This window comes from Amblyomma mixtum, chromosome 2, assembly GCF_055824585.1.
Source record: "Amblyomma mixtum isolate Tamu chromosome 2, ASM5582458v1, whole genome shotgun sequence".
Lineage (NCBI taxonomy): Eukaryota > Metazoa > Arthropoda > Arachnida > Ixodida > Ixodidae > Amblyomma > Amblyomma mixtum.
In genome coordinates this window covers 203,070,577-203,142,429 of record NC_143013.1, presented here as the reverse complement: position 1 = coordinate 203,142,429, position 71,853 = coordinate 203,070,577, and the positions used below count along the sequence as shown (strand labels likewise).

The following is a 71,853-nucleotide window of genomic DNA, read 5'->3' as shown; positions in this document are numbered from 1 at the left end:
TTTCTTTAGCAGCGCGTTTCGTTTCTTAGGTTGTCGTCATTGGCCAGTACTGGCGACTGCAAATGCAAACAAACCCTTACACAAGACAAGTACAGCTGCTGCGGCGTTTTTTGCGCACGTCAGTTTGTTCCATGTCGAGTGTATTGAAACGGGCACGGTTCCACAGACTGAGTGTCATTAAAAACAACTACTGCATTTAAAAGAGTAAACCAACTGATTTTAGAAATCACCTTGTTTGAGAGTACCTGCGCCTGAAAGAAAAAAATATTGAAGAAGAATCTGAATATCTAATTTTCAATTCGTGCTTTGTCTTCTTTACTGCCGATTCATTGCGTTTTCACTCTTCACTTCACCACGAGGGAGGAATGTCACTTTGCTATCTGCGCCCTACGCAACAATGCTTTCTGTGAAATGCGATAGCGCGCTGCCGATTCAGCGTTGTTCTGGGCGGTTCCTGACGATGTCAACCGGTGTTTCTAGAGACTTCCGAGTGATCTTTTAATAAATCTCAAAATAGATCCAACGTCGTTCTCAGAACGAGGAGAGCCGGGTTCTCTTGTCATGCTTCTTTGATTCTTTTAGGGCCACTTGTCCAATCAGTATCGAATTAGTTTTCGACTTTTACGCCAGTCTGATGCTGTCTTCTACTTCGGTCTCCCTGCCTGTCGGGATTGCCGCGTGGAAGTATGTCGAGAGCATCTAATTCGACACAAGCGGTTAGAAATCCACTCGCTGTTTGGTCTGCGCAGAAATACGGAAATATGAGTGTAAACATTGCGCAAAACGCATTGTGCTTAAATGTCTACCGTCGGATACTGCGCGGCCTCCCTGCCTATACAGGACGCGATCGTGACATTCTATGGTGCTGTTTGATAAAACGCTCCATAAGTGCGCATTTTGTTCACCAGCTAAAACTTTATTGAGCCACATCGTACAAAATGGGTGGCGGTTTGTCATTGTACAGTTTGTATTTGTACAGGTTGTGTTTTAAATTGCGGAAGTACAGTTTATTTGTAGGTGGACACATCCGCCACGTACCTGAAAGTGCGATTGAGGTGTCCACTTACAAAAGGAGCCAGTTACACGCGTCTCCAACTTTTTTCATCGTCAATGCCAGTTTACCCAGTGTACATCGGCGGCGGCTATGCTCCCGTGCCGCGTTTCTGCAACACAATTGTCCACGCAAACGCATGCAGCGCACACATGCCACTACCGCCGTGTAGCTCAAAGTCCGAATAATATTAGTTGAAGAAGCTGATGTGCAATGTACAGCGGGATAGTTTGTTGCAGTTTAACACGAGCCGGTTTCAGCTGCGACGGGAGTGGTCAGCGAAGTTGATCTCTTCGCGCTGCCCCGGGTTCGAATACCAGTCGGTGATAAATAGTTTATTTTGAATTCTCGCTTTCACTTCGCACAAACTCAAAAAATTCTCAAACCGACAAACATAAGATCTTGCTCGGGGTTTTTCCGGTGGGAATTTCGTTTTCGCAAAAATATTCACATCTACAGCACATGCATGTAAAAGTCTGCTTTATTCCAGCCACGCTGAAGTACGTGGTGAAGAGATAGTTGGAAAGGCGTCCAGGACGACTTTCTTTAACTTCCGCATCACATCGTTGCCACTTCAGTTTCATTGCATCAAATTTGTAGTTTCATTTATGGTGTAAAGGTTTACGTAAAAAAATGTTAATCCTTTATATGGATTAAACGACTGTCGCTGATCCCATGCCTTCCACTTTTTTTTCAGTGTGGTTACGTCGATAAAGCAAAGTTTCCCAAGCTTGCCGGATACTACGAGCGAGTCAAATCCGAGCTGCCCTACTTCGACGAGATCTACACGCCCACCATCGCCGCAGTGAAAGAGATTCTGGCTAAGCTCAAGTAGTTATATACTTAGGGCATTTTCTCTCGGCATCACTCGCCAATAACGCTAGGGGAGTTAAAGGAGAAATAATAAAGAGAGCAATTTCTTCAATCACTAGCGACCAACAACCTGTATTCTTTTCCATTTTTTTCTAGAAATACTTATTTCTATTATTAAATTTGAATGACTGTGAACCCTGTACTTTGTGTACTAAATGAAATGGTCTATTGATTCGCGCAAAATGTAATAATCAAATCCACTGTCTATTTTGCGATGCAGGACGAAATTTGTGGAAAATATATCCTTTGGGCACAGCTACGGTAAAACAAAAAGCGCTGTTTAAGCGACGTGGAAAACTTAATCTTTGGGGAACTTCGTTTGCGTGCAAGTTATTATTTACCTGCGAGGCAACACCTTCGGCAACGCCAATGGTTTGTTCCTTTACAGATGCACCAACAACCTCTTTTACGTCATAAATGAACCATAGCGTACATTAAATATTGCCACAAAACTGAGAGTCGATCTTGTAACGTGCATGCTGCTGTATAAGCAAATAAAAGCAGTGTATATAAATAGAACACGAGCCTATAAATAGAAGACTGCAGGCAGGTTTGCATGCACCGCCACCTAATTAGCGTCTGTATCACATTCTGTGCCCGGGTGCACATTGCTGTAAAATATACCCTACACCCTATCTCTGTAGCCCCTTTAACCTCGTGAATGAAGGTGGCGAATACCCCCGCGGACTTCTACTACTACTGCGTACCATTGCGTCCGAAACATTGCTGTAAAATATACCCATGCACCCTATCTCTGTAGCCCCCTTAACCTCATGAATGAAGGTGGCGCATTTGCTTGGGGACTTCTACTAACTACTACTACGTAGCATTGCCTCCGGCTGCTGCATGCACCCCCTTCGGAGAAAAATGGGCGCACTGCATTTCGCCGCAAAATTAGGTTCGTAGAAAATCGCGGTAGAAAACCGACCCGAAATTGCGCCAACGCATACAAAGGCGCAGCTGCTTGAAAAGGCAGTACATCTAAGCATTTCCTCTCTCGATGCCTCCTCAGCTGATGCAGTTTCTGAGCTGTGTTTAAAATCGCCGCCATCAGCGCGCATAACACTAGGCGCTGAAATATCCCGTCCCCGCTCAGGAGCCGTAGCTGGACCGCCGGGGCCCTTTTGTCGGCGCAGCTGCTACGCTCGTTCAACTGAGGCAAGCGGACGGGCGTCCAGGTGAGCCAACAAAACGCAGTTTCACCAGCGAGGAGCAACTGTTCATACTTATGGGACAGCGGCGACGCGTCGCCAGTCATTATAAGCCCTGAATAAAACATTTTAAAGCAATTTTACGTGGCACTTCCTGCACGCGGAAGTGTTTCCCTTTTGCTTTTTGCTTTGTTTTTAAGCTGGCCTTTCTGGTTGCCTCCAAGCAAAAAAAATGTCCAGTCAACAAAAGGCATAACAAAAGTGACTGGGTATTTCCGACCGGAGAAAAAAAAATCTGCTTCACGTTCTTCGCCAAACAAACGAACTTTGTTTTTCTTTATATTAACATGTTACTTCTCAGCTATGAAAAGCTGAGAAGAGCATTTATAGAGGGCGTATGTTTGCTTCTCCGTGCATGCCAGTGCTTGTCGGAATTTTCGAGTAGCGCCTGCCACTAAGGAGAAACGAACAATCGGATACGCTTCGCGAGTGAAATCAACCGCGCGATAGGCGCCAGAGGAAGTTGGAGCACTTGATAGCATTCGCTGCAGCCACTTAAAAAATTGTCGACGTGCAGCTTTCCTCGATAACATCCGCATGTCAAGGGATCACGAAAGAGTGCAGGCGAGGGAAGTTGGCGTACTTTCATTATACATCATCGAGATATCGTAGACATTTGCCGTCTTTTTTGAAGGGGCTTTCAAAACTGGCCTCTTCAGATATTCAGCAACATGTCACGTGACACGGGGCAGATTTTTGAAGCTAAATTCAGTTTTGCACTTCTGCCACAATATTCCGAGAGCTCGTATGAAGTAACAATTGAGACTAAAGAATCTTCCTTAAAGTTTTCTAATATAAAAGACTTATTACAGTGTTTAGAGTGTGTATTTACTCCCGCATCATTTACGCGAGTAGTTTGGCCCCACTCACACTTAAATGCTTTTCAGTAATTGTTCGCTTTCGTCGTGCATGTCATAACAAGTCCCTCTTTTCCCTTCCCATGTCTTCCCGTAGCAAGTTTTGCTTCTTTTAAGCCTATATACTCGCAAAGCTTAATTGCAAGCGTGGCGTAAGAACCAAAATAATGAGGCGAGCAGTACGCCTAGCGTTGCACTGCTTGATGTTCAGCTGCCTCCCGAAGAAGTTAGCGGGTGATTATCCAACAGATGAAGCATGCGAGTCTCGTACGTTGCGAGGGTTTCGGATAGATAACATGACACGGCCGTGGAGGATTTCTTTTTCCCCCACGCCAAAAAATTTCGTTCCCAAAAGTACATCATTAGTTCTGCAAAAATGCCATATCACAACATCTAAAGCATACTCCTCCTATTCGAAAACGGAGGACACCGACCGAATGCGCCGCTTCGTTTCGCAGTACTATGTAGAACGATCATCATTTTGAGCACGTACCAAAATGGAAGATTTACTTCGAGATACACGTCGTAAACAATGTGATCGCTGGCTTGTGCAACGAATTTCCCGTACAGTCGGCCTTCATCGTTTTCAATTGGCTCTTCGACAGAGTGCGCATGATTAACGTGCTTTTCACCTTCAATCCAGTTCACTGTCGCATGCAGTTCTCCAGCTGGCAGTTACTTGCGAAGCCGGACTGCGACGCAACGCACCGCAGACACAGGGGCAGAGCTCCGCACGTGCACGGAACAGAGAGGAAATGAGGGGGTGAATGGAGAAAGAGCGTAGTTGGCATTTCAAGTTTCTATTTCTCTGCCAGAGACGACGCTCTCCGTGAGGAGTAGGTATTAGTAGCGCACACAGGCAAGGACAGACAAGGAAGTGAAGAATACAGCGCTGTCTTACATCTGAGTTTTATTGAAAAACAAGGGGGGGAATATATATACTTATTTTTTCTATAATTTGTCTATACGTTTCACATACTTCTGTTGCTAGTAGAAGACGGCACAGGTCATATGACGTTTTGACTTTGACTGCATCACGTGAAACAAGATTGTCTATAAATACCGACCTTGTTTTTTAATGAAGCGCTGTGTTTGTGACATTCCTGTCTGTCATTTTATGTGTGCACTATTAGTACTCGCATCAATGGATCACCAACTAGCCCAACAAAGGAGTATTCTAAGCCGTCAGAAGCACTATCGCCACTCGGCGGTGGTTTCGGAGCCTATACACTACTTCACGGGCAGTCGCAAGCGGAGAGCGAAGAAGTGCAACCCAGCAGGCGATGGACGACGCAGCCAAGAGTCGGACGATAAGCAGTCGTAGACGTCTTATGCCTGGCGGCGCTCAACCAGCCAGCTTCGAAGCAACGCAGGCCGTTGCAAAGTTCCAGAGCATGGAAAGCCAAAAGGTTACCGCCGCGATCGCTTACAGTGTTCGATCTGCCTAATTTCGCATCTCAGATCCAACGCACGTTTTCAACACATGATCCCATTCGATTTAAAGCATCTGCAAGGAGCCCTTGTCTGCTGTCGCGCTGCGCACCAATTCAAGGACCCGGCATCCACAAAAACATATATACATAACAATGTGATGGTACCGTGTGCCATAAGTAGGACTTAAACCTTTGAGCCGAGCATCATGCAAGATCACGTTAGAATAAAGAAACGAAGAAAAAGTATTAACAAAAGCCAATGCACAACGAGCAAGGACAACCGAAGGACAGACAACACACGCGCTGAATATGCGCATGTGCTGTCCTTCTTTCTGTGGTCTTTGTTCGGTAGCGCTGCATTCCATTGCGAAACGCAATCAACCAACATCCGAGATTTCCACCTGCAGGTTTAGGTCGTGAGGCTTGTAAAAGTGCGTTAGACAATAGTACAAAAGGGTACAAAGCTTGTTTCAGAGCATTTTAGTTTCACACAAATGACATTTCGTGTCACGGTCAGTTACTTGCTTTTTTCTTTAGCACATAAAGGTAAATTCGGTACTAAACAAAAGGCTTCGTATAGCGCTCAGGAGAGGTCAAATTCCTGACGAAATCGTGCACCATGATTCTCGACGGGCTGCTTGTCACAGCAACACGCGTCGTTTTCAGTCACCATTGCAATGATTTTAGTGGTTTAAACATATCCATGAAAGGAAGTAGCTCCTTTTGATCCCTCTTAATGTGCTATTAACTTTTTTAAAACAATTTTCAGGCAAACTTGCTTCTACAAATTTACCTGTATGCAAATTGTTATCCCTGACATGAAACGGTCTTGGTGAGTACCCTAGATTGCACAGAGTTGAGCCCACTTCTCTAGAGCGGTGAAGGGGTGTCGACCAAATGAAATGGGGAGAAGTTTGTTAAAGTTGGTACTAAGTTTAGAGCTAATACTTTCCGTTATGCGCAGCCGGATAGGCATAAAAACCGTCAGCGCACGGTCACTTTACTCCAAACAAAGCTCCAGCGTTAGATTAGACTTCATTTCCTCTGCAGCACACCGCAGCAGCGCTCTAGATTAATGTGCTCACCTATGCACATGGCGTTTACGCTATTTGCTCTGTTAACGAAGCAGCGTTTCGGTTGAAATCGGGACATTTCGCGTCCTTGACCACGATGTTTCGTTCTGCATGGTCTTTATATTGCGGTTATTGGGTCTTTTGTAGGGGCTTAAAAATGATCAGCTGAAAGTACTCCTGCGTGCCTTTTGCGACGTCAAAGGCATTTTCGTCGCTCTCCCAAAAACGAAGCGGCCAAATGCCACCATAATGAAAAATGATGAGATCGTGACCTTTAAACAACTGCAGCTGTAAGGCAATGAAATCTACGCCAAAATGCTCACCCTCTTTGGGTCGAATAAACACGTAAAACGAAACCTCGGAAACCACCTTTCATCAACCTGATATGAACTGGTGTGCTAAACGGGAAGTGCGGTGGATTGCATATGATTACGTCGTGTGAAGAAGAGAAGATCACGCAAGAAAGTCCTTCTGCAAAAATAAGTATCTTTAAACAACAAAGCAGTCGCATCAGAGTCTACATCGTTAGACACAAAAGAAGGCCACATATCTATTGCTTTCTTTGTTTTTAACGCTATAGTGTTAAGGAGCTCGTGACGAAGAAAATCTGGCATCGTCGTCGCCGTCGTCGACCGTCCATGAAAAATCCCCAGAGAAGAAATCAAGGAGGCAAGGGGGCCCCTAGATCACATGACCTCGCGGCGTCATCACAACCTGCCAACCCTATTCTGAGCAAACTGCGCACCGTTGCAGGTGGCGGTTAAATTAATGACTGGTCGCGAGATGTTGCCCGCGAAGAGCAACAAGAGCCGTAGCACGCGCCATCGCAGGCCAGTAGCGCATCGCTTAACCTCTGCACCACTGCGCCAGAAGTGTTATAAGGATTCCCCCCGCAGATCAAAGAATATTAATTATAGTGTGACCAGTTCGGCATATATGGGCATTGACACTTTCCGGTACGGTTTAGGATCTCCGCCGGTCAGCTTTCTTTCTGGCTTTCGAACCCCTCCCAAGGGCAGTGCCACCTCATGATTTGGTTATAAACATTTATATAAAGCATTGTGTCGGACCATGCCGTACAACTGACCGGACGCACAATTTTCCGCTATCGGGCCATGCGCGACATATGATCGGAAATGGTTAACCCGTTATGCTGTCGCGTCATTTCTTTAAGGCGAAGCTTAAGTGTCCCTCAAATTTTGTTTTTGCTCCAAAAGCTTTCTCCGCTAGAAACACTTGCAGCACTAGTTGTAAGCTTCTACTCAGAAAAAAAGTGAAAATTCGTGATTTACCGCTATTTCTAAAGCACGTGAAAGCAGGAAATGATTCGCAGAAGTGGCGTTGCATGCTATAGCAATTCACAGCGATGTCGCTAGCAGCAGTCTTTGAACCGGTTTTGGCCAGGTTACATGCGCATTTGGCGCTACATACCTCCACATTATTTGTTCTTAGCAACATGGGTGCCATTTCTTTTTTTTTCTGAGGTCACCTGCCGGTCACATCAATGTGCATAACCGTAGGTATTCAGAGTTTTCAAAACCCGACTGCCGGGGTTAAAAAAAAAAAGTGAGCAAGGAACGTAAGCTGATTTCGTCACTGCATCACGTAATCCGGCGTACACAAATGTGTCATTCTCCAAAAGTGTCTGAACCAAAACGTACTACATATTGTCACGGCTAGACATTCGGGACGGCCAGGACACGTTTTACTGTGCAGCGCCAGGCAGCAGCGGACTCCCGAGGAGACCACACAGAAGAGACGACGAAGAAGAAGCAACTGCCCGCCACCATGGCTAAGGCTAGCCAGAATAGCGGTTAAGGCAGTTCGGCCGGGAGACGGCGTCACGAGAGTGCCTTAACCGCTATTCTGGCTAGCCTTAGCCATGGTCGCGGGCAGTGCTTTGTGCACGGGGGTTGTATCTGCGCCCTCAGAACTGACTTCAAAGGCGTCTTCGGAGTCAGTGTACATGGGACGTAACCCAGCCGGCTCCACCAAATATGTCACGGCTAGACAGTCGGGACGGCCAGGACACGTTTTACTGTGCAGCGCCAGGCAGCAGCGGACTCCCGAGGGGACCACACAGAAGAGACGACGAAGAAAAAGCACTGCCAGCCACTATAAGACTAGCCAGAATAGCGGTTAAGGCAGTTCGGCCGGGAGACGGCGCCACGAGAGTGCCCAGGAATGTGGCAATATAGCTTCTCCGGTCACGTAGCAAAGCTCTGCAAGGATTGCCAATGTGGCAACACAAACGCCTACGAGCCGTTGTATAAGGAATGCATCATGATGGGCAGAAACCGCGACTCCTTTGCAAAGGAAACAATTACGCCTGATTTGATAGCAAGGCCTCAGGACGAATGCATCAGCGCATCCCTTGTAGCGCGGTCGTAAAATAAAAAATGTCAACTTGAGTGCGAAGACTGGCTTGTATGATAGTATTTTTCTTTGCTATGCTGGATATGTGGGCATTGTCTTTCCAATGCTTGTCGCCAGTGGGGTATTCAGCCAAGAAAGATTTCAGCTGCGATTCAGCGTTATGCTGTGTCCTCCCTGCTGTGTTTCGTCAATTCCGCTGTAACCATAGAATACAGGAACCAGCTCTTCGAAGAAGTCTTGCTGAACGAAAAACAACGAATAAAATTTAAAATAGCTGTAGCTAGAGTACTTCTTTACATTGGAAACTAAGAGGTCATTCCAACCTTTTTCCTATGCTTATATGTGTAATAGAGTTCTTGTAGAATGCCCAAGCTTAAAAAAAAAATCGCCTCCACTTTTCCAACTTTACCTGCTTTACCTGTTGCAGACTGTGGCGGTCGGTGCCAAAAATTTGTCAATGCGCTGAACCGACCGTCGCGTACGGTGTTTCTTTTATTTCGGGAGGGCCGAAAGGAGGAAGGTACAGCTATCCGCTTCAGTTATTGGTCCGTGCTTTGAAAAGCCAAGCCAGTGAGGGGCGACGCCGAGTTCTGAAACTAAAGCTACTCACTTGGACCGATCTCAGCCGGCATACCGCGTATGTCAACGCGGTTTCTGCTTTAAATTTAGCTTTGACGCATTACGCCGACGCCGATGCTCGGGAGATATCTGTGTCGGTGGCCCGTAGCCGACAGCGCGTCAATCCGCCGATCCCCTGGTCACATTACAACGGCACCATGACTCACTTTCCAAGCTGACCAACACCCGTCACTCCTCGCCGATGTTGGTGCCGGTTGGTGCGTCAGTGATGAAATACTAGGCAGCCCATCGGCTGCCTAGTCGGCGACGCAGCCCCTGGCCGATGGCTCTCGTCGCCTTTCATAGTGCATCACGTTACTTCGGCATGATGTCGCTAATATTCCGTGATATCGAGACAGAGCATTTAAGGACTCTTTGGAGATGAATTAACATATGTTTTAATAGCCTTTGCATCCCGTACTTTGCTGTGGGTGGCCTAGCATGCAAGAGAAGTCCATAACAATTTTTAGGGACTAAAAATTTGGTGTCTCAACCCCTTCCTTGAACTCAGATTAGAGTCGCTCTTTGAGTGTCATGGCCTCGTTGTTTTTTCATTTCACTTTTGCAAAACCTCTTCGGAGGCCAGTTTATTAAGACGAACAATCGTAGTCAAAAGTCTTAAGGCCACAGCGTTTAGCTGCAGAGTAATGAATTTTCCTAGAATGCTCCGTGTAGCGAATTATTCAAAACACAAGCCAACCAGGCAGCTTCTCTACCGAAAGAAGAAACCTTTTGCTAGCATTTAAATGTGATTGGTTCTTTAATAGTACCGCAATGGCTCTGTGATGCGCCTGAAGCAAAAAGCCTTTGGCCTGAAGCCTTTGGCCCAAGACTGTAAATTCTTCGAACGTGGCGCTGGTGGAGCTGAATAATTTTTAAACCCAATCGACCTGTGCTTCCAATACTGCTCCCATATAAGTATTTCGTTCCGCCACAATTCGTTCGAGGCTAGCACTCAGTTCCCGTAATGGATTGTAGATTTCGTTTCGAGCTGATTGCACGTTAACGCAAAGTGCGCCATATAAAAAAAAGAAAAGAAACTTGCCATTTGTGATCGCAAAAAAAAAAACAAATTATGCTGCCAACTGCATTTCCCACAGTATGAATCAAAGCAAAGTTAAAATGTCAGGGACCAAGACTGTCAGAATATTCCTCAAATCAGACAGGCGTACAAACTGAATGGAGGTACCTGCTGTGACAGGTGGTAAATATACGGGTACCTTATATGATTTGATGTATGCGTAGCCATACAATTCTCAGACGCTCAGAAATCATAAAATATCCGCAGTGTTCTTTAGACAGTAATTACGCTTTTCTTATTCCGTGTAAGATGAGGAGGTCAAGGTTAACGCCCGAACCTAGCGATCGCACTCAGCTGTCCAGGACCAGAAGAAATAATGCTAACAAAGCCTAAAACCTTTTAATGAATATTTGCACTACTAGTAACCGTTATAACCGGTGACTGATTTGCAGCCTGCCCAGCCACTGCTTTTACTGCTCAAGTGAAGTTTAGCACTCCGCTAAAACTCCTCTCTTGCTCTATGTAACTGAAGAATGAAACAGCTTGCTTGACATCGAAACAGCGCAGCAAAAGGCTGATTTTTCCCTCTCTTTTTCTCACAGGACAGTTCTTTTGGGAAGAAAATGAGCCGGAACCCGATTGTAAAAGCGTTTTGTGAAGATGCCACTGAAGGACTGTCATTTGTCGTATAAGATCTGCTCTGATAACGATCGTTTGAGTAAAATTTTTAGGTGGTAAACTGATCAAATTTTCAACAAGACGGCCTCCATTTCTGCGATGACACCTGTCTCGTTGACCTCTTCGATATGGATCATCCATTTACTTTTCCACTGCCGACGCGAATCATTCACAAGTGATGATGTGGCCCACACAGCATCCCAATCTCTTGTAAACTACTTTTGGCGGGACGTGTTTCACGCAGGATGTGAATTGATCTATGGAGCCTACTGTCATTTCTTGCATTGTAGCAGAAACGAAATAAGCAGAAACGAAAAACAGTTATTCATGTGGAGGTTTAGCTTGCCGTCCTTCGCACAATAAGCGTTCGTCACAGTGATGAGCGAAACGTCTTCAGCAAAAGAAAATGAGACACTAGAATTCTGGGTCAAGCGAAGGACGTAAATGCAGAAAGCTGCCGCAGTGTCAGCCTTATTAAGAAAATCTGAAATATGCCTTAGATATATTATTTCTGTTCATATGTCTTGAGCTGTATACACATGCAATGCTGGTACTGGGTTTTTTAGGCACTTCTCTAGAGCACGGACCGATTTTTTCAGTGCAAACCACTCTAAAAAAATTACTTTTCATTTATTCGCATTTCAATACAATGAAATGCAGCGATCCTTGAACGATAATCGTTTTCTATGCATCCAAGGAAAGCTTTAAACATTAATAACTACGCTCATATCCGCTGCTTCGCCGCCGCGGTGGCTCAGTGGTTATGGTGCTCGGCTGCTGACCCGAAAGACGCGGGTTCGATCCCAACCGCGGCGGTTGAATTTCTTTGGATAAGAAATTCCAGAGGCCCGTGTACTGTGCGATGTCAGTGCACGTTAAAGAACCCCAGGTGGCCGAAATTTCCGGAGCCCTCCACTACGGCGTCTCTCATAGACTTAGTCGCTTTGGGACGTTAAACCCCATAAACCGAACGAAGCCATATCCACTGCTTCCGTCAACGAAAGAATAAGTGACTCCGTTTCCGGAGCTATCGACAACTGTGTGCTTCGCCAGCCTTCTTTGCATCTAATTGTGAACGTTTTTAGTCGTAAATTGCCAATATTACCGAGTTTAAAGACATTTGACACCGGCAGATGGTCTTGCAAAGATACGTCCTGTTATATCACAGATGAACAGAACTTCGAGGACAGACATTTAATCATTATTAGGGTCATAGACCTTTCTTTGTTGCCACTGGCGTATAGTCTTCTCATTTTTTAGTGCAAAAACACTACTTCACAAGGTATAAACGGCTTGCCGAGTTTGTGTGAAGTCTGTGTGAAGCTTGACCGTGAGTCTTACTTTGTTCAAACCATGAATAACTAAATAAAAGAAATACTGCCACGACTGGGATTCGAATCCGCGGCGGCGAAAACAGGTCAGCTTCGCCGGCCACTGCACGAGAGCACCATGCTATCGCCACAGCCAATCACGCCTCGTTTTAAACTGCAACACACTGTCGCGCTGAGCATTGCACGTCGTCGTCTTCATCAGCTAATACTGCTATCGAACTAATGCCATCGCCACATGTGTCGACGACCCAGCAAACAAAACCATGACCCAACAAGGCTAATCATATGCTTCCGCACGTCTAGTCGGTTTGACTACTTTAAAACCAAACCACTTTTTTTTTCACCTCACGGCTCATGGAAAGAGTTATCAAGTTAAGCTGCATTCACGCCACTATCCATTCTTCACTATGAAAGGTTATCACCGGTCCTTATTTTATGATGTAGGTGCAATGGCGGAGTCCACAAGTTATTTATATCTTATTTATAAGTTATTTTTTGCTATAGCTAAACGTATTGCTGAAGCTTGCATGTGCTTAACAAATATACAGCTACTGTAGAAAGTACTGTGCAGTTTTTCTGTTTCATACGTTTATCTTAGGTTCCTGTTCTAGCACTTTTGGCTTGCAATGGTTCCGTAGTTTTTGGTTTGGTTTGGTTTATGGGGTTTAACATCCCAAAGCGACTAAGGCTATGACAGACGCCGTAGTGGAGGGCTCCGGAAATTTCGACCACCTGGGGTTCTTTAACGTGCACTGACATCGCACAGTACACGGGTCTCGAATTTCTCCTCCAAAGAAATTCAGCCGCCGCGACCGGTATCGAACCCGCGTCTTTCGGGCCAGCAGCCGAGCACCATTTCCACTGATCCACCACGGCGGCGTAGTTTTTGTATGCGAAATACCACAAACTCATGTATATTTCTTCGTCTTCGGCAGAATATTTTTCTTGAATGTTGTTCGTGGATTACACTTTTTCAATTAGGCAACAACTTTCGACGTGACTGCTATGCTAATTGCTTTGTTTATTTTTTTTTTGCACGCGCCCGAATGCAACTTGTTTAACACAGGGAGAAACGCCTCGTCAGGCATCGTCCCTTTTTAGCATCTTTCCTGAAGTGTATGCAAATCCATTTCAATAAAGTGTCAAAACTAGATTTCCAATGAGGGATTACACATTACTCTGGACCAGAACAATTTTCCTCCATGAAGTCTGTGCGAAAGCTGTAGAGCTTTCTTTCATTCCCGCATGGCTTCGCATATGTCAATGGTAATCTATAATTATTGCCTTATCGACTGTGTTGCATACTGATATTTCGAGAAGTGCTTTGGACTTCCCGACAGTGTTTAGACTTGCCGACGACAACCGTAGGATCAAATTGCCTGATTAAAGCTATGCTTGTGGCTGCCGCTGAATATCTCGAATACTAACAAGATAGCGTTGAGTCCTGTCTTACAGAAAAGGCGGCGTTATTGGCCATAGCAAAAAAAAATCGCGGAAAATCCCCAGAGAAGGAATCTGGGTGGCATATAAGGCACCTTTGTTACGTGACCTCACCGGATAGTGGGCAGGCTGTTCACCTTGACACGTACCAGTTAAATTAATGATTGGTCGCTAGAGGTTCCTGCGAAGAGCAACCTAGTCTCACAAGGCCCACCGGTGCTAGCACTTTCTATCGCAGGGCTATGGCGCATCGCTTAACCGCTGCTTCACTGCGCCAGGAGTATGGTATAAGGACTCCCAAAAATCTAGGAATGTAGATCCCTGGATCCCATATATGTGATCCAGTTCCCCATATATGGTATTTAACTCCTGAACACTATCAAGTCATACCCTTATGGCGGAGCCTAAGTGTCCTCTCAATTTTTTTTTTCTTCCCATTTCTTCAAGATTGTTTATTACAGATGGCTCACTTTATGGACAGTTTCGCTCTTGAGCCAAAGACTCCTTATTAAAGAGCCACGAGAATAGTTACGCTTGATGAGTTAAAAATATTTCTTCACGCGAAATTTCTAAACTGTTTAGGTCATTATTGCCCTGATCACATTCACGATGTTTTTTGTGCTATTGGTACGTCATTAGCGCGAACCGCAACTTTCAGAAGTTTAGTCATGATGCCCGCATAAGGTTATATCTACCATATAAAGGCAATTCGGTTCTAATCACTTCGCCAGTTCAATCGACGAGACGCCTTTTTAAAGAAAAAGAACCGCCGTGTTAACGTGAGTTTGGTAACTGCTGTTGCAGTGCGGTCACTTTCGCGTTTTGAGTCATCGTTAAACAGGCAAATACGTGAAAGACGCTTCTGGGTTTCGTGGCATTCGTTTTCTGCGTCGTAATTCGTATGTACTAGCAACGCTGGAACGCCGTTCCGAAGGGTCAGTAGTAATGGTGCCTGGCTGCTGACCCGCAAGACCCGGGTTCGATCCTGGCCATGACGGTAGTATTTTATTGGAAGCGGAATAAAGAGATCTATTTGTCGTGCGTTGTCGATGCAGATTAAAGACTCTCAGGAAGTCTAATTCATCTGGAGCCCTCCACTAGAGCGTCCGTCATAGCCCATGTTGCTTTGAGACATTAAATACCAGGGTGTCGAACCGATATTTTTTCGGGTTCGGTTCGGGTTCGGGTTCACGCCTTTCGGGTTCAGTTCCGGGTTCGGCTCCAGAGGGCCATTCCGTTCCGGTTCGAACCGGTTCGGACCGTCTCGAACCGGTTCAAACGGGTTCAGGACAAAAAAAATTAGAAAGCAGATGGGTTTCAGTCAACCTTGCTATGCGTTTTTTCTTCTAGCCCATCGCTATACAAAATAAAAATTGCAAAGATTTGTTTACGAGAACATAAAACTGGGCTAGTTGGTAGCGGTTGCTTAAGCAGCGCAGTAAATAGGACAAACGGAAGTCTGGAGACGACACAGACGCTGACTAACAACTGGTTATTACATTCTCGGAAAAGTATATGAAGGCGCAGGACACAGTGAGCAATCCAAAAAACATAAGAGCAAAAATTAAAACTAAAAAAAACATACTACGCATGCACTTCGCAGTCGAGTCATGACATCTTTTTCACTGAAATTCGAAGACTATATTCCATATTAGACGGCACTCCCCTATGTCCTGGACCTTACACAGTTGCCAAGAAAGCCTGGCTCCTTTTCTACGAAATTAATGTATGGTGAAGCAACACGCTCATCTGCATCCTTCCTGATCATAAAGGCCTCCAACATCTCCCTAAAAATTCGATCAGGGTGATTAAATAGGACACTTGTCTTTCTAAGTGGGAAAGCAGATGAGAGTGTTGCTTCACCATCTATCACTTTGGTAGATAAGGAGTCAGGCTTTCTTGGCATTGTGTGAGGTCCAGGAGATAGGGGAGTACCGTCTACTATCGAAGATACTCTCCGAATTTCGTTGAAAAAGACGTCACGACTCGACTGTAATGTGCATGCGCATTCTGTTTTTGTTCTGTTTTTTGGGGTTGCTTCCTGTATCCTACGCCTTTATGTACTTTTCCCAGAATAAAATAACCAGTTTTTAGTCAGCGTTCGTGTCGTCTCCTGTCTTCCTTTTGTCGTGCTTACTACGTTACTTGAGCATAAAAAATTGTTTAATGCGAGATGTTCTCACTTTACCAATTTTATTTATTGTCCGCAGCAAAAAGACGGATTTACGGTAAGAGCCGCAAAATGAAATGAACTCGATATTAATGAAAATCGGCTATGTATATACGCTCTAATCCACCTTATGAGGTGTAGGAAGAAAAGCCGATACATTTTGCATCTACAAGACCCTCCTGCTTGAGCAGTTTGGGAGACCCCGTAGCGCGAGTAGTAGGTCTCCCTTGAAGCTTTAGTCAGTTGGGACTTTCTCGTACGCAGTGTACTTACGGGGCCCCAGAATTGACACCGCACGCACCCTTTACGTTCCCGCGCACTACTGAGAAACGAAACTGTCATGTATCGGCACGTATACATACAGACAGATACCTTTCCGTCACACCGAAACCGACTTGCCAGTCCCCCCTCCTTTACTACATGGTAAGAAAATGTTCGAGAATCCCTCCACCGCCCATCCCCCACCCAACGAGAGCCTCCTGGGAGCACTGGCTCTCCCTAACATCCAGAACATATAAAACATATATTATTTAAATCACCTATTCGACATCGCCTTTGTGACCCACGTTATATATCCAGCCCCTATAGCTCAGTATCTTGAAAAACTCAGCCAATCGTGGCTTCTCACTAAAGTAAAGTAAGAAATTTGTGATAGAAGGGTTGGGGCTTTTTCTGGGGCCCTATCAAAGGCAACCTTTGCGTCAACAGAATTTTTTGCGCCGTTGATAGAGTGATAAAGAGGGGTTAATCTGGCGTGCACCATTGGTCCACCAAGTTGTTTCAGGCATTTATTTCCAAAGCTACAAACATTCCTTTCTGGCAGCTATGCTTAACAGGTGACTAAGTGATCGCCTGTCTTTTCTGGACATCTTCGCGAGTGCTTATTCAGTCGGTTTTCTCACTCTTGGCTTTTACTTACCTGTACGGCCTCCCCACAAGGTGGATGACAAATGTTGCGATCGGTCATTGCTTCCTCTACCCGTACATCTACAGCCTTACCTTAACTTTCTTGACACTAGTGTATTAAAGCGAAGTCAGCGGATGTACAGTGGAGCCCACTTTAATGGCCACAGATATAACGAACGCTCAATTATTTCGAGCGGGTATGGTGCTACCGTGAAAATATGGATAAGGGCAGCGGAAATTCGTCGAAGATACAGCGAACAACTATGGCCACACCACTAGCGAACGAGGTGGCTTGGTGAACTACCCCGAGGTTGTAGAGGTCGTCATTCCGCTAAGCACGCAGATGAAATAGCGCCTCTCAACCTTCACGACACCGCCCCGGAAAGAACATGTCAACCCAGAAATTGAATTAAAAGGCGGCACTGCTGTGCGCAGCGCTAACCGGAAAGTCCGGCGTCCGGTAACACTGCAAATGCTAATGTAAACATGGTAACGATATGCTATAATTCTCTATTGAAATAGTAAGTAACCGCCGGCCAAACACGCGTCGATGGCCAACGAGGGCAATCATGCCTACGCGTTCGCCGGCTCGGCAAAGCATCCTGAGTAGAAGAAGCGCGGTGCGCGTGAGACGGAAGCATCGTCAAACGCGAAGCTACTGACCAATCTCGCGGATCAACTAAAAAACAGCGATTACATAATTTTGAAGTCCTTGCTGGCCATGCCAGTCCCGTGGTATGCATAGCCTGCCCAGTCGTCTCAATCTTTGGCGTCGCTGCCATGTGCAGGCATTGTCATATAGCGGGCAGTGCAACGGATGCATTCTGCGCCACAAGCGCTGCGCTACTTCGTCTCTGCATCAGCCCAGTAACGACAGAAGAAGCTCGAAAACACGCATGACCAGATGATTGCAGATTTCTGGCAACGCTTCGTTGATCCATAGCCGACCGAATGTTTCCTCGGATAACTACGTTCCTGCGGACCACAAAATCGCAGAAGCGCCTGCTCTGACGGAGACGTGGAACACCAAGTGCGATCTCTTCCTACTGCCAGGGATCTCATTTACGTGGCCGACCTGCCACCAGTTGCCATGCACACTTCATCCATGATCCCGTCCCTAAACTTGATTGTTGGCAGCAAGGTCTCGACGAGGATTAAATGATCAAATGATCGCCCTAGATAGCCTGGAAAGAGCCGCGGCAGTCTCTGCTTTGCACAAGATAGGCACGCACAGCGCAGCTTTGTAAGAAATAATTGCCCCTTTGCGGCCATAGTATTTTTGTCTGTTGTGAGAAGAATCCACTTGCTACGAACATCAGATATAACGAATGGAACCTGCGTGACCGTCAGGTTCGCTATAAGTGGGCTCGACTTAGTTTTAATCGGCCACAAAAACCTTTTTCACCCTTGAGACATGGATCTTACATATTAGGACGTGCCTTCGCGCCAAAGGGGCGTTTGTGCCGTGGTCAGTGCATTTTTACCTGTGCAAGCAACGAGAAACAATTTCAGAAATGAAATGATATTTTTGTCATGATGCTGTATTCTTTTCGGACATACAGCTGCAACAGAAAAAGATTAGCACAAGTGACTCATGTCCGGAGCGGAAAAATTGCGAGACGCGGCGCTATTGTAGCCGTATGCACAGATAGTGAGAGTGCCTGGCACAGTCCACTTTCCAAAGTGGGGGTGGCCGACAGAAAGCAGCCCATCCGAAAGCAGGCACTGCCACACATTACTTTTGACAGTGCATCCCCACTTTTGACAGTGCATCCCCAGCCCATATTTAAAGGAAAACGGTGATAAAGATAACGTTGCTCGCCACGGCAGCGCAAACAAAAATAAATAAAACGAGATTGTGTGCTTAGCCACCTTAGCACATGGTTTGGCTGATAAGACATCTACAGGCATTCGTTTAAGATTTTCTGATGGGCGAATGTCTAGGTGGGCTGCTTTCTGCCGGCCACCCCCGCTTTAGTAAATGGAATGTTCCTGGCACTCTCGCTATCGATGTACTCGGCCACAATAGCGCCGCGTGTCGCGATTTTTTCGCTGCGGTCATGATTCACTTCTGACATTCTTTTTCCGTTGCAGCTGTACTTTAGCAGTCTCTTAAAAAACCCATTGAAGTCATACATTTCATTATCACATTTATGTTTGCGATGAAGAACTCTGGAATTCCGTGCGAACTCTTCGTGTTCATAGGACGCAGAACCGCCACGTTCCACGAGGTCAATGTTCAGACAACAGTGCACTTTGACACAGGAGGAATATGCTGCGCAAGTTCAACCTCCTAGCTGGTTCCCCTTTCATGGTGTGTGCACCGTCTGGAATTTTCATGTGCGGGCGAAGGCAGGGAGTTATGGTTGTATGAGGCCTTATGCCGAGATCGCTGAATTCGACGCGGTCAAGTAAGGCATGAGGAGGGTCACAGAGGTTCAAAATATTCCATGCAACAACCATAAAAAGAAGCCTACAAGATAGCCGAGTAGCCTAAAGCATCTGTAAACAGAGTTTTCTGTTGCGCCGCCATTAGTACGAATCCCGCTCGGAGTCAGAGGTTAGACTATGTATACTCTTTTAGGTGTTCTTTTTACTGCGTTAGCAGTATAGCCTGCTTTCCCAAAAATAACCGTGCTGCGTGCGTGCAGCCTCCATCCTTGATGCACACTCCGGTGGGCGCACATCAGGGCGTTCACTGGTAAAAATGCACCTTCAAAAATTTTCACCCATCGCATCACTCCCCCATATGACTACGAGAAGTACATATAAGTCGCTAGACAGAGAATTCAAGATCGAGCAGTGCGAGAACAGCGGATGGAGCCGCGCGCTGGCGACTGGCAGAAATTTTTTCTTAGAAGCAGAGCGATTTCAGCGAATCGGCAATAACGAAATCACTTCATCGTAGTTACATTGCATCGCAGTAGCATCTTTTTGGGCGTAATCACTATCGCATGCCAACGAGCACATTTATTTCCGCATTGCCCTTTTGTGTAATCGGTATTTAATTGAGAGGACATAGTAGTAGCGCTTAAAAAAACAAGGACGACAGGGTAGAGAAAGACAACACAGGCGCTAATATTTTCCTTATTAGTACATCTCCGTTATTAGTACAACCCACCTTTCGTTGCTTATTTCCGTCGCGCGCAAACAAGAATATGCAGATTCTAAAAAAAAAAAGAAGCTGCACCAATTTATACATCCTTCTATTGGTGATACTAGTAGTAATATCTCAGGTTTAACGTGTCGAGTAGACATTGGGGCTATATGACAGACGGTGTAGTGGAGGGCTCCAGATTAACGGAGACCAACTGGGGATTTTCGACGTGCGCCACGCACGCTGGTTTTTGTATTTCTGGAATCAGCAGCCGAGCTACACAGCCATTGAGCCATTTTTTCCTTTATGGCCCTACAGGCCCATCCTGAGGGGTTTTGCGTAGAACTTGCCGTCTAAGACAATAAGCGCCTACAAAAGTAAATGTTGCACTACCCACTGCGGTTGCTCAGTGGTTAGGGCGCTCGGTTACTTATTCGGTGTACCCGGGTTCAAACTCGGCTCCGGCGGCCACGTGTCGATGGAGGCGAAACGCAAAAGTCACCGTGGGCTGCGCGATGTCAGTGCACGTTAAAGGGCAACTGCGCCACTTTTTGAGAATTTCGCGATACTCAAGGATAGAAATCTATATAGGATGTAGATAAAGCATGCTAAGTTTTTTGCACTACCATTTAAAATAGTGCCGTAATCAACGATTAAATTTTGCACTACTCCTGAAAGCAACCAAGGAGTGCGGGGAAGTTCAGTGTGATGCCACGGAAGGTATGATTTCAAATTACTGCTGCCGTCAGCCACGCCCTGCCGTGCCTCGTTGGACGGTTCCAAACAACGTTCGGCGGGCTGTGACTTCGGTGGCATTGGTTTCTTTCTTTCAAAGCAGGCGTTTATGCGCTTGAAATGTACGGATACTTCCGATTATGTCATCATGCGTCCCTCGCTTAGCGTTGGACGCTGCGGAGAAGCTTGAAGGCCGTAGCAATTTTAATTTGTGATTACGTCACCGTTTCAAATGCTAGGCCAAAAGGACTTCGCATACTTTACCTGGAAGTTTCACTCATTCGACCCTTTCAAGCTCTTCGATTTCTAAACCTATGCAGTTGCCCTTTAGGATCCCCAGCTGGTAGAAATTATTCCGGAGCCCACCCCTACTGCGCCTGTTTCTCTTATTTCTTTTTCTCCCACCTTCCTCCCTCCCTTACGGCGCAGTTCAAATGTCCATCAAGAAGTGAGACAGGCTGCGCCATTTCCTTTCCTCAAAAACCACCATCACAAAATTGTTGGGTCCTCGCGCTAATATTTCGTCTATTGGTGGGAAATGACGCAAAGAAAACGAAGGCATTCTCAATCCGTACTAAAATGACTATAGACATGCAGTTTTGTTGCGTTTTTTCTCCTTTCAAATGACGCCATAGATATTAGAATGCATGGATCCCCGTGTGGTATTCGCCTACTGCCACTAAATAATTTATAATTTTTTCTCCCATGCTGTTTCGGTTTCATCAACCGAATGATGGCTTTGACGTGATTTTAACATTCGGTCACGTGAGGCACGGGAAAACTAATACAAATGCTGATACGTTCTTTTGACTCACTGTAGCACTTAAATCAGCCGACTTCAAGACCTATAATTACAACGAACGACGTATAAGCAGTTATATTGCCGTTTTATAGCACCTCACGCGACCTAATTTCCACTACACGTCACAGCCATCGTTATGTTGGTGAAACCGAAACAGGGTCAAGAAGAAATTCAAACATAAATTATTTATTATATGTTGGTGAATACCACGCGGTGCTCCATGTACACCAACGTCTAACGCATCGTTTGAAAGAAGAAAGCGCGCAAGCAAAAGTTTGGTGTCTATAGTACTTTACTGAGTTAATGGTAGAGAGAGGGTGTGGTTGATGGTCCTTTGCGATCACAAAAATGAACAAGGGAGGGGAAAACCTCAGTTTGCTTGAGCCAACGTTTCGACAAGGAGACTTGTCTTCGTCTGGGCAAAGCGTTCATCATTGGCAGGGATTAAATAGGGCCTTCGCTCCGAGGAGGAAGGCCCCGGGGGTGGGGAAGGAAAGTGGTGTGAGAGGGCATGCGTGTCAGGAAGGGGAGGGAGGTGAACCTTGATTCGTTAAGCTGCAATAGTGGAAAAACTTATATCCGGGGGGTGTGTAATGAACAAAGGCTTTGAAGGGGCTGCGACGGGGGGAGGCGCTGTAGGACCTGAAAAACTCAGATAAGAGGACTAGTCAGCGTGGTACAGGGAAATGAGAAGAAGGCAAACAACATAGGCTGGCACTGGAAGGCGGGGCATTTCCAAGGAAGGACAAGGCAGGGGGGGGGGGGGGGGGGGGGGAATGGCTCGAGTTCAGAGAAAGCCAAAAAGGTGGGGCGGAGGGGGTAACAGGAATGTCATGGTTTCCGAGAACTGATAGTAGGGGATTAGGAGAAAGAAAAAAAAAAGGGGGGGGGGGTGAGTCACAGGGAGACGGTAAGAAGGCCGGAAATGTGGTGGAAGATATGACGTGGGAAGGGTGCAAAGAGCGATAGTATACTCGGAAGTACTTGTATTTGGCCGTGCTGGTTCATAACTTTTCAGGAGGACACAGGGGCGCAACAAAAGACCCGGACATAGAAGCAGACAGGGACAAGCCCTTGTCCCTGTCTACCTCCACTCCAGTTAAAGCAGTCGTAACATTTTGATTAAATATTTACGCAAATATGTAAAAGGGAGGAGCAATAACTCAAGATTTCACATAAACCTGACGTACAAGTGTTCACAATTGGCGGCAGTTCATTACAGAAGCGTCAATTAGGCTTCTTCCCAGGCACGAGACCTCCTGTAAGTTTGCTGTTGCATATACTGGGCATCATTTTCGCACTTCCCAGCGCAGACTGCTATGGGTGGGTAAGTTTATGCGATAGATCATCTCATTTTGTCGGAAAACAAGACGTATGCCGGGATGCAAAAAAAGGGGACTGAACCGGGTCCCGAACCGGTTCGGAACGGTTCCTTTGAATCGTTCCGGTTCGGGTTCAGTTCCAAGATGGCGAAAAAAATATGGGTTCGGTTCGGTTCCGGTTCCGGGCGAAAATTCGGGTTCAGTTCCGGTTTGGGGTTCGGGTTCAGTTCCGGTTCGACACCCTGTTAAATACACAAACCGAATTACGCTAGAAACTTTAACCTTGAACTGTTTCTCCCCCCCCTCCCCCCCCCCAAAGAAAAATAGCAACAAAAAAAGCAAGTGTTTCCGGGATGAAGAAAGCGAGACACGGGTCCGGAGGCCGTCAGTAATGTGCCACAGCTGGTCATCTGAACAATGTGCACCTGGAATTCGATAGTGCGGAACATGGTACCGCGCGAGTGCAGGATACGAGGCAAGAGTAGAGACCCCGGTATCTACAATTTCTTTTTCTGTCTTGTCACTCTGATACCATGCTTTTATTTGTCAGATTTTCACTAGTAATTTAGTTTATTTTCCTTATTGAGCTGCAGGGTTTCTTGACAAAAAGATGCCTTTGTAGCTTGACTGATTCCAGGTAGCTTTTGCATGCCGTCGAAAATGGCAAGCGAGTGAATACATCAAAATATAAAAGCAGTCAAGCATACAAAAGCTTATTTAAATAAAAAGGATAGTTATTTACATAATAAACGTAGCTGAATTTTTGAGCGCGCAAAATAAATGAACTAAACCATCAAAAATATAATGCACGTACAAATAAAAGCGGAGACAACAAGTAAACAGCCCGCTCTCTGTGAGCGGGGGCAGGATAGCATATATTAACATATATCCGCGCCTGTGTTTCATTATACACCAATAGAAAGTTTATGCATGTTTACAGCCTGAGATATGTTATTAGATATGTTGCTAGCGCAAAAGCCTGGTGCATCCCATGTATCAGTACCACATCTGACCATATCAGCGCGGCGTTCGTCTATATGCCAGTGCAGAATAAAAGTTGGCAGTGAAGCTTGGCGAGCAAAACATTAAATTGTTTTCGGAGGTTGTCATATTACCAATGCTGTAAATTACTCGTACATTTTTTTTTCTCTGAAAAGAACATTACTCGTCTCTGTTCTACTTTTTGTATCTCTTCCTAAACCGCAAAAACGAAGCCGGGAAAAGAATAAGCCTATAATTCACACATCAAAGGCAGAATAATGTGGCATCGTAATACGACTCCGCGTACAGACGAAAGTTTTCACAAAGGTGATCAGCATCAGCATTCCACTATAAATAAGAAGAAAGATATACTATAAAGGCCTTGTGCGCTTTACCAAATGATATTTGCAAATATTCATAGTTCAGCGTGCAGCTCGGTGTAAGCAGTCAATTTCGTCAAAGAAATATTACAGCCTTTAGCTATGTAGGATTTATTTTTAATTCATTCATAGTTGACCGTGTTGACAATTTCTTAAGTAGCACATTGCACTTCAATAACAACTCACTAAGTTTAGGGAACAAGTAATGCTATATCATCAGCGTATTTCACAAAGCCAACGGAAGTATCTATACTTAGTTTGTCATCTACGCACACATGAAAGGAAAGGAGTGGCAGTGCTATATCCGGCATTCTTGAATATTTGAATGTCGTAAGGTACTGCTATGGATTCTCCCAATACGTAGCGAGAACCTTGCTTTTAAAGTTTTCCTTCCGTCGTATCGGGCAGTTAAGACTGCCATAGAAAACCAATCTGGACTGTCTTTTAATGACAGCAAAAACGTTGATAGCAAGAGAATGTATTTATTGAAAGTACCTACAGCGCCCATGACGCATTATTGCAGGGGGGGGGGGGGGTATTACTATATACAATAACACATGCAAAGAAGATATTGGAAAATGTAGACCTGCCGAGGGTTGATCTGCGGATATAATGATAGCTATAGTAAAATCTTTAAACATATCAAAAGGTTCGTTCATATACTCTATCACGTTGAAAATGCTTTTGTCCAAAGCACCCGCAAATGGCTCCCTTTTGCAACACTGCTATGAATGTGCAAATGCATTGAAAGATCATTTTTCTAAGTTATCTCTTGAGTTCTGCTTTCGGGGTAACTTTAAGCAATACAAGTGAAATTACCATGAATTCCGTACATCTGCAGTTGGTTAAAGGGAATTGTACTTTCCTGTTAGAAGAGATTACTGAGAGGTCTTTTTCGCCGCTTATCGGTACAACGGCCGACTGGCTAGGTTGCTTCATGAAAATCATCACCTTTCGCATCGGCCAGACAAACTATGCGCTCATAATATATGCCATGTAATACTCCTGCTACACGGGCGTTTCGAATGCCTTCCAACCGAATGTCATTCGACTCGACTGCCAAACGTGCGCTGCTACACGACGTTTTTGAACGGCATTCGGTTGGGATGATATTCGAGTCGACGGAGCTACGCGGAGGCATTCCAGATTTTGGAATGCCTTCGAGCCCGAACCGACCAATAGCCGTCGCCGCTGCCGTCGCTTCGCCCCGCCCACAGCCGAGCGACTGCTTTCGGCTCTGTGGCTGTTCGTTTCGATACCCGCTGCTCGCTTTTTTCTGCTGTTTGTTTAGGAAATAGCTCGTGCTCTGTCTGAGGGAATGCTTGAAGATAATATTACACCAACGAACATTAACCGCGTCAGCATGCAATTTTCACAGGAGTGCGCCGATGAGGACGACTGTACTCATACTGTTGTTTACATTGCTGCGTACGAACAGCTAAAGCTCTTTTCATGACATAAAACGTAATCTGTGTTGTAGTTCTATTAAACAACCTGTTTTCTTTTTTATCAGTTGTACCCGTGCTTGTTTACGCAGTGCGACAATGTGTCGGAAGCGATGATGCGATCGCACGCTTGAGAAACACGACAGCCGGGTTGTTGACATCGAGCACGACCGGCGCTTCTCGCTTCTTGTCCCGGCTTCCTCCGACGTGACCAGTACTTTATTCAAACTACTTCATGAAGAAGTATGTTTGGCGACCATTCGCTTCAACTGGAACGGCCTAACTTGTTATCCACAAGCTAGCGACGGCGACAACTGCTGCTGCCGTAAAGCCCGACTCGGCAGCCCTGGGTCACATCGGCGTTTGCCGTTCTTCGTATACGTGCCCTGCGGTGTAAGCAATAGTTGATTTCAGGTTCGCTGTTGCCAAAACTACACTCGGTGACCATTTGCATTCGCCAAAGCTTGTGATTCGCTCTTCACAACCACCGCAATCACAGATCCAACCCGGCGGACTCGCTAGGCCTAGTCGTCGCGGAAGGGAAGGGAGCCGTCGTCGACTGAAATTAATTTGGCAAGCGCTTATCGCTGGTGAGTGTTCAGGTGTGCACATGTGAAATGTAGCCGTTCGTATCGCTCATTTAGAAGCGCGAACATATTCACACGGCCGCCTCATCATCGTGCTTTCGCTCAGCCGCCGACAAGGCTGACCGTCCGCCGATCGGATTCGTCGGTGTCGTTGGCCTGACAAATCTGTCCCATTACAATGATATTATAGTAAACTAGATATTTCACTATAATGACATGCTGCTGTTGAGCGTGATATATAGGGTCGTTGTAGGACTAGTGTGACCGCCGCCGTCGTCGTCGTTCTACACTGAAAACGAGCTGAGGCTTTCGAATGTGTTTGGAAAGTGTCGTGTAGCACCGCGGGAGTCCGTCGAGTCCGAATGTCATTCCAATTCTCGAATGTCATTCGACTCGGATGGCATTCGAACGTTGCCGTGTAGCACAGGTATAACTTGCCACTTGGAAAAGAGTAGGTGGGGGGTAGGGGGGGGGGGGGAGGCGCAGCGACGTCGTTGTTTATCTTTCGGCCCAAAAGTAAGTGGAAGGCTTCGCACAGGGGCTCAGAGCTAATAATACTTTCCGCATGGGCACAGAGTCGCACCTTCAGTACTTGAACACTATAGTTGAACATTGTAGACGACGAACTTAAAAGCATACATGGGCAAGCACAAGTATGTGGACAAATTAATCATACATATGAACGAAGGGCAGTATATGCTGCTCTTCCAAACCACATCACCAGACGACTGTTTAGGACCAAACCTGCGCTGCAATATATCCGTCGGTCGTTGAACAAAATCAGGTATACATCCATGGTCAAAAGACTTCAGGCCACAAGTTTTCCTTGCGAGCAGTTACTTTGCACATAACCGCATATATGCAGTTCACAAACCTCGGGACGAGGCGGAAACACGCTCTTGCTCACTCGTTAGTTTATGTCCTGTTTCAAGGTAGTCGACCTGCTCCAGTAAAGCGGTCAAGATCAAACCCTCTGTTCTGTACAGTTGCGACCAAGATAATGTCTAATTAGGGGGAAAATTTGGCGGGGGTTTAACGTAGTTATGCCGAGTAGACTTGCGAAAACATAAGTTCATTCTTCAATTGGAGGAAACACTTAAGCTCCGCCTTAAGCGTATGATGCTATATCTTCAGTAGAGTAATGCCTATATATGCAGAATTGGTCGTTCTCTAATTAACATTCATAGATGGCGCCGAGTCCTCACACCACTACCAGCGCAGCGGCGCAGCGGTTAAGCGATGCGCCACTGCAATGGCAGGAGGCTGTCTCTATCGGAGCCACTGGTAGGGATTGTGCGACCCATGTTGCTCTTCCCCAGCAAGCTCTCATCACAGCTGGCGCGACTCTCCTCCGAACTTACTCGAGCTTACCCGAGTAACCCGGGTAAGCCCGGGTAGTAACTCGGGTTCTTAGGCAACGGCATATATCATACATAACGTGACAAGATTATTGGTGGGTGTCGGTAACCGTCTAAGTGCTTTCGCACCAATATGTACGTCATGGCGTTGCGTCACGAGGAACAAGGCAAGACCCGAAGGTAGCGCATCTAACTGTAGAATGCAGCTCGCTCAGGACGCTTTCCATCACCTCGCATAGTAGCCGGCAGTTATGAGGGTATCCAGGCTGAGGAAATGATTGATATCAGGAAGTATGGGTAGCCTTCGGGGAAGCCTTCGGGGAAATATACGTTCCGTTATTAGCGCACCAATGTCGATCTCTTGCATAGACAGGGAGATAGCATTGTGAGAATCAATATTCTGCATTTCTCGGTAGACGGGCGCCATCTTTCTGATACGGCTTACAATCGCAATCGTTTACACAGGAGTGTTCATGTGCTATTGTCACGAAAACCATTGTTCATGCTCACCGGCGACGCCCCCTGCCGGTTCGTCGCGAGAGACTTGTGCAATCCGTTGGTTTCGACCATCAAAAAGAGCGGTGGTCCGTAGCCACTCTCATTCCTTCTTGAATATCACTCAAGGAAGCGTCGCTGCCGCACCCTAAATCACCGCCATGAGCATCACTCTGTACAACCTCCACGGAAGCCCTCCCTGTGGCTTCATTCAGGCCCTTGCTCAGCTACTGGGCATCGTGCTGAACGTCAAGAATCTTAATTTTGCAGAGAGGGAGCACCTGAGCCCGGAATACCTCAAGGTATGTTTCCGAACTGCTCCATTCATTGCGAAAACCACCATTTTTTTTTGTATGCGCCTGTGTCATCTGCGCTGATTTTATAAACCAAAACGCATAAAACGAGAAGCAATATTATACAAATGACCTATAGCTAAGAATTCGCTATAATAAATCTATCCACGCTTTATGCTGACTTATGTATAATGATCTTGCGCGTATGTTTTTTCAGAAAGATAGCGAGAGTACAAAATAATTTGCTTGTTTCTTAGAGCGTGCACTTTAAGTTTTCTACGTCCTTTCCCGAGGAATAGGCGCTCGGCGGAAAAGGGCAAGGGTTACTGAGCAAAGATGGCGCTCTAGTTTTTTATTTTCTGCAGCAGCAAGTTCTTCCAACAGTGTACTGGAAAGGTATACAGAGCTAGTATCGCCTTCGCAAAAGTTGCCACAGCAAACAAAACCGTGGCAGAAATGCGGTCGCACGCACATATATGTGTACAGCTTCACGAGTCTGTCCTCACATGCTTGTGGCCGGCAACAAAATATGTACAGTACGTCATATTTTAGCGCCAAAGGTGTTGGAATTGCAGCGATCACTGCGTCGCCGTGCAGCCTCGTACACACTACGGCACTTGCAAAGGAGGCCCTTCGCCCGCGAACTCTCCGAGGGGAATATGTGGCACGCCTGTAACAGAAAGCCACAGACACCAGGAGGAAAAAAAAAACAAAATATGCAGCTGGTAATAAAATCTCGTATTAGGGAAATTACGAAAACCTGATTTTTAGTAAGTCGCGTCCTATGCTCACTGCCTTTAAATGGCGTCACGCCATGGCTGCAAAACCTAGCATGTCCGTCCATGCATCGATAGCACTTTCTCTGGATTTTATGCGTACGCACTGTACGGAATTGATTCCTCATACCATGCTAAACACCATTCTCATTTTGTGCACATTTACTGACCGCAGATTAACCCCTTTCACAAGGTACCGGCCATCGATGATAATGGGTTCATCCTTTACGAGAGGTAAGCGTATTTGTTGTAATTCTAACTCCCTGTCACCTTACGTGGTCCGCAGAAGCAGCGCACTATTTGTCAGCGCACTATTGACAAAGGTAGCAGCAATATTTGCTGATGAATCTGAGGCATTCATTGGCTAGAGCTATGAAAAAAAATGATATTAAAACCAACTCGCCCTAGACCACATGGGTTCACTTGAGAGGTTTGTGAGAGTTATGCGGCCTCGAAAATTTTTTCACACTAGGAAGTTCAATCATCCATGAACTGGGCTGAGAAGAATGCGGCGTCAGGGGCTAAAGACTACCGCAAAAATACAATGCGCGCAGCTCATGCTGTGATATTTCGGGCGCACTAAGCAAAAATAAAAAAAAAACACCAAAATGAAAGAATAATCTCGCATGAAATTGAAACAGATCTACTACCATACTTGAAACTGAGGCATTGAAACAACTACAGTAATTGATTTGTACGGGATTCGCTTACGAACAGTCGAAATGGCAAAAACATTCATTTCGAGAACAGCATCAGAAGAAATGGAGCCCGGGAGAAAGGGCGTTTGCAGTGTCGGCGAAACCCTCAATTGAATCGCAACACAAAACGTTTATGTATTTCACCACGTCTGATATTTAGCTCGTGATTATTAATCCTTCGCTTCGAATAAATACGGCCATAGGCAGCTTGTCAGAGGATTCGCGCATATTCAACATGCCTTGGGGCACATAATTCAGGGCTATAAGTTTATATGTACACGCGTTCATTGCGTAAAGAAAATCGCATTGAGTGCGGAACAAACCTTTTACCGCTGCTCTCGCTGAGTCGCCCCGATGGCTTAGTGGTTATGGTGCTGGTGCCTCAGTGGTTACCGTGACTCGAAAGTCGCAGGTTCGATCGCGGCCGCAGTGTTCACATTTTGACGGAGGTGAAATGCTAGCGGCCCGTTTACTTACTGAGAGATATCAGTGCACGTCAACGATCCCAGGTGGTCGAAACTATCCGGAGCCCCCCCCCCCCCCCCCCCCCCTCTCCCACTTTAGGAGAAGGTCTCTTCTCGCGGCTTGCTGCAATTCACGTGAATTTGGAATGATGTGGCGTGTATTTGGAATGCTGTGCTGCGCGGAGCATTCAAGGGACGTTAATGCCACTACTAGTGAAGGGTGGAAGCCGCTGCGGTGCCTCAGTGGTTACGGTGCTCGGCTGTTGACACGAAAGAAACTGGCTCGATCCCGGCCCCGGCTGTCACATTTCGATGGAGGCGAAATGCTAGAGGTCCGTGTAGTGTGCGATGTCAGTGTACGTTTAAGAACTCCAGGTGGTCGAAGTAATCCAGAGCCCCTACTACAGAGTCCCCCATAGCGTGAGTCACTTTGGGACGTCAAACCCTGTAAAACACAAACAAAGTAAAGAAGTGATCACCGGGGCCTCAGTTCTTTCGCCGGAGGGGTGTACGTTGCTGTCCAGCATAATATTTTTTTGGTTCATTACACGCGCTGCCTACATCATGCACTTACTTGGGTGGGACCGGCCGAGAAACAGTGTATAGAGCTATATTTTAATCAGTCGTGCTGCAAGACACCAGGGGTGATAAAATATTTGCCTAAAAAAGCGCACAGAAATAACCCAATGAAATAAGCCCGCATTGGGTAGTAGTGACATACCTAGTAAAGAAGAAAAACTCGTAGCAACATAGCATAGTGGGCGAGTTGGTATTGCATCTTTGAAGAACGAAACAGCGCAACTAAAACGAAGTACCAAGAAAAAGAGAGACACGAACACGCGCTGACTTACAACTGACGTGAGGCTGTGACGCAGCGATTAGAGATTATTTATATGTGGTTTTCCGATTAAAACAGTCAGTTGTAAGTCAGCGCGTGTTCGTGTCTCTCTGTTTCTTGGTCCTTCGTTTTAGTTGCGCTGTTTCGTTCTTCAAAGAAAAACTCGCTGCTGGGCTAGCTGATCTATCATTTTCAAGTAACAAGTTTGGCGCAACATGACTCGTTCACATGGGAAACTGAAGACAAAGCGCCACTGGCGGCAGATCAGGTGCAGTAAACGTCCAGCGTGGTGTAAAATACATGAAAGTGGTAAAAGAAAGAAATGTGTCTAACCCATTAACGGCCAACGTTGCGTATACAATACAGAGGGAAAAATGTGAACAATTTTAATTTATTAATGCATATGTACTTGATTTGCTAGCATACTTCAAGCAACGCTCTTCACCAATATGTTTATCAACTAAAGGCCAAAGTATAAGTTGCCAAAAATGCAGGAGGCAGAACCGCGCAGTGCCAGAAGGGATAAAGGAGGGAGTGAAAGAAGAAACGATCAAAGTGGTGTCGTAGTGGAGGGCTCCGAAAAAATGTCGACCACCTGGAGATCTTTAACGTGTACTGACATCGCACAGCACACGGGCGCCTTTTTGCATTTCGCCTCCATCGGACCGCTGCGGATGCGAAACGCAAAAAGGCGCCCGTGTGCTGTGCGATGTCAGTACAGAGTAAAGATCCCCACGATGTCCAAATTATTCCGGAGACCTCCACTACGGCACCTCTTTATTCATTTCTTCTTTAACTCCCTCCTTTATCCCTTTCCTTACGCTGTGGTTCCGGTGTCCACCGAGTTATGTGAGAGAGTTACTGCGCCATTTTCTTTCTTCAAAAACCAGTTTTCAGTTTTTCTGCGAAAAGGTAATTGGATGCAAAAGCCAGCCCTTGTGCATAACACCCTTAGATTTGTATGGTTGTAATGCTGCACTCACCGATTATAGAAATGTTTTTCAATTTTGCAATTTAATTCCTGCATGCGTCTGCGTCTAAAGAGATGGTTTTGTGTGCTTTAGGCACTCGGATATTTAAAAAATTTGCTCAAATAAAGTAATACGTAATTAATTTTTCTTGAAGGATCTGCAAGTCCGTTTTACATTTGCTAACACGGAGCTATTAATGATGAACTCTTTGAAATTCATAACTTTTATCTGAAGTGTTCAATGCATGGCATTTAAAGGGCTAACTTGGTCACAGCATAAAGAAAATGGAAGGGGACAGATGATCCTTTAAAGCTAATGAAAATAATATTACACGCGTAGGAAAGGAGCGAAAAACGTACTGATAAAAGTCAGAATTTGAGGCCGAAGATGCTAAATAAGATGCAATAAAAAGAGATGTAAAGATATAAAAACATCCCAGATGGCTGAGTGCATTGAACTGGTCCGGTATACCTAAGTACCAAGCCAAGTAGACAAGTCCTTTGTATTATCACAATCCCTCTAAGGAATGGGCCCCACTCTAATGCATAAAGACCGAAGCGCAGTTAAGGCGGCCTAAGCTCTTTTTTTCCTCACAAAGCAAGGTTCTTTTAGTTCAGAGTCAGCACGGTCGCTACTGCTGCCTAGAGCAAACGTTCCATCGAAAAGAGGTGAGCACGGGCGGCGCCCACAATCTCTTTAACGAGCTGGTATGTGTGATCTCCTGTCACTCGTGTAACCATTTTTTTTTTTTACCTGAAATACGCGTGTCTTTCAGCTGACGAAAAGAAGTCAGTCAAGAGTGGCGCAAGATCACATGTGCCTATTCATTGTAAATTTCCCAGGGCAGCAAGTCCCCGCCTGTTTTCGAGGAATTGATTGTTCTAGATAAGAGCCTCGTCTGTGCAATACGTGAACTAAAGTAATCGTACTTGATCGGAAAAAGGGGGAGCCATTTCGCCGATAACACATGGGTGCATGTGTACCCATGCGTCAGATGAAATGCGAACAGCGGAACGCGTGACCAAAGGTGAAGTTTACGCCATCTGCATATCATTGTGAGGGATAGGCGCGCTTATCTTTTTGGTAATAGTTTCACGCGATAGCGCGTACAACTCTTTCGGTGAAAAGCCATGGAAGTAGTCGGCACCGCGTGTCAGAAATAATCGGAGACTGCGTAAAAAAAAATTTTCATTCCAACCGTTTGCCGCGGAATGTCCCGGATGGTGTCACATGATACAGGGTTTCGTGTAGCATAAGCTTACCAGTTAAGTTCGAGCCTAGCTTGCGGAAGGGACTCGAACCGGCGGTCTATATTCAGGGGTTGCGTATTAGAAGATGTATCATGGTATTTTGTGTCTTACTGACTGACGATTGATTTGTCTGTGATAGGCGTAGACGAGTTAATGAAATCATTGTGATTAATTGATAAAATCAAGAACTGAAAAAATGAACAATTGAAAAAGGGGGTTCAAAGGTGTCAAAATGCTCACAATCAAACACCAGTGCTTGATGATGCTAATTAAGAAGTTTACAGTGGCCTATTGAACAATCAATTAATTGAAACAATTGAAAAAAAATGATAAATGCGTTTAAAGTTGTCAAACTACTCAGAATGGAAAGCCTAACCCACTACGCTATTGACTCATACCTTTCAGGTGGAGCATAAGTGTCCTCTGCAATTTTCGCGCCCGGTTTCTTTAGCGTTCATTTTCTTGCTCTGCCACTGAAGCGCCACACTCGTACTTTCCGCCGGTCTCAATTTGCGCAGGGCGACTTAGCTGGCAGCGGCTGCAGCCTGCCTTGGTGAAGCGTTTGATTTGCTTTTATCGCTGCCCTGCTATCAGCGTCTGGTTGAGATGTGAACAGTGAGAAAGAACTATCGGGTGGCGGTCAGCGTGCTACATGACCGTTACTGAATCGATCGCTTGTTTCTGGTATGCAGAGAGGAGAACTTGATCGGCGTTTTTCCACCGGAAATGTGGCGCTCCAATTTGTAAAACAAGAAAAACAACACAACAGAAGCAAAACTATGGCAAACCTGAAGAGCGCGCCTCTCTCTGATGGCGACAGAAAGATGACGTAAAGTGGACCTTCTGCCATGTGCCATTTACGTTCGCTTTTCGCATTCCGGTACGATGCGTGCACCCTCAAAAGTATAGAGCCCAAGGGGTTTGCTTATGAGGCCTGCAGCGTGCCTCATCATGCATCCTCAGCAACTGCAATCTCCCTAAAGAGGGAGGGAGAGGGAATCGTCCAAAGCTTTGGATTGCTAGATGTGCTACGGAGCCCAGCTGAACGAATTAGAACGAACCCCTCGGGCTGCATACTTTTGACGGGGGCTGTACATATATAAGATTAGTTTAGTGCCCATGGCCATCTCTGAACGTTTTACGTGACTTTACATCCTTAAATCCCTTTTGGTGCATTTTCTTTCTCTTCGTGTTCACGCTCTCCCCAATCAACCATGGCTCTTTAGTCGTTTACTGCACGTGCATATTATTTTAGTTGCCCTTCAATATATCACCTTTCAGTTTTACCGCTTCAGGACTCCTTCCTAAGTGAAACACCTTTCTTCTTCTAAACCCTTTGGCCGCGGTGGTGGCTCAGTGCTAACGGTGCTTGCCTGCTGACACGGAAGACAAAGATTCGATTCTGGCCGAGGCGGTCACATTTAGAGAAGGTCATAGAAGGAAAATGCTGATGACACGTGTCATGCGCAATGTCACTGCAGGTTTCAAAACCCCATGTGGGCGAAATTATCTGAAGCCCTCCAATACGACGTCCCTCATAGCCTGTGTCCTTTCAGTACGTTGAATGCCATAAATCAAACAACCTTGTTAATGCTTTTATTGAGGTTAAACCGCGCATGATGTTTACTGCTGCCGAGATGCATTGTTGCTGCCCGCCAGCTTATCATACATAACTTTAAAAAAAATTGCCAGTAGTGTCTTGTGCTCTGTGTCTGTTCGGAACGTCTTCTGTCGCGCCAAATTGTTTTATACGAAAATATTTCTGGTAAAAATAGGTTGAAAGGTAAGATTATGGAATGATAAAAAAAACTGCTGGCGATTTAGCACTGCTAAGCACGAAATTTCGTGTGAAAGCAAGGTTTCTTCAGGTGGACACCACCACCACGTACGCGAAAACATGAATGAGGTTTCCACTAACCCAGGGAGCCTGTTATGCGCGTCCTCAACTCTTTCATTGTCAATATCAATTTACCTAATGTACGCCCATGGCCTAAGCTCCAGTGTCGCGTTTCTGCGGCAATGTTGCCAACGCCAGCGCGTATTGCTCCAGTGACGCATTTCTGCCGCAACATTGTTCACACCAACGCATGCATGCAGCGCACATCTCTCTGTCGCTACAGCCACATTGTTAAAAGCGTGAATATTAGTTTGATAGTAGTTGTGCCGAAGACAATGTGCAATGCACAGCGTGACATTGTGTTGCATTTTGCTCGGGGCGGGTTCGGCTGCGGCCATAGCCTATTGCTCTCGCGCACTGGCCAGCGAAGCTGATCTGATCGAGCCGTCGCAGGTTCAAATTCCAGTCGCGGGTTCGAATTCTAGTCGCGGATATTTGTTTATTTTTAGTTACCTTTTACGCTTGGTACAAACCGAAAAACACCGCAAGTATGGAAACATTGCAAGATCTTGCTCAGGTTTTATACATCGGAATAGTCTTTCGCATTACTAACAAAAAATAATTATTCTTGAGACAACTTGCTAATGCAGGGCATCCAAAGATGTATAGAGCAATTTCATTAGAAGTGCAAAATTCTTGCCAGGAACGCCGCCAAAGTGAGACTGTACTACGTCGCATTCGTGCCGCTTTCTTTCATCATTGCTGAACAGCTCCGCCATCGCCTACTACTTGCTGCGGAAGTATGCGCCCGGGTCCGAGCTGTACCCCACCGACATCACCACCCGCGCCCGAATCGACCAGATTCTTGCCGTCCTATCCAGCAATCTGCATCCTCAGTCGGCTGTTTTCTACGTGAGTAATCTCAGCAACTGTCTAGTTTGCACCAGTGCTCATTTCCTGGTAAGATGTTGAAAACATCTAACACCCGGTTTCGCTTCTCAACAACTTATGCAAACTGCAAAAATACCATATTAAAACTGATCATTTAAAGGAGTAACTCAATGAAGGTGGCCTTTTCATACCCTGAATGTTTTTCTTATTCTTTTGTAAACTAACGCGCTGAGCACGCCGCCACCGTGAATGCACCTGTGCGCACAAAAATGGTGCACAGGTGCAAATTGCGGCAGCTGCGTGGGGTGCGAGTATGCGCTAGGTGTACAGTCGCGAACAAAAAATATTAGCACAGATCGTTGGCGATCAGAATTCGTATATCTAACCACGCGGCGCTGCGGTAGGCAGACTTGCCTAACGGGCCGTTTCCATGTTTGCAGCGAAGGGGGGGGGGGGGGGGGCGGCATGAAGTAAGCTTTATCAAGCGTGCACCGCCCGAGCGTTGAAGTTCCGAGCCCTACATGACTGTGCTTGTGGCATTTATTTTGGCTCGGTTATCATGAGCAAAGATGGCTTCTTTTTATTACTGTTTTTTTATGTCCGCGATGGTTTGTCAAAAGGAACACGCGGGAACAATAGATGATAGCGCTGCTTTTAGCCAGTAATTCTGCTGTCCGTGGCAGTCCGCTGAGCCCCCCTAATACCGTAGAATGGGAACGGCCCGACACTCGTTATCAGCCTCTTCGCCACCCGCAGCGCCACGCGTTGTCATTCCGGCGCTCTGGTGTTCCGTCATGTGTGCTAATCTTTTTTACCCGCGACTGTACAAGTCATCTTACTCTTTATGGACACCCTTGCAGTTGTTCTTCAAGTGAACTTATAGTAAAAAGTAAGCTATTAGAGGTTTTTATACAAGACAGCTTCAGCTTAAAAACGTGCTGCTGCCTGGGCGATCTACGCCACCGCAATTTGAAAATTAAATTTTCTTCGGTGAGCTGTATTAAGCTTCAGTGACACCAAATGGAGGCTCCCTAAAGTGAGTATAATATTATTAAGAATGCATGCGTGTTATGGGGGTACAGAGCGCGGGGCCGTAGTTTGCTTTTGCGTGGAATAGCATGACTTTCAATGACTTTTCAGCTGGTTTGTGTTCCCCTGGCATTGTCTTTCTAGCACATTATAACATGCTGATGCTGTCACAGGCTGTTTTATGGAGCAGGACTGTCTTAAAACAATGTTATTTTAAAAGCATACTGCTTAAAATAAATAGGAGCGAACATCTTCCGGGCATCAGAAATGTGGCACAAGTGCAAGCCGATGCAGACCTGCAAGCCCTCAGAGGCGCTGCAACCCGGGAAGACATGCCTGGGTATCATAATTATAGTCGGGAATACCGAAATGTTACTTCATATTCAGGCAGGTCATTGGCGGCATCTTCACAGGGCGAGTAGTCATCAACCTCATTTAATTTTATTGGGACTTGTACTACTTCAAAATAATCAACTCCCTTGAAGGCGAAAAGCAGTCGGCAAAAGGGTGCACCTATAACCATGACACCAGCTATATGGGTGCTCATGACATACTATGAACACATTCCGGAGTTGAAAAGGGGCAAGTCTCTGGGGAGACAAGACGGCGCCCTTCAGGGTGCCAATTTCTTTGAAGTGTATGTTACCAGGACGCTTAAAGTTTTTTGTTCGCATTTGCTTTTGGAGCTAAGTGGCAGAATGTGAAAAACCGCGGGCCTTCGCTCAGCACGGTTTTCCTAAATTTTGCATTTTCCCTTGATACTCTCGGCTCTAGTGGCCTTATGTACGATTTAAACTTTGTGCTCGCTTAACACAACTTAAGAGTAGACAGCTATAGCAGCTTTGACGCCCATTATTGCTGCTTTCATGTTTCTGTGCCATTTCTTAAGCATTTCAGGTAACTCTCCGCCAGGGGATAAGAAGATGGGTACGGTTTAAAGTGGATACTTGGGAAAGTCGTTAGATCGTAAAGAAGGAAAAAAAACGCAGAAACACAGGACTAGGAAAGAACACGACGACCATACGCATTGTGCCATGGTGTTTTTATGCGAAGCATACTAGCCGCACAACCGAGCTCTTCCTTGCTGCGCCGCGCGCGGCCGCGTAGCTACCACTTGACCTACATCGGCGCACCACGTGATATGACGTCACAACAGCTGTGAAAGCTGGGGCTCAACTCGTGCGCTCGCTTGCGGACGCGCAGCCTCCACCGGCGGCCTAACTCCCGCTCCTTCCGCTAGGGGCGCTGACGTCACAACAGCTGTGAAAGCTGGGGCTCATCTCGTGCGCTCGCTTGCGGACGCGCAGCCTGCGGACGCGCATCCTAGGCTTAACCATAAGCTAAGCCAGGCCATTTTTTCTCTGTCCTGTGCTTCTGCACTGTTTTTCCTTCTTTATAATGAGTATTCTTCTGCAGGCAAAACCAATAATTGGTTGCACCTCGTCAATCGTCATTCTTTCGTGCTCCTTCTTCTTCTCTTCATTTCCTTTCTCTTTCTTTCTTCTCTTTCTTGCTTCTCTGTCTTTTTTGTTCCGTGGCCAGGTTGTGATGGCGTCACCAGGTCACGTAACCTCTGTCTACTAGTTGTTAATGTCATTCTCAGCTTCCCCGGTGGGCAGGTCGTTCAAGGGCCAAAACCTGGTTGGCTGATAGCCACCGGCCACGGTGGGCAGCGTGTGATGACGTCACATGATGACATGACCTCTCAGGAAGGTAGCACAGTGGCCATCTCACATAGTGTTGAGGTTGTGCTGACGCAGAAAGTTTACGGGCCCTTCTCAGCCACTCGGCGAATTTCCTGACGCAAGCTGCCATTTATTCGGAATCTTGACTCGAATGCTATCGCAATAACAGATAATCGCGTCGTTAAATAGCGCAAAATCCGAGCAGCTGCTCCCTGTGAATAAATTTTAAACGCCTTCATGGTTGTTCTGTGCAACGATGAAAATATTAGAAAGCCAAGCCAAAAACGAAAATTGTTCAGCCTAGCATATAATTCTTGATAAACCGCATGTCCGGCCCTTACCAACAGTAGTAATTTGCCGCCGCGTTTAGGCCAATTTCTGGCTGCCCTCTAGCGAATGCAGAATTAGAGAGATCAAAGAACGTTGAAGCCCATAGTTATTGACACAAGTTTGTCTTGAAGCCTAATCAAGTTAATTCAGAGAAGGAAAGCTGTTATCAGAGTTTTTAGACTCGCAATGTTTATGCTACTCAAAAGAGTGACGCTCTGAAATGCCCTACCCGCATCTGAAGGAAACGTGGTACAATTCAAGTTTTAATACTGAAGTTACCTGTACGAGCTTCGAAGACACTTTGTATGGTAGAGTACTCTTCTTCAGCTTTAAAATAAATGAATTTCGGAAGTTTTTTTATCACTTCCTGCATTTCGCGAGCGTACTCGCTAATGCATCGATAAGTGTTTCACACCGCGGAAGGCGGTGAAACCCATTTAACAGCTTCGCACATAGATTAGCTGAGCTATTAAGTTGAAAACTAAATTTTCTGCGGCAATGTCATTGATGAAAATCACGGGAATTTTTCTTATTAATAATTACACTTCTGTGCACACCGCATCACTTAGGAATCAAGTAAGCCGAGGCGAGAAATAAAATTTCGAGCTAGTTCTATTTTACCTTGCTTAGAGAATAGATAAATTAATACCTTGTTTCTCTTTACAGTCTAATTCTTGAAACTGTCCCAGAGAACGCATTACGTTCTCGAAGAAACGAGTCTTGGGCCGACGTCAATAAGCTGTCCATTACGCGTCCATTAAGTTTTCTGCCAGTGGTCCCTCATATATACCCGTAGCGTACAAGCATCTGTGGGAAACGACCCGGCCAATGGGATAAATGGCGACCGGACCCGGCCATTGGATGAAATTGAATGCAATGTGCAGCCAATGATGAGGGGCATTGCAGCGCTCTGTCAGCAGCAGGCGAACGAACTTGACCAGTAGCTGCCATTGTCTGCGACATGCTGCCAATGGTGAGGTCAACTCGCTAACGAGACAATGGCCGGGTCACTTGCCACAGACGCTTAAAAGCCGCCGGTATACCTGAGCGGCCACTAAAAGAACGCCAAATGGACACGAAATGCACAACGAAAAATTTGAGAGCTTATAGAATACAGCCCTGGTCTCCTTTCCTTTTTGTCCCAGCCGCCGCGGTGGCTCAGTGGCTATGGTGCTCGGCTGCTGTCCCGAAAGACGCGGGTTCGATCCCGGCCACGGCGGTTGAATTTCTTTGGGGGAGAAATTCGAGGCACGTGTACTGTGCGATGTCAGTGCACGTTAAAGAACCCCAGGTGGTCGAAATTTCCGGAGCCCTCCACTACGGCGTCTCTCATAGCCTTAGTCGCTTTGGGACGTTAAACCCCATAAAACCAAAACCTTTTTGTCCCAGTCAAACTGGCTTTTAAGGCGTTGTGGCTACATCTAGTTCACCTCACATGTATGTGGACATGCATTTGCTAAAATGATGGCTTTCGTGGCTGAGGCCTACGGCCAAAACCACAGGCTATACTAGAGACGAACGAATATCATGACAGCCTCGGATGTCTCGCGTGAGAGTCAGCAGTATCATTCAGGTGGTCACATTTCCCATGTTAGCCACCTCCATGGCTTTAGCACGTCTGTGTTGTCTTTTCGTAAGATCCCATTCGTTGTGCAACTCCATGAATGTAATTTTCAAGAAAAAATAAAAGATATGCTGCAAAATGTGCATGCACTGCTTCCTCTGGGGAATCGTAGCCTTCCATGGGTCGTCAGACTCAATCCTTGGTCCCTGTTTTATTTTGTTTATTTATTACACCTTCAATGGCCAAATTTAAAGGGTATTACATGAGGTGTTTTCGGGGAGTACGCAAGTTATGAAAAAAAAAATGATTTCTGATGCCATTCTTGAATTGTTGGGGATCTGTTAAGCTGCATAATCAGGTAGAACTTGTGGAAATTTTGGCGTGCCGCACTCAATTAACCATTGTATTCCGTTTTCCATACAGCGTCCCCGCCACTTGTTCAAGACGAAGCCAACGCCCGAAGAGGTGGCTGCATTCGAAGAGAACGTTATTAAGGGCTTCCAGCACCTCCTTGGCGACGGAAAATTCGCTGTCGGTGACAAGCTCACCATCGCCGACCTAAGCCTCGTCTCCCATTTGACCCTCGCTCTTGAGGTAGGTCTCGTGCGAGAGTTTCCCATGATTTCTTTCTAGGGTAGCGTGTTTATTTATTTTTTCATTTATTGGAAATAGCTGCAGCGCCTGTAGGCATTATTGCAGAGGGGGTTAGGATACATAACAGAAGAATAGGCCAGAAAAAAGAGAAAGAAAAAAAGGGGAAAAAGGCAATAAAACAAGGCATGACAAGCAAGTACAAAATGAATGAACATGAAGAAACAACAAGGCATGAAAAAAAAAAAGCCAACTGCGCACTCATAAATCCGACAGCAACGCGTGAAACATAGCTTCGGAACTGCACTCAACAATTTCATGGAGCAGGTGATTCCAGTCATGAATAGTAGATGGGGAAAATGCATTTTGATAAGTGTCAGTTTTGCATTTAATTTCTCTAATCTTCCATCCGTGGTCAAGTGTGTTTGACCTGAAATGCGGTGGAAGCAAATAATTGTCTTTATCTATATTTATTTTTTGGTGAAAGATTTTATACAACATTTCTAACCGGGAGTTTCCCATTTGAATGAATGTTTACATTTTTTGTGTCCTAAGCGTATCGCTGACTGCCTTAAGCCCCAACTCCAAGGGCCCTTCCTGGGCGTACGCGCTCAGCGTCGGCGCTCTTGGCGTACGCTAGAACCGGTCTGCGCATGCGCACTGCAGGAGACGCCAGCGAACCTCGGCGAGGCGCCGATATCTGTCACTGCTAGATATCTGCGCCAGCGCTAGCGCCAGCGCCGGAAGCTGCTCACCGTCACGTCTCTCATACACCAATGGAAGGACGCGGTTCTCGGGACATCCGGTGCGGCTTTTCGCGCGCTTTTCAATTGCTGTCTACATTTTTGCTTGGTGCCGAGGCTGTTCGCGCCATGTCGCAAAATAAAATAATAAATGAAAGTCTGATCGCCGCAGTAGAAAGGCGGCCGTCGCTCTGGCAGGCGAGCCATAAAAGCCATAAAAATAAGCTAATAAAGGCAGCATTGTGGCTTGAAGTGGCAGCGGAGATTCTGCCAAGCCTGCCAAGCACAGGTAAGCCGATATCTTGCTTGTGACGAGTGCTGATTGAGTGAAATGTGCTCGAAAACGCTTGTGGCAGTCAGACTGTTTTGGCCAGCATCTGCCTGTAAGGTCTGGCAACCATACAGCAGCGTGAGCACGAGCGCGAGCAGCGTGCGGCAGCGCTAGCCAGCGCCTAGTACCATGGAGATGCGTACTGCTGCCAGCGCCTGTCGTTGCGCGGCGCCAAGAGCGCCGACGCTGAGCGCGTACGCCCAGGAAGTGTCGTTGGAGTTGGGGCTTTAGAACGCTTTTTTTCTGCAAATTGTACTCTTTTAATGTTTTCTGGCGAATAGAACACACCAGAAATGTTTCTGGCCACGTAAACGTTCCGCATTTCCTTAAAATATCTACCAGAAATTTGTCAGAAACGAGTGTATAGTTTTTTTTTTTTGCTTCGTCTAAACGTGTCTCCTTCGCGCCTCGACTTCTGATGTTTCGTGCGGCTTCGTCGTTGTATTTTTTTATTCTCGAGCTTGTTCTTCTTTCATGCTTGTATTCCTTAGATGTTTTGTACTTCGTATTCGTCTTTACATTGCAGTTAGGAAGTATGCCTCCCATTAGGTGATGTCTTCTCCATTTGCAATGGGATTTAGTTGATTTGAATTGCTTTTAGTCTTTAGGCAATATTGGCAAGGTAAGATCCACCGTGGGTTAGTGACACCCTAATCGAAATCAAGAAAAAGAAATGGACCCGGGCAGGGCATGTAATGCGAAGGCAAGATAAGCGCTGGTCCTTAAGTGTAACGAAGGGGACTCCAAGAGAAGGCAAGCGTAGCAGGGGGCGGCAGAAAGTTAGGCGGGCGTATGAGATTAAGAAGTTTGCGGGAATACCGCGGCCGCAACTGGCAAAGGATAGGGTTAATTGGGAAGACATGGGAGAGGCCTTTGCCCTGCAGTGGGCGCAATCAAGCTGATGATGATGATGACGAAGATGACACCTTTACAGAGTGGTGTCTGGAACTGCAGTATACATAAATTATCGAACCTTGGCCCTCGAGGATTGTGGAAACCAGCTTTTACTTGGTGCGCGTATGGATGCTGTATTTTTTTTCTTTACATTTACCGGACTCCGAATTACACAATTGTCTGTGTTGTTTGGAAACTTGTCACCGAAGAAAAGGCTGTTGGACATTCACTAAAACTCTCCGTGATTGTCGGCGCATCCCAGATGTTAATCGGGAAATGACGACCAGGTCAGCGAGCGCCGTACTTTAAGCGCATTTCTGACTTCTCGATACACGCGTTCTGAACGAGAGAAAGTGAAAGCCCCCTGACGGTTTCGCTGCCTTCGAAAATCTGCACGCGATTTATAACATTCTATCACAGTCAAATATCGCCTGGGGTTGCAAAATGTTTGTCCCGTTCGACTAAGAGCAGCAAAGACGCGCCTTTAATCACTGGCCTTCAATTACACCCTTTCCTGGCAGGAGCAGCTGATATGCTGCCGCAGTACCACGTCATTTTTTTTTTTTTTACGAAAAGACGATAACTCATTTTTACCACTCGCTTCGGTCTTGTAAGAATGATTTCCTCCACGCGTTGTGTGTTTTTATTGTTTTCCTCTATGCGCTTAGCTTTTTAAGAGATAGCATTATGATTTTTCTTCATCGTTTCAGGCTACCTCTTCAGAGCGCAATTCTGGTACAAACAACGTTATTAAACATCCATTTTAAGCGTACATTCAAAAAATTTTGACCACGTCCGTAAACTATTTTTATTTATTGCAATTTCAGTATGCATGCAAAGCGCAGTTGAAAGCATTCGTCTTGTGATTATCCTCAAGCGCACGTCACCGATACTTCTGTCGCATAAGAGAGAAAACTACCTCGTCCATATTTCAAACTCAATCACGCAAATCAAAGTGTTTTGGTCCTAGTGACAAATCTCTGCTACACTCTAGTTGAGTATACTGCTTGTCGTGCATTCTTCTTAAATCTCCTATGCTGTTCACCATTCTTTTCATTTTCAGATCGGCGTTGTAGACCCGGCCAAGTTTCCCAAGCTTTTCAGCTACTATGAGCGCGTCAAATCCGAGCTTTCTTGTTTTGGGAAAGTCTTCAGGCCTGTGACACACCACATCAAGAAAATATGGGCTAGCCTCGGATGAACAAAGGCGTCAAGAGAACCCTCACCAAGGAAGCTAACTGTCATACCATCATATGCATGCAAGCTGAAAACCGGCTGGTCATTTGAGTATTTCTCATGCCAGTATTTTTAAGCATCACAACGCAATAAAGACCACATCGGCTCTCCCGCTTGTTCTTTTTTTTCTGCATGGCGCAGTAAATAATCCGTCAAAATTTCGTCACGCGGAGTATCAAAGCAGAAACCATGATATGCAGTACTACATAAGTAAAGAATGATGGAATTTACGTTCCTGTGCGTGTTATGCCTTGTAATGAGTGCTTAAATTAGTGAGCAGCGCGTGCAGCCCCATGGTTTTTTCCTCCCATCGAAGCATGCTCTTTGTCTCCGTCAGCTGCTGTGTTGTAAGAATATATTTTTGACGAGACACCTTGAGTGTTTACCAATAATTAAGGCGTGCAAGGTGTGTGGCTCCTACGGTAAAGGTCCTCATTACTGAGGCATGCAAAAACCCATAGCAACCAAGGGCGCCAGGCGAGCCGAGCTTTAGGCCATACCTCTGCTGTCCGCAGCTTACGCAATTCAAGCTTCAGCTTGTCCCAGCGTCAGGTAAAAGTGCTCCAGCCATTGCTCAGTGGACACTGCATAAAATTTATGGGTTGTGTCAAATAAATGTGAACCTGGTTGTAAGCAACTGTTTACGTTTAGGCCACGTCATATTTCAGCAAACCTAAGCTAGGACTCGAGAACGATGTTGTTTCTTTTATTCTGAATAAAACTGGAGCATTATTGGCGCTGGTTGCCTATCACAGAAGCATGTGACCTCCTGCCTACTTCTCAAGCGCCATATGCGCATTTGCTCAATTGCCCTTGATGTCAGTGGGGCTGCACACCAAGTTTCAACTTGGCTGCAGCGGTGGCACGGTGGTTGAGCATCCGGCTCGCATGCGGTAGGTGTGGTGCTCGATCGCCAGTACCGCCCTGGATGCCGATCGGTGATGCAATGGGTACAAGGTTTCCCCTGGCTTGGTGTTCAGCTTATCTGGGGTGAAACGCTTGGAAAATGGGTCTTTGATCCCACCTTGAGAATGAGAAAACACCTTATTCCATGGCGCTCCTTGACGACGGATGCCCTTGAGCAATAAAAAGCCATTATGATCAAATTACAACTTGGAAGTTGCAGAGCCCGAGAAACAAAAAGCGAAGTTGCGTAAAGATCGCTTCATTCGCAATGCATTTTTTAATGAAGCACGCCAAGCCGTAGAGAGGCAAAATACTCCGGCCTCTCCTAAAGCGGTGACAGTGACTGCGGCTGCGTAATCTATCAGAGGTCAATAGGGCAACTTTGCAAGGCGTGGTAGGTTCGATACATGCTCTCTTGCAACTAAAACTACGTATTTTCCTATGTTCTCTACGCGAACAGAGAACTTCAGCAAAAATTAAGGGGACACATATGAGCCACCTTAAGGACATAGCGTCGCAGCTGTTTTGGTTATTTACTACTTTCTTTCTTAATTAGTGCCTGATGGAAAAAGCCTGTAAAGACGAAGACGGAACGATGAAACAAGCGCGAGTTTGGCAGTCTCAACTGAGCATTTATACGTGAATGTACGGTGCTGAATACAAAACTGTGAAAATACTGAATCATGAAAGCAACAATCGCCACCAGAAAAAAAATCGCCTTAAAGCTGAAGCAAAAAACAAGAAGCATAGCAGCACTGCTCAGATTCTGATAGACCAAAGAGGATGCTAGAGATTGGAATCCCCTATCAGACAGCGTCACAGAAAGCTGACTTACGCATATTCCCTGGCACATGCACATGTGGAGAGCTTCCATCAATTCCCGGACTAATTGCTCTTGGTGCGAGAAAAGAAACGTCACTTTTGCAAACAAAGGAGTTCATTTTATCTTTTTCTTTGCATCATTGATCCCGCACGTGCGTCAGTGCTTCGGCAGATTATTGAGGCTCGCTTTCGCAATCGAGTGCTAGAGCAGAAATGCGAATTAGTAACATTCAAGCACACCGGGGATTGCCGCCTGCGACTTGGTTGCCACAACAAGATTTTTTGGCACAATTTATGCGCGGCAAACTCGTGAATCATGTTTAGCAAAGTCCCGGCATTTTAGATTGGAGGAAAACCAAAGCATGCCTTGTCTTATTTTAGCCAATGCTGGCGCCCAGTCACAGAACGCTCTCACTATGAAGGCCATCTCAAAACAGTCTTGAACCCCAGCTCCGATCGGTCACGTCCGCGCCAACGACGGGTGCACACGTCGGCGACCGGCGTCTCTCACCTAGGCCCTTTGTCTCGCCCCACGGCCGTTCACGAAGGTCCTTTTTTCTACGACGCGCACCCAACTAACGCTGGCCCGCCACCCTCGCCCGCTACCCTTACACCAGCTACCTTCCTGCGCCCCTGCACAGCAGCGGTTTTACATAGCAGACTTTCAGTACCGCCGTCGAACGGATTACCACTGTGCGGTGTTCGCGTCTGTCTGATCCTCGGACATCTCCGTCTGGACTCTGGACGAATGGTGACTAAAATCTTTCGCACGCACCTCGTGTGCCTGCTTCTGTCTCCTGCCTTAATGGCATTTCTCTCGCGCCGCCTTTCTTCCCGCTTTTTTCTCCGCGCGCCACTCCGGCCCGCTTGCTTTCTCCTGCCTTCGCGGCAATCCTTCCGAACAGGTTTTTTACCTCGCTCATTTCCAGCGCGCCATAATGGCGCGCTTTACTCGCGCGTACACCAGCTCGCTTATTTAATGCCCGAATGGCTTCTTCTCGCTGCCACTCGTGCTCGCTAATCTCAGTGCGCGCTTCTTTTGCCCGCATATCCCTTTGCAGCTCCTCCACATTTAAGCCTGCCACTTCACCTCTTTTCTTGTACTACCCTCTACGGCTCTTTGGGGCGCGTACGACGCGCGTTTCTCCGCATTTTGCGTGTGGTTCTCGAGGTAGTATGTTGTATGTCGAGGTGGTAGACTGTATGTTTTCGAGGTAGTGGGCCGCACTTGTCGGCTCACACAGGGCGGGTAAGGCTTGTCTTCGCTATTTAAGAGCGGTAGCCTGCGTTGTCGTGTCCACGTGGGGGCCGCCCCGGACTCTACCGCTTTTGCCGCAACTGCCTCATTCTGATAGGCGCCTGGCTGACCCCCCGCTTCTTTCGCCGTGCGGCGCTGTCTCTCGCGCTGTCGTCTTCCTCAGGCTGGAAACCACTTCTCCTTCCACGCTTTGACGCTTGCAGCCGCATTCCCGGCATTCACCGCCTGGCGGCCTAGCTCCAGCGCGCGTAATTTATTTGCCCTCTATCCGCACGTGCGGTAATCTAAACGCGAGGGGTGTCCCTGCATGTTATCTTCATTCCCGCTAATAATATCACCCAGCGCGCACTCAACCGCGCCCGCACCGCCGAGGTGGCTGAGTGCTTATGGCACTCGGCTGATGTCCCGAAAGACGCAGGTTCGATCCCAGCTGCGGCGGTCCAATATCGATAAAGGTGGAATTCTAGAGGCCAGTGTACTGTGCGGTGCCAGTAGCCGAAATTTTTGGGAGCCCTTCACTGCGGCGTCCTTCATAGCCTTAGTCGTTTTGGGACATTAAACCCAACAAACCAAACCAAACTCGGGCGTGGTCAGGGTTGACGACCATTAGGAGCGGTAATTTAAGTGTGTTTTGGGGCTGTGATCATATTTAGGACGTTTTTTTTTAATTAGGATCCTGTATCCTTAAATCCATTGCCTGCTTTATTCTCACCTCGGTGACCTCGGGCCTGGAGGGATATGATCGCGAGCTCCACACAGCGGACGTTACAGGGCTGATGCAAAAAGCGGAGCCAAGATCGTGAAGTCGCGTGCTCCAATCGCAGAGGCTTCCCATGTCATATTTCGGAAAACACCAAAAATTCGCAGGTTAGCATAAGGCCCATGTTCAGCAAGACAACCGATGAGCGTTAAGGGTAACGGACTGGATTCGAAGACAAGGCAAGCATAGTACGGAAAGGCAGGAAATTAGGATGGCAGATGAGATTAAGAAAGTTCTGAGGATAGAAATGCCATGCTGGTACAGGATAGAATTATTTTGGGATACATGGGACAGGCTTCTGCCCTGCAGGGGGCGCAGTCAAGCTGATGATGGCTGTGATACGTTATGCGGATGCGACCAATATAATAGCGACAGGCTACTCTAAGCAAATCGTGACAACTTCCTTTTCCCCCCTGAATGGTTCGAAACGTTAAAAACTTCAACACTTGTCCTGCTAATACGAGAAATGATGAATCTTACTTATTGCCACTTGGAATAAGAAAATTGGGTGTGGTTTAGCTCGGGTTAAACCTGGAGGATTGCGAAAGCAACATGCGCGCGTAGCGATATATTGTTGCGTGAGCTACATTGCCCACAGTCTAGCCGTTTTGCGTGCACTTGCGCGACCATACTGCGCATGCGCTAGGAGCAAGTGACGTCACTATGCAAAGCTGGCGTGCTTCTCCGCGCGTGCTCTCCTTTCTTTCCTTAATATGACTGGAGTGTAAAACGTTCAAAATGCCAAAGCCAATGACCAAAATGAACGCCGATTGTCTATGGCTTCAGCGCCTCGTTTCTGGCACAACGTTGTCAATGCCTGCAGCTCACATCTTTCACTCATCACCCTCACGCACCCTATCACCCTATAAGCACCCTATATCACCCTATCAGAACGATTCCGGCGTCCACTGACCCAGGGAGCCATTATGCGCACCTCCTTTCCTTAAATTTATCGGAAAGTAAAACGTTGTCAACGCCAACGCCTAGGGAACACAACGAACGCCATCGCCCACGGGATTTTACACAACACAACCATCGCCCACAGGATTTTACACGGCCGCTGTCGTCCACCAGGAAATGCACGTTGATGGACTCTCTTTTCGAGCCCCGAATTCAATGCGAGCCGAGGAAGTAGCGATAGCGCTTGCTGCCGCCCACGCCAATTCGAGAATCATCATTACGGACTCCCGAAAAGCATGTGATCATTATTTGGCAGGGGAGATCTCCCCCTTAGCTGCTTGTATTCTAAGACGGACTGCCATTGATCCAACACCCAAAAGAATCATTTGGGCTCCTGGCCACCAGGGCTTACGAGGTAATGAGGCCGCTGACGCGGCTGCCCGAGCGCTTACTCACCGGGCTCCTCATCCCAGCTCTTCTGGCTCGGAGACTAACCAGCCGCTGCTGCGATTCAGGGAAATTATAACGCATTATAGCGACATCCACCGCCTTTTCCCGGGCCCAGCAAAGGGGCTGAGTAAGACGGAGGAGCGAACTTTAAGGCGCCTGCAGACAGGTACTCTACTCTGTCCTGCAATCTTAAACCATTACGATCCTAACACGGATGGGCGATGCCCGCACTGTGGGGAGACCTGTGATATCTTCCGCATGGTATGGGCATGTACTCAAAATCCCCACCTCCCCCCTTCCCCTACCCCTTCCAGAGAGGCATGGGAGACTGCCCTCCTCAACTGCTCCTCGCTTGAGTCCCAAAGGGCTCTGGTGAAACGGGCGAGAGACGGAGCATTGTCATGCGGTGTCCCGGACTAGGGACGCCGACCATGTAGCGGGGCCACTCTGTTGCTCCCAAACTCTCATTCAGTAATTAAAAGTTTTCACCACCACCACCAACGAATGCCGACGGCCTATGGCTTTAGCGCCGCGTTTCTGGCACAACGTTGTCAACGCCAACGCATGCAGCGCACACCTGTCGCTAACGGCACTTAGCTGAAAGCATGGTTGAGGTGTCCACTGTTCCAGGTGGGCGACAGTTATGTGCCTTCCCTCTGGTTCAGGTGTCCACCGAGATGTGGACACCTCGCCCTCACCTCACGTTACGTATATCCTGGCATAGCAGAGCTGAGCCACTGCCAATTTTAAATACACCACATACCACGCAGATGGCGATTCGCCATCGCTACTGCGCATCAGAGAGGGAGAGGCAATGGAGAGCGCGCGGCGACAGCGGCGGCTCCGGCGGCGGCCCCAGCGCGTGAGCTGTGCGCCGTGTGACGTCACCTGCTCCTCGCGCATGCACTGCTTGGCCTTTCAAGTGCTCCGTGAAATGTCTTGACGGCTAGCGTAGTGTTGCTTTCTTAACAAAACCCAAAGTCGGTGTTATCAGCAAAGCCGACGACTTTGTCTGAAATCCTGATGAATTGTGCTGACCCATAAAAGAAGGAGATAGATGCCACGAATGAGTTTTTCAGCTGAGAATTCTACGTGGCGCTCAGCGCACCATATATACCGCCAGCCTGTTGACAAAACCAAAAGAAGAAGTGATACCGAAAACCCCTGGCGACGGCACGAGCGTTTTATTTTTCTTCAGGTCTCGTGCCTGCGAAACGCGGCAGGAGCTGTTTTCGCAGAATCAACGTTGCAACAGCACCCAGGCAGCCATGGCCGAGCGCAAAGGTCGGCGGCGATCGCGGGCGTCGTCGAAGCGTCAAGCCAGTGCCATGGAGCACACTTTCTTCGGCGACAAGGAGCCGCTGGACGACTTCGAGGCCGAGCTGGGTGACAGCCTGTTCTCTCCCGACCCATACGCCGAGGTCAGTGTTATTTGGCAGTGGGCGTGGTCCGCCGCAACTGACCCCGCCCAGTGGATGGAGAGGTTGGGTTGGAACACTGAGAAAACTGTTATACTGCGAGACGAAGCTTAGCGCAGTGCCCCCGTTTAGGACAGTAGTGAGCCATTCTTTTATAAATGGGGCCCAAAAGAAATCTCTTGCGAAGTTTAACCTATGACTCCCATTGCATATTGAAGAAAGGACGCTCTCCTCAATTAAATGTAAAGATTGACATCTGACACAGGTCCTGTAACAGGGCCTCTCTGAAATCTTTATTCGGAGCCCATTGAATCCAAATATTGACGAAAACAGTGAAGGGTTCTCAACTAAGTATTTATAAAGTCCTAGAGATAGTGGTGATGGCCAAAAAATAAGATGAACAACAACCGCATACGAAATGACCGAATCAAGCTAGAAGCTGGAGCGTGTTAAATCTCAGCGTATTGCTGTGTTTCCACTGGTGGCCCCGCTGCAATGGCTGTCCCGCTACAGGTCGTCTTAAAAGGGTATGGGAGCGAGGAATGAGAATGACATCACTGGGATTTAAGGGAGCTCACTTCTGAAGGGTATCTTATATTACTTTCTTTTACGGCTGGCAGCGTTCACATTACGACTTCTTCGTTTTGCACCATATTTGAAGAGGCCAAAAATGGCGTCAGAAAATTAGGCAGTGGCGTAGCTCTGGTTAAGCCTGTATATACGAGCGAAAAGCTGTAGTTGTGCTTGGTTTTACGTCTTGGCTGTCGCAGTTGGCGCAAAATGCACTGGGAGCACCACGATAACTGTGGAGGCGTTCGGCCATCCACACACTGCCTGTACAGAGGCGGAGGAGGAGACGCGCGTGTAGTGAATAAATATCGGTGCTGGCTTAGAAGGTTGCTTTAGAGACATGTACTGTGGTGTCCACTCCTTTCGGGTGCGCACGAAGACATGAGAGACAGGCATTTCCTTTCCTTAAAAGCAATTTTCATTTAATTTCATTTTCTTTAAGGCCCTTACGGCGCCGTTCAGGTATCCACCGAGATATGAGAGAGACAGGCGCTGTTTTCGTTGCTTAAAACCAATTTTCTTTTCATTTTCCTTCTCTTACGGCGCGGTTCGGGTGTCCACCGGGATATGAGAGTTTCCTGGCGCACTGTTTGTCTTTTATTTATTTTTTCTTTGTGCCACGTTTGACGTCACAAGGTTTCGCGCATGCGCAGCTGTGGCAAATCTTGGCTCCGACGGCTCACGCGAAGCGCGGCTGTGGTGCGTCTACTGAAGCTTTTCGCTTCAAAATTTATTTATGCCCGTCAATCCAGAAGGTGCTAGTTGCGCAATCGAGTGCAGTGGCAGTATTTCAACCGTGTCTAGTCTCTGTAGAGTTAAACATGAGCGAAGAGGGGCCCTCAGAGCCACTAAGCCCTTTCTCTTGCTTTCTCATATCCAACAATTCTGGACAAAAGCTTTTCTGAACTACAAACAGTTCATGAGGGTAATTTTTTATATCTTGAATTATGTCACTCTAACAAACAATATATCCACAGATCTCCCGTCCTTAGGCTTGAATGTTTTTGCTACTAACTTTTTGCTATCGTCAAAAGCGTTCCGCATTGGTTTTCCGCATGACAGTCTTAGTAGGTCGATGCGACCTATGGATAAACTATGAGACATTGTTCTACATATGAGAAGAATGAACCACCGGCTCTAACATTTCTCTAGCAGTACCTTACAGTTTTTGAATAATGAAAATTTTACTCCAAGAATATTGGAGACGTACAGCCTTTGTCAAAAGTTTGGAGCCCAGGGGGTTTGCTTCTGAAGCACACTGTCTGGTTCGTAATGCATCTCCAGCACTCCAAATTTGCTGAAGGTAAGAAGATTTCTGGTCCTGCCTCCTCCAATGGGTAGGACTACCACAAATGTTACAGGAGTCCCACTGCGAGGCTTAGAAGCAAACCCCCTGGGCTCTAAACTTTTGACAAAGACTGTACCATCGGGGACGAAATTTTGCGAGACGCCGGAGCGCCGTTCCGAAGCTGCCTCTGGGACACTATACGGCGCGGTGCAGGCGTCGAGGCTGCGCTGGGCCGTGATTAGGCGCATGCGCATCTTATATGCGTCCGCTTGCCTTCCTTGGCAATTCGCTTTGCGTGGAGCGCTGCTTATTCCGCGCTTGGGCGCCGGTAGTCGCTTTTCACCGTGCTTTCCACTGCTCGCGCTGCTCGAGTCTTGCGGCTGTCGTGTTCCGCGCGCAGCCAGTCGACAGCGATAACAGAGCGCGGTGGCGGGGTCCGCCGCATCTAAATCGCGTTTTTTTTTTTAGAAAAACAAGTGGAGCACAGACAGTTTTTTTTCTTTGGCTAATCATTTCAATTTTCTTGCATGCGAACGAGGCCGTGTTTCTGCAAACTGCCCGTTGCGATTTATCCGTCTTCTCGACGAAGAAACTCGGCCCGTGTACTTCAACAGCGAGCTTCAACTGCATACTATCGTGCCGACAGATTCAAATCGAAAAAGAGAGAAAGAATCCTTAAGCAACGCATTTCTTGTCCCGAAATATGAAACTGAGAGCAAGAAACAACCATGATCCAGGCATCACTGGCAAGAGACAATTCTTAGCACTAGGAGAAATCGACATTAGCAGCGATAACGCTTGCCAAATGACGTGACATCTATTCGTACAGAGAACAGAGCACATCTGAGTCGGCGCGAAGCCCTTTGATGGTTTCCCGCAGTGTGTATGCCCTGGCGTTCCCAGAGTGGGAGCTCAATAGATTAGCTTTTATTAGGCCCCACACATTTTCAATCAGGTTCCTGTCGGCTCGCTTTGGAGGCCATGGAAGGTGCCGCACCCCTGCGAGCGTCGGAAAAGGCGCTCACTCTTCGAGATGTGAGTACGGGACCCCTATTGTGTTGAATCTGGTAGAATACGTCCGGTAATGGTTCATTAAGGACGTATGACAAGAACATGTTCTCGACGATACCGGCGTAAAACTTCTCGACGAAAGGCCCGTGGATTCTCACCAGAGGCCCGGGCCTGTTCCTAGATATGGCGCCCCACACAGTGACGAAACAGCAAGTGCCCGCTGTCGAACACGTTTTGCGCGTGGAAGCTCCTGGTCCCGCCTTTGATTTCCGTCATTACTCAAGCACTACTACAAAAACAAAACAGCTGAAATATTACACTACCAAGTATGACAGTGCTCTTTACGCCTTCGGTCCCCGGCGTGCTGACGCGCACGCGCTTGCCTAGTTTGATCACAGGTAAAGGAGATAGCGCGAGCACTGTTTCCGCAGAACGCCTCTATTCTCTGCTTAGTCGTCAATATTACTCGGTTTATGAATGGCTAGTGGTATCGAGGAAAAGCTATATAACTTCATCCCAAATTCTTCCTGATGCAAAATGCCTCCGAGGGTGCCGATCGATGACAGGAGACTAATTGCGAGCCTGTTCGTGGAAGGGGTTTCCCAGGGGAAATAGCTCGTCGGACTGGCCTTTCCAAATCGGCTGTGGCCCGCACCATTCGCGTTTTCCGTAATGGAGGCAGCCTGGCTGATTCCAAGCGCTCAGGTCAACCGAGCGCCACACGTGAAGGTGATGACCTCGTCATCATAGCTGCATCGTTGGCCGACCCCTTCATGACTGCTCGACAAATCCGCAAGGAACTCACGCTAAAGGTATCTACAAAGACTGTCAAGCGACGCCTGAAGGAAATTGGCCTCCAATCCTTCATGGCTGCACAGAAGCCCCACCTTACTGCCAAACAGCGCCGAGAACGGCTCGAGTTCGCCAACTCTCTGAAAGAGTGGACTGTGGACGAGTGGTCCGAGGTTATATTCTCGGACGAGTCTACATTTTCAACCCGCTGGGACCAGAAGTGCCGTGTTTGGAGACCAGTGAATTGCAGGTATGGATACCTTTTTTTTGGAGGGGGGGGGGGGTGTATATGTAAATCCTTACCATTCTGTATGAAGAATGCGAAGAAGGCTGGGATTTGTGGGAAAGGGTGACCTCCGTGGTCCCAAACGACAAATACTGCAAAAGAAACTCATCATTCTGATAGAACAGCCCCTCCTCAAAGGGCCCCATAACCTCATCCTTCATCGTGCCGAAGCCGCAAGTACTTGAAGATTATTGCTCTTTAGAGACGACTGTTGTATCTTAGTGGCGTAATTAGTAATATTATGAAATATTTCACACTTGCGACTAAACCTTGGTACACTGAAAGGATAGTTTTCATTCGCGCTACAACTGATCCGTAAGACCCAAATTATGATTTCTTACCGATTTCCTCTTCTTATACAGGTATGACCCATCATACGTGCAGAGCGTGTTCTCGAGTGGTCGCTGCTCCGTGGCTGTCTGGGGCGCCATGTCAAGGAATGGTTGGTTGGTTGGTTTTGGGGTTTAACGTCCCAAAGCGACTAAGGCTATGAGAGACGCCGTAGTGGAGGGCTCCGGAAATTTCGACCACCTGGGGTTCTTTAACGTGCACTGACATCGCACAGTACACGGGCCTCTAGAATTTCTCCTCCAAAGAAATTCAACCGCCGCGGCCGGGATCGAACCCGCGTCTTTCGGGTCAGCAGCCGAGCACCATAACCACTGAGCCACCGCGGCGGCTATGTCAAGGAATGGATTAAGTCCTTTGGTGAGAATCGACGGATTGTTCACTTCGAACTCCTACGTCGACATCATCGAGAATGTCTTCCTTCCATACGTCTTTGACGGACCCTTCCCGGATGGGTTCTTCTTCCAACAGGATAGGAGTCTTGTACACACATCTAGAAGAGTGAGCGCTCTTCTAGATGCTCGTGGCGTGCGGCAGTTTCCATGGCCTCCAAAGGGAGCTGACATGAACCCCATTGAAAATGCCTGGGGACTAATGAAAGTCAATTTAATGAGGTCTCACACTTTAAATGCCAACGCAGACAAGCTGTGGGAAGCCATAAAAGCAGAATGAGAAAGGCTCCGCGCCGACACAGACGTGATCCGTTCACTGTACGAATCCATGCCGCGCCGTTTGGCTAGCGTATCGCTGCTGATGGTAATTTCTCCAAGTGGTAGGAATTGCCCCTTTCACAGTGATGCCTGGATTGTTGTTCTTCTCAGTTTTGAGTTTCGTGACAATAAACATGTTGCCTAAGGATTCTTTCCCTGTTTTTCGCTTTGACCCGGTCGGCACGATAAATATGAGTTGCGATGCATGCAGACTCTCGAGGTTGAAGCATACGTGCCTTCGTCGAGAAGTTTTCATCACAACGGGTAGTTTGGAGAAAAAATGCCTCGGTTACACGTCAGAAGATAGATGAGATTAGAGAAAGGAAGCTGTGCTCCACTTTTCTAAAGAATGTGTTATAAATACGGCTGCCTCGCCATCAATACGTGCTGTTATCGCTGTCGACTAGCTGCGCACGGAGCACGACAGCCGCATGACTTGAGCAGCGCGAGCAGTGGAAAGCACGGTGAAAAGCGACTACCGGCGCCCAAGCGCGGAAGAAGCAGCGCTCCACGCAAAGTGAATTGCCAAGGAAGGCAAGCGGACGCATATAGGACGCGCATGCGCCTAGTCACGGCACAGCGCAGCATCGACGCACGCACCGCGCCGTCTAGTGTCCCAGAGGCAGCTTCGGAACGGCGCTCCTGCGTCTCGCAAAATTTTGTCCCCAATGGTATGTTGCTACCACGGAAAGGTGTATTTCTGCCCCGTCAGTGCAACGTTCTAGCAATGATAAGCAACTGGCTGCGTGAGGTGTTTTTGTTTTATGCATGACTCCTGTACTTAAGAAGACCACTACTCATCTTCGAGGGTGATAATTTTCGTATGCTTTACATGCTTTTCCACTAGTCATCTTCCTACAATGCGCTCCTCTCCGACAACACGCCTTCACTTTGTGACCGTGTACTATTCCGGCTAGCCACAGCTTTCTGCACTTGCGAGACTTTCAGTAATAGGCTGAACATGGCTGCGCTAAAGAAAGATAATTCAAATGAGGTTGAGAAATAGAACGCAGCTTGAGATCCCGGAGCATTTTTATATCCGCCACACTACATAATTGGATGAGATGTTCATTACACGTGATGTTGCATATTGACAGGGTTTCATACAAAAATCGAAAAGTTCTGCAGTGCTCTGCGGTGCATCTGTCATTAATATTACCATGGTGCTTGATTTCCCCAAAAAACATTTTATATCACGACTGCTCTGATCCTTAGCTTTCTCGTAAGGCTCAGGCGAAAGCTTAAGGACCCTACGGAGCCTTTATCGACTGTAAAATGATTCACTCACTCAATCAATCATGTGGAGACAGCACACATTTCAATCAATCAATCAATCAATCAATCAATCAATCAATCAATCAATCAATCAATCAATCAATCAATCAATCAATCAATCTATCTATTTCCCATCTTACGGTACAGATGGAGGGGTTGTGGAAAAAAGCTGCCAATGAGCATACTGACGAGTCTACAAACCTATGATTCCACAGGGAGGCAGCACTGAAAGGTAAACAATTTTAAAGCGGACAAATACACTAAGAAATGACTAGACATACAAAACAACAACTTAAGCCATCTTATTAAAATATATTTTCATGCCGTGGTGGCTGCGGTGCGGCGAACAGAAAAAGAGCGAGGATGGCTTCCAAACTAAAGAATTGAATGGCTCGGCGGCGGCCTAGCGAAAGGTGAGCTCGGCGGTCGTCGAACAGAATGCCCGCTGCTCTCGGCCGTGCTCAATTTAAAGCTGATAGCGCAGTTTGGAGATAAAGCTTCGAAAGTTTCTAGAACATTCTGGAACAACGCGTAAAATCGGCTCTGCCTCGATGCGATTAATCGAGATAAATCTAGGCTCGTCTTGCATCACAAACAAAGCGATAAAGCGGCGTGCCGGCAGCTTTGAAGAATGAATAAAGAAGCACTACAAACACTCGCTGCATTGCTACCCTCTCAAAGAAACATAGACCTGATGCTTTAGAACATAAGGCCACCACAAACAAATAAAAAGGAATTGTGGAAAAATGTACACTGAGGGTGGAAACAGAGCGTCCTTTAGCGCGCATACTATGGCTTTAGACGGACGACATGGACAACGTCTGATCGTACTCGGCGTCGCAGGAATGCAGTCATTTGGCCAGGAACGACTTAACAGCCCAGTTCACCTAGCCGACGAAGAACTTTGTACGGGCTGTAGTGCCGGAGCTCCCATTTCGCTGGCTGGCCCCCCCTGGAAACAAGCGCTGCGCGCTCGCCGACGCTCAAAGCAGGCCCAGACTTTCTCGGACAAGTCGCGACATGCAGCGTGACTCACCCCGACACCGCGGCGCCGACACGGACCCTTCCTCCTCTCCTCCTCTCCGTCGGTGCGAACTCCTCCGCCGCTCGCTGGCTCTCGACCATTGGTCTAATTTGAACGGTGGCCAGTGATTGGAGGATTTGAACGGCTGGCTGCCGTAACCGTTTCCAGTGGCTTTAAAAGCGGAGCCGCGCTGTACCCGAGCAGCAGACGGGCAGCAGAAGAGCCATCACGCCGGAGCTACGCTCGCCGCCGGGGCCGCCCTTCTTCTGTGTGCCTGCCCGTGGTGCTCTTGACCCTTGTATCATGTAAAAGCCCTTGTACATACTGTACATAAACGTCCTTTTACTCACCGTCGCCTCGACAGTTTCCTGGCTGGGATGCCCCAGTCCTAATAGTGGTGGCAGCGGTGGGATGCCTCAGTCCCAACAGTGGTGGCAGCGGTGGGATGCCCCAAAAACCCAACAGTGGATGGCAGCTGCGGGATCGACCGGCGTCAGCTACCTCGGCGCGGTGAGTGCCTGATGTTTTCCCCTCAATTCGCCAGACTGCTCTAGCACACGTGATTGTAGTTTAGAGTAGGGCCGTGTGTTGCACTGGAGAGAGCTTTGCTGTTTCGAGCCAAGTCGGAGCGCTTTGAAACGAAAGCTGGTGCAGAGGGAGTTAACGAGGCGTTTTGGAAATAATTACTTGCGCGTGTCGTACTAGTAGCGCTATAGTAGTGAACGGCAAGGAAATTCTAAGAAAAGGGCAAACTACAAGAGGCTATTGTGAGCGATGGAGAACTTCACAGTGAAGGAACTCATCGAAATTTGTGAAGAGTTGGGCATTGATTTGGGCCCCGCAAAACAAAAGCAGGCTGTTCTTGAGATCATGCGGGCAGAGGAAGTAACGGCTGAGGAAGCCAATGAGGCCTGGGATGAGATCACAGAACGCCGTGAGCGCGAAGAGGCCGAAAAACAGAAGCAGCTTGAGGCAAAACGGCGTGCTCGCGTCAGTAAACTGAGGGGCCTCGAGCTTGAAGCGCATGAGATGAGTTTCGAGAGATATGAAACATTATCCGTTCTTAATGAGACTAATAGTCGACAGCCGAGAGACAGGCCGCAGCCCTTCGTGATCGCCGAAGATATGGCGAAATATTTGGCGGAGTTCGAGCGCGTCTGCGAGAGAAAGCGCGTTGAGCGGAACGTTTGGGCACAGCAGTTGGTATCCCTGCTTTCTAGCGAAGCGTATGACGTTGTCAAGCGCCTGTTGGACGGCGGCTTGGCGGACTACGATGAGCTGAAAAGCTTCTTACTGGCGAGATATAACGTGTCACCGCTGGACCTTCGCCAAAGGTACCTGCGAGAGAATAGCACCCCATCGTTTAACGATTTTCCCTACCAGTTTAAAGCCGACATTTTAGAGTGGCTCGAAAATGCTGAAGGGTCGGAAGATCGTGACACAGAGGTAGAGTGCGTAGCTGTAGAGCAGAGCTGCCAGTGCGGCACAGAGGAACGTAGTCCGTACGTGGCAGATGTAACTGCTGCTGTAACAGTGGGAATTGCCCCAAATTCGCCAACTGAGAAAGCCTCTATGCCATCGGATAAGGTAGTCACAGCATCGGACGATGCACTTACAGAGGTCTCGCCCATTGAGATTGTGGCGGAGTTACCGGAAAGCGAATCTCCTAGCGTGTCCAAAGCAGGAGAAGTTGCCGAACAGGGCAGAGAGGACGTCCGTCTGGACATTAGTGAAAACGCTTGCGCCGACGCAAGCGAAGTAGATGAGGATGACACACCGCGTTCTGCATCGCATTCAACAGAAATGCAGAAACCTGAGACTTCCGATCAACGGATGCGGACGCATGTAAAGTTTGCGGACGCGGAGTTGTGCGCTAGCGTTTGCAGCGAGCGATGCGAAACGAGTCCCGCGCTTTCGCACTGCTCTGAGCTTTGCGACATCCCAGAAAGCAGCTGCAGTAGCGAGAACACCGCGACTGAGTGCAGAGCCGACCCTCATCCGAAATTGGCTGAAACGCGCCAGGAGCACGACGCGAGCTGCGTGTCAACACTAATGTCAGGAGAAAACACTGGTTCGTCTGCGCCTGAAGAAGCTAAGGTGCTGGACGACAGTGGAGAACAGAACGTTCCAGACGACATAGGGGCGGTAGACGTCAGCCCGTCCGAGAAAGATGAGGACGAATGCGCACTCAGTGACGCTGACAAGGAAGAACGCAGTTTGGAGGAGGCTAGTAAAGGCGCCAAAGACAGGTCTGATCTAGGTAGCGCACGTGAATCGGCTGAGAATCATAGTGACATTGTCAGAGAACAGGAACCTAGGCGACGAAAGCAGCATGTGCTTCCTCAGGAGAAAATGATAGGAAAGCACGAGAAAGAAAGCTGCAACCGGAAGGAAAGGCACCGCCAGTTCAGGAATGTGAGCTATCGCCACAAGGTGATAGCGAAACAAGAGAAACAGTGCTGCCGTCGAAAGGAGAGGAAAGGCAAGCTCAAGAGAGAGAGCTGTCACGGAAAGACGATGGAAGGCAGGCAAAAGAAAGAGTGGTGCCGCCGAAAGATGAAAGGCAGGCATAAGAAAGACAGGCGCCGCCGAAAAGAGAGAAAGGGCAAACGCGCGAAAACAGGTTTCCACCATCGGAAGCGCCAGCGTCGCCGGCAAAATGACTTCAGTAAAGTCAGTCACGTTGTCAGCCCTGAAACTAGCGTCAGAACCAGAGCTAAAGAAATGTGCGAGGCATCACTATCGCGCAAAGCGAAGCGCATAAGTGTGTCGCGGCACATAGGTCTGGGCAGTAGAATAAACTGCAAAAAGAAATCTTGCAAACATTCGCGCGGAAAAGTGCACCAAGGCACCAAACCGAGATTCAAGAGAGCGCTGCTCAAGAAGCTCAAAATAAAGGAGCGAGGCAGGGGTGAATCTTGCCGCGAGCACAGAGAGAGCAAGATGCGCAAAGGCACGTGCTCTCATGCGGGCTCTCTTTTTCCGCTGCAGTCACGGGAGAAACCGCGCTCCCACAGAAAGCGGCACGCGCGCGCAAGGAAAACGCGTGTACGGCTCAAAAAGTGCAAGATTGTACGGGGCCGTAGTGACAGGGGCAGGAAAGTTAGAGAGAAGAAACCGTCTAAGCGCTCGGCCAAGTGCAATCGCGATAGAAAGCCGCGTGTCAGGATAACGCCATTTAGTAGGCGTGAAATCAAAAGGCCGTGTAGAGGCGAACTACACACCGAGCGGAAATGCAAACGGATGCGCGAGAAAGTCAAGACTCGTGCAAGGTCTGACTTGCCCCCACGAATGGAGAGAAAGAAAGAACGGTCCCATCGGAAGCGTTGCGCACTCGCTATGGGACGTCGCGACTGGCGCGCGAAGCGCAAAGAAAGGGACAAGTTGCCAGTCTATGAAAGCGAATCGCTCTTGTACTGTAGCTCCCGTAGAAACTGGAAAGACAAGTACAGAGAGAAAGAAAAGCGCGTCTACCGTGAAAGAGGCAGAGACATTAGCTACCGCTGTAGTAGAGAGAGAAAGAAAAGCGCGTCTACCGCGAAAGAGGCAGAGACGTTAGCTACCACGGTAGTAGAGAGAGAGAGAGAGAGAGAAAAGCGCAGCACAGCGAAAGAGGCAGAGTCACTAGTTTCCGCTGTAGCGGGTGTCGTTTACCGTCCGTTAGAAGCGAGGAAAACGCGAACGTAGACGCACTAAGCCGTGTGTTCTAAGCAAGGCTGGCTTCGCCTCCTCGTGACCTACATTTTGTCTCTTCGCGAACAGCTGTTTTAAGTTCGCTCGTAGATCGGGGAAAAATTCATGTCCTCATTTGTGGCCTCAGCTGAGTGTTCTTCTGGCCGAGTGATCTCAAGAGAGCGAATTTATTTTGCATTCATTTCATTCCGAGTGTTTCCTGTGTTTGACACTTTGTTTGAGTTAATTACTTTGGAGTTCTTGTATCCCACATGTGTCTCTTGTTGAAGAGGGAACAAAAAGGGGGCAGAACTATTGCTAACGGAGTTTTTGTGACTTTAAGTCTGGTGTGTTGACGGGTGACAGAGGGCACTTGCTCGTGTTGGGTGTTGCCTGTTGTCGGTCGGTTCTTCGCAACATGCAGAACGATCAACGATCGATGCTGAGAAGCAAGCTCTTCCGAAGGACCGAGCGAAGCTGATCCAGTCACCTGGGCGACTAAGCTGCGGAGCCGTGATCCTGTCCTGACGAGAGGGACCCGTTCTCGGGAAGGAGCCTGGAGCTACCTGCGGCTGAACACCGGACGAGAACTTGGAGGAACCTGGCGTACGAGCGCGCCCCGCATCCGAGCCACGCGGAAGTAGCTCGTCTTCGTGGCGCATTGTCTGGCGGCAGTGGTGCTGTAGTGCCGGAGCTCCCATTTCGCTGGCTGGCCCCCCCTGGAAACAAGCGCTGCGCGCTCGCCGACGCTCAAAGCAGGCCCAGACTTTCTCGGACAAGTCGCGACATGCAGCGTGACTCACCCCGACACCGCGGCGCCGACACGGACCCTTCCTCCTCTCCTCCTCTCCGTCGGTGCGAACTCCTCCGCCGCTCGCTGGCTCTCGACCATTGGTCTAATTTGAACGGTGGCCAGTGATTGGAGGATTTGAACGGCTGGCTGCCGTAACCGTTTCCAGTGGCTTTAAAAGCGGAGCCGCGCTGTACCCGAGCAGCAGACGGGCAGCAGAAGAGCCATCACGCCGGAGCTACGCTCGCCGCCGGGGCCGCCCTTCTTCTGTGTGCCTGCCCGTGGTGCTCTTGACCCTTGTATCATGTAAAAGCCCTTGTACATACTGTACATAAACGTCCTTTTACTCACCGTCGCCTCGACAGTTTCCTGGCTGGGATGCCCCAGTCCTAATAGTGGTGGCAGCGGTGGGATGCCTCAGTCCCAACAGTGGTGGCAGCGGTGGGATGCCCCAAAAACCCAACAGGGCCGAAATAGCAGTGCAAAAGCTTTTCACTCAATACGCGGCTGCGAATGGGTGTCCAAACCCTTACTCGGTCTCCTGGCCTGCATTCCGCATTGCGTATTTGTAGGTTGTAGCGTCTGGCGTTGGTCCCCTTCTGGTCTTTGATCCGTAATTGGGCAAGTCTTCAGCTTCTTCAGCTCGTTGAAGGTAGGCGGCGACGTTGACGTTATTTTATTCGGTAAGGTTCGGCAGCGTGGCGTCTAGCGTGGTCGTGGCCTCCCTGCCATGGATGAGCCTAAAAGGCGTCATATGGGTGGTCGCCTGCACTGTGGTGTGGTAGTTGAATATGTTGTAAGGCAGGATGACGTCCCAGGTATTGTGTTGGCCATCAACATACTTAGCCAGCATATCGGCGATGGTTTTGCTCAGGCGCTCGGTCATCCGTTGATCTGCAGATGCTTTGTAGCTCTCGCGGCGGCACTCGGTAGGGGCTTTGGCGGAGAGGGGAGTGCTGATCGATTACATTGCGATGCTTGTCAAGCGGCGTTTGTCAGACCTTCGGCGATGATGACCAGCACTCGCTGTACCTTCGAAGCAGATTGCGGATCTCGTATTGTCTGTTCCGGGGCAGGCTGGGTTGGTGTCGAAAGTGGGCGAGTTCTCTTGATGAGGCGAATCTACTACGGATGGGTCAGAGAGACGAAGAAGTCTCGTACATCGGATATTTCATCGGAGAAAGCAATCGTCGTTCCGCTGTTAACGTGCCGGTATTCTTCGCTGAAATTATTGAGCAGTACTTAAGCTTGGCCTTTGCGGAAATGTGCAACGCCTTTTGCGATGCAGATTCCTCGATCTAGGAGAAACTGCGTGTTCCCCTCGTAGATGGCTTCAGTGTTATTGGCTTGCGTGGCGCCTACGGTGGTGATGACGCTTTAGTGGGGTGGGACGCTCACTTATTACTCCAGGACACTCAGGGCAGCGTGACATTCCTCAGTTCTCATGGAAGGGATGGCCTCGTCCGTGGAAAGCATGATGAGCGTGGATCGCAAGTCGATGATCACCTGATGCTCATTAAGGAAATTCGTGCCCAAGATCACTTCGCAGGAACATTGTCGTAGCACTACGAAGGTCGCAGGACAGCTATGTCTCTTGCAAGTCACTCGCGCTGTGCATCGTCCTGATGGCGTAATGAGGTGGCCCGGCCCCTGCGGTGCGAATTTGTGGGCCGTCCTAAGCGCTCGTTAATTTCCTCAGCTGTGCACTGAATGCTCCACTCATCACCGAATAATTGGCTCCTGTGTCGACTAGAGGGGTAACTTTCCGGCCGTCGATAACCACTTCAAAATCAGATGTCCTGGCTCTGGCGTCGCACGTCGTCCTCGGCGTCGGATCACGGCTTCGTCGGGTGTGTTAATCGTGGGTGAGGCCTGTGGTCAAAGCTTTTCTGATGGCGGCGTCGTTTTTAAGGTGGCTCGCGTCGTGGTCGAGGTTGTCATTGTATGCGGCGTCGGCGTAGTGGGTGCGGCGTCCTCATAGGTCGTAGTCGCTGGAGGATCTTCGTCATTTCCTCGGCAAGTAACCTGACCTCCGCAGGTTGCTTTGTTTCGTTTCCCCTACGGGGGCTAGGGCTCGGACGGCCGCGGTGTAACTGCGGCGCGGTGATGCAAACATCGCGACGGCGGGGAGCTGCAGAGGCGGCTTGACGTTACGTAACTCTCCTCTGCACAGGTAGTCGTCGATTTCCCGTGGTCGCTGGCCGGCGAGCGGTCGCGGGGCGTCGATGGCGAAACCTCGCAAGCCGCTGCGTCTGTACGGGCAGTGGCGAAGTATGTGCCCGGCATGGGCACAATGGGGCGGTTGTCGGAAATCCTCCACTGGTGGAATTTCCTAGTTCCATTGGGTCGCTCGTAAGGTGGGGGGGGGGGGGGGGGGGCTGGGGCTAGGGTCCGTCGTTCTTGTATATCTTGTGCCCGTCGAAGAAGGCTTGGGGGGGGGGGGGGGGAGGGTTCTCATCGGAACGCAGGACTGCGTAGTGTGGCGGTGTAGTTCATGGCTTCAACTTCCGTTGGTGTCGTCTGTGACAGAGAGTCAATTTCATGTTGTACCTTTTCGTGAATGATGTCGGCGAGCGAAGCCACCTGAGTCTGCTGCGCCTGCTCTGTCCGCAGCAGTCGGCGAAGATCTTCGCCAACAATTTCGCGTATGAGATCTCGGCAGTTATCCCAGCTTGCCGGGGTATCATCTGGGGGGCTTGCCTTCAGCACCGGAAGTGGTCGGTTTTACTGACGGGTCCAGGCGTCAAGGGTCTTTTCAATGGTAGAAGCTTTTACTATGAACTCGGGGACGGTTTTTGAAGTATTCCGGATCAGGCTGGCGAACAGTTCATCCTGTGCGCCACACATCAGATAGCCAGCTTCCTTTTTTTAGTCATGCCAGGGTAAGAACACCTGAAAAAGCGTTTCATTTCTTCCACATACACAGTCACGGTCTCGTTTGGGTCTTGAATTGTTGACTACAGCAGGACCTCCGCTCTTTATTTCCGCTTGACGCTAGTGAACGTACCTGGTAGCTGCTTCTTGAAGGCCGCCCAGGTCATGAGGGAAGATTCGTGGTTTTCAAACCACGCTCTGCCAGGGCGTCCAATGCAAAATAAACGTTCCGAAGATTGGCGCTGCCTTGGTCCCAGGCGTTCAGCGCAGCCACACGGTCGTACAGGTCCAGCCAATCTCCTAAATCTTCGTGGTGTTCTCCATGGAAAGTCAGTGGCCTACGGGGCTGGCGAAGCACAACGGGCGTTTACTGTGAACCAGGTTTCATCGTGATGGGCATAGCATGATGCAGGAGGATGCAGGAGGTCAGCACTTCCACCAGATGTCACGTAGCGGTGATTGGGGTCTGGCTGGCAGGAAAACAGCGAGAATGGCTTCTAAACGAAACTATTTATTTGGGCTGACTTGTGGCTGCAAAGAACTGAATGACTCGGAGCGGCGTAGCTACAGGCATGCTAGGCGGTCGTCGAACAGAGTCCCCACCTCTCTCGGCCGTGCTCTTTTTAAAGCTTGGAAAGTTACTAGCACATTCTAGAACAAAATAGAATCGGCTCCGCCTCGTTGCTATCAATCTAAATAAATCTAGGCGTGTCTTGCATCACAAAAAAGCAATAAACGGCGTGCCGGCAGCTTTGAAGAGTGAAGAAACACTGCAAAGATTCGCGGCAAAATTCTTCGAATTCTTGGCCCCTACAGCAAAACAAATCGAAAGTAATGAGAGCATAATTGTTAAGAAGTGACGGAAGAGTGTAATGGAGAGTTTCTTTTCCTAGGTTCAGTCGAGATGTCAGCACTGTCCATTCCTCACCATGTCTTGTTGGATAGCCCAATGCTTTTTTCCTTAGTTGGGCTAATTACCTGATGTTTGGTTATATTGTTCCTAATTTCTGGAAAGAAAAGCATGGGAATAAAAAAATGCCCATGTGACGTCATGAAACGCTAATCTGAAATGAAACGCTAATCTGAAACGCACGTGGAATCTGGAAACCATTCGCACAGGACGCGGAAAGTATTTGCAGCGCGCAAATAGCGCGCAGATAATGGAATATATTTCTCCACGCTACCGGCTGCCCATTTCCATAATTCTATATGCACGGGTCATACGAAACTGTTCAGATGTGTTGTTTGCGTTGTCATACGGCTGTGTTCTTTTCTCCTCGCGGCAATGAGAGCGAATAATCTCTCGCATTTTCGTTAGATAAAACCTAGCGTTTCACGAAGAATGACGATCGCGCGCTGCCTGATTTCCGAAGACAGCTAAACCTTGCAGGCGCGCCATGCACGGAGATGCTGGCGTAGGCATGGTGGGGCGGGCGCGAAAGACGCACTGCTTTCGTAAGGACCGCTAGGTCACCGAAATTTGTCGAGCTACCACGCCGAGATCATCCATGTTTACGAAACTGTAAGGATTCATTCACCTGTTAATAACGGCCTTCTACAAATCTCCTACAAATCCTTAAGGTGTCACCAATTACAAAGTAATTAACTAAATTCTCAGTTCAAACGATTCATCCCTTTCCTGATGTCCTCCAGCAATGGTAACACTATGCAGCTAAAACAATCTGTAGGTCATATGGAGCCTATTTTGAACACTGAGTGGCCGGCCTCGCAGAAACACTTTATTAGGCAACAAGGAATACCAAGTATTTTGGTTGTACGTACGAACGATTCCTTTATTTGCAGAGTCTGAGGCGCAGAGGAAGGGTGCAGCGCTTTAAAAACTTCAGCGTTTTTTTACGTACTTTTCGTAGACTTTTCGTGGTGCCTGATGATTGGTATTGCCGTCGACTTTCATTCTATGAGTCAGCTAGCGCAAATCCATGTGCGTGCTCTTGGCTAAAATCCTCGTTATTATCATCACCAGCCTGAGTACGCCCAGTGCAGGACAAAGGCCTTTCCCCCATGATTGACCGTTGTCCTCTACCAGCCTGGGCCACCTTATCCTTGGTGAAACTAGAAGTAAGGTCTTTCAATACACGCGAAGAGATATTAGCTCCATGCGCCTTACTGCCTCTGCACAAGTGCAGAGAGATTGCACAAGTGCAGTCAAAAGACGATGGAATGCAAACAAGCACGTTTAGCACCTTGGCACAGCCAACCTATTACGTGTATTCTGCCGCTGGTACGCGCAGGAAGACGATGATCAGTTCCAGTTCATCAAGAAGGACACCGATGCCATATTCGGCGGCACCGAGAAGATCCTCGCCGACGCCGACACATTCTCCAAGCGCATCGAGCGGCGGCGATCGCTTGCCAGCCCGAGGGACACCACTGAACTGGCCTATCAGTCAGAGGCTGACATGTCCAGGGGTGAGTAACGGAAGAAAGCTGCCAATGTTGGCCGCAGTCAGCAGCCCAGCTGCAGCGAAAACGCTGGCCTGTCGCGTAGTCTTATTTGCGAAGTTGTTAAGTCTTGTGCTTTCGAAAACACTGCATGGTTTGCGTGTTTTTGTTCAATGCGTCCTGTCATGACGGCCAGCCCATTGGCCCAATAGACGAAGACTGCAGGCAACTGATGCTCTTTGCTTCTTTTAGCCCTTCCTAAGTATGTCATGACGTCCGCTCATCCTTGTGTTCAAAGGGTAACCGGCAGAAGTATAGTTAAAGATCACGGTAACGCGAGTGTTGCTAGTATTGTGCATTGTCTCTTTGGATATATCATTGCTATAGGTACAGTCTTTGTCAAAAGTAACCAGGCTGCATGGTTTGCTTCTAGCTTGTATAGTGGAGCCCTTGTGGCTTTCCTAAAGATCAAAAAGTGTTGGAAGGTAAGAAGACCCTCAGCCCTTACCTTTAACGACTATTTCAGCGTCAGGGATGCTGTAAGGGTTCCACTGTACGAGCTAGAAGCAAACCGTGCAGCCTGGTTACTTTTGACCAAGACTGTACGAGTATTTCTTATGCAGGAGTGATTCCCGTCGCAGCAGGTGCTTGACTGAGCATGCATAATAAGTAAATACGACAACGTGTCAGCATCCGCATCATTGTTTGTGATCTGCATTGATTTTCGACTTTTTTTTTTCTTGTAAGAACGAGGAGGCTGCGAAAACATCTTACACCCTCGTGATGTGAGTCGAGACGACAGCCAATATTATAGAAAAACTGTGGCTGCTTTTGGTAATATTTTGGTTCTAAGTCAGTACATTTAATCGTCCATTCTAAGTAAGCCCTGTGTTCGACCCCCATTCGTGCGGTCTATAAGTAGTAGAAGCTTAGAGCCCCAGACGACTAAGTGGAAACACTTGTAGCACCTTTAAGGGATCGCAGCCTTTAGAAATTCGCGCAGCCAGGCTAGTTCAAGTCCTTTATAAACATTTTACTATATTGCACGTACTAAAGATTCTAAACATGACGGAGAAATTAACTTAGCTAGTCACCGTATTACCGATTTCATAATGTATCGAACAATCGAAGATACAGCTTATAGTAACTGTATCGAAAGTCATTTCTCTAAATGTATCGTGTAGCACTATCGAAAATACAGTTTTTCGAAGATTGTGTAAACATAGTGGGGACAGCCTTTCGCCCCCGCACTCCCACTCCGCAGATGCAGCGTTTCTGCTAGCTAACCGTGGTAGCGTTCGTGCTCGAGGGACCAAATGAGGGATGAGAAAGCAGGAACACCCATATGTTATTTATTACACTTGCAATTAATACAGTGAGCAGGCTAGCTACACAGCATTAATGAGGCATTCCTCGGAAATAGAGGGCTACGTATGAAGTACTTCCGACTTACCAGCTGGGGCAGGGGCGCGACTTGGGAGTTATCGGCGGCGAACGATTGTACGCGCCGACAATAACGGCCAGGGCTTCCCGTGCGCATCGCAGTCTTGGGGCAAAGCCATCTCCGAACATTTGCTAGGAAAAGTGACAGAAGCGCGCGTTGGGTGCTCTAGTTTTGCTGCCTGGAACCAGAAGTTCAGCGTCAAGGCACAACAAATATCCGTGCGCCTTCCGCGGAAGGTGACGAGAGCGGGCGGCTGCAACCACTCGTGACTCTGGCCGGATCCCGAAGAGACTCAAGGTCTCACCGGCTCCGCGGAGCTCCACGGAGCCTTCGAGGTGGCGCTGCCGTCGCTGCTTCCGCTTCTCTCATGAGGGAGATTTCATCCTGGCCAAGCCGGTGCTGTCCTGACGCACCATGATGAAGATAGTCGACCGAGTAGAAACGAAGGGGGGTAGGAAACAGGTTCTGCAAGATATGTATCGAAGACGTTTTTATGAATTCTGGGAGCCATGCCTCCTGCAGTGTAGGGTTACAAACCGTAGTCATGTTTGGTTAACGCATACGCACCTTTTTATTGTTTCATTGTGTGACCTATGCACTGACTGATGTTCACTTCTGCAGCTTTTCTTTTCGTACGTCAGATGATAATTCAGTTCTGGCATGGTTGAAGGTTATTACAAGCCTCATATTTTTTTTCCTGCAGGGCCACGGACGGCGCGACGGAGATCGCAGAGCAGGAGTGCGGGAGTTCCTAAGATGACCCGGGCAAAGAAGGGAAAAACTACGACTAGGGACATCTACGACCAGAGCGACAGGGATAAAACGACAAAATCAGCGCTTCGAAAGCCTGGCAAGAGCACAGCTCGAGCCAGTGATGAGGAATTTCCGAAGAGGGAACGCGACCAGGACTCGCCAGCGGAAAGCGTGCGTTCTTCGGGAGGCGTTTCGAATGTAGCGGACAACGACGCACCGCCGCAACCAGCGACGGCCGCGCCGCAGCCTGCTATGCCGCATATTCCAGCTACCCAGGAAGAACAAGACGATTTCATCATGGCTTCAAAAGAGCCGCGGAAAAGACCCGCTCGGGAGAGTAGAAGAAGCAGGTCCCCGGACAGGACAGATGGAGAAAGTCCAGGCGCTGCGGAAGGCCTCACCGTCGCAGATTTAGCCATGGTGCTGTTGGATGTGCTCACTGCCGAGCAACAGCAGCAGCAGCGGCATTGTCAATTTCAAGAACAGCCGCCGCAGATGCGCCAGGCAAGGCAGCAGCCGCCGTGCGAAGCCTGTGCCTCACAGGCAAACCCTTGCGACCGGTGCGGAACGCCTGTTCTAGGCAAGGAGCTCACAATTTCACAATGCAGCGAGTGCGAATCGTCGGCGGACGCGGAACGTGTGAGCAGAGTGCCCAAAATATCAAAAAATTGTTCCCCTCTGGGGATCCCTGAACGGGTGACTTACTTCTATGAAACAGATGAAAATGACTATGAGGATGTCAAAAATCGGAGAAAGCCAAAGAAGTTATTTTCGCGTGCGAAGCGTGGCAGCCGCGGCACGGGCCGTCAAAGGTCGGAGAGGCAGACAGCCATCGAGGAGACCACGGCCACACAAGTAGTTGAGACAAGGGAGGAACCACCGCACTCTTCCTTTGATCCACGTTACGTGTACGCATCGGAAAGACCAGAGCCGTACTACAGAGGCGGGTCTGGCCAGTTTGGGCACGACTATTATGGCGAACAAGCCTTTTATTCATACTTCGATGACGTTAATGTGCCGTAAGTACCTGCTTTCAATAGACGGCGTCAATTTGAAGAGTGTTATGATGTTTCGTCCCACCGTTCGCTAGTAATCGTTTTTTATTGCATATCTTTGTTTTGTGCAGCTGTATAAGGCAGCAAGCCACCGCCAATTTACGCACATTACCATCACAAAAAGAGTGAGATTGAGAGTCAGTGTATTTTTCAGCATGTTCTTCATTGCGTCGAGTCTAGTAATTAAAAATAAGTAGAGAGCTAGTGGGATACTACAACATGGCAGCGTCGATGTTTGCATGCTTATAGTCTCTCCCCGAAAGAAATGAACTCTTTCATTTGAGGAGCAAGTGCTGATCCATAAACTCCTCACTGCGCTTAAGCCTCTTGTCTCAAAACAATTTGGGAGCAGCACGTGCTTACGAATAGCAGAATCGTGTATA

General features: G+C 47.9%; 2 protein-coding genes across 2 annotated transcripts in view; both read left to right on the top strand.

Moving 5' to 3' along the window:
* LOC149362267 (glutathione S-transferase 1-1-like) overlaps nt 1-1,979 on the top strand; it is a 16,404-nt gene extending 14,425 nt beyond the window's left edge. Inside the window, exon 5 of the mRNA XM_089572962.1 lies at nt 1,749-1,979. Within this exon, the coding sequence (XP_089429088.1) occupies nt 1,749-1,886 (138 nt within the window). The 3' untranslated portion in view covers nt 1,887-1,979. The remainder of the gene's footprint in view (nt 1-1,748) is intronic.
* Nucleotides 1,980-28,278: 26,299 nt separating this feature from the next.
* LOC149362266 (glutathione S-transferase 1-like) lies at nt 28,279-44,836 on the top strand. Its single transcript, XM_089572963.1, has 5 exons — nt 28,279-28,542; nt 29,485-29,543; nt 36,138-36,279; nt 41,290-41,460; nt 44,489-44,836. Exons 1-5 carry the CDS (start codon nt 28,402-28,404, stop codon nt 44,624-44,626), a joined length of 651 nt encoding a protein of 216 aa, XP_089429089.1. The 5' UTR covers nt 28,279-28,401; the 3' UTR covers nt 44,627-44,836.
* The last annotated feature ends 27,017 nt before the right edge of the window (nt 44,837-71,853 follow it).

Bases quoted from the DNA above. Each gene is read 5' to 3' on its own strand.
- LOC149362266 (XM_089572963.1), top strand. From the start codon at position 28,402: ATGAGCATCACTCTGTACAACCTCCACGGAAGCCCTCCCTGTGGCTTC. The intron at 28,543-29,484 runs GTATGTTTCCGA...TACTGACCGCAG, and splicing joins TGAGCCCGGAATACCTCAAG to ATTAACCCCTTTCACAAGGT. The intron at 29,544-36,137 runs GTAAGCGTATTT...ATTGCTGAACAG, and splicing joins GGGTTCATCCTTTACGAGAG to CTCCGCCATCGCCTACTACT.